The following is a 71,498-nucleotide window of genomic DNA, read 5'->3' as shown; positions in this document are numbered from 1 at the left end:
ACAGGTGTGTGCCACCATGCCTGGCTAATTTTGGTACTTTTTTGTGGACACAGGCTTTGCCATGTTGCCCAAGCTGGTCTCGAACTCTGCGTGATCCACCCGCCCCGGCCTCCTGAAGTGCCAGGGTTACAGGTGTGAGCCACCATGTACGGCCAGTAAGCCTGTTTTAATAAGCCCATAGTTGTGGGGCAAATTGCTGGAGCTCACCTAATGGTATTTAGCAGAACCAAGACAAGAACCCAGGACCGTCTGACTCCAAAATAAGTGCTTTCTAACCCTTGCTACTCTGGATTGGTTTTCTAAATTTTGCCACTAAGTTGCCGTGTGATTTTGGTGAACGAATGCTGTCTCTGGCTCTCTCCTTTCTCTGTAAAATGAAATACTATGTGAGGGCTTTCCCAGCTCTGAAACATCTGCACATAGGAACCTGAATGAGGAGGCATTGCTGCAGAGCTAAGGGGCTCTCAGCACCCAGGCCTGTGTGCAGCATGCAGAGCTGAGGCCTGCAGTGGATGCTCACCCTCACCCTCCGACTGTTTGCTTTCAGAACAATAAGTGGCAACAGAGGTTGAGATCCCTGAATCATGGGTTCTTCCTGAGGCTTCAGAGAGCGCTAGAGAGGGTTTGTCAGAGAGCAGACCCCGACGAGACCCATCCCAGCTTGTCCTGGTTGGCACAGAGCAACACAGCCGGGTGACTGGCCCCAGGTTCAAGTGCTGAGGGTGGCTTGAAAGTCTTCTACCCTGGGGGTGGGGCTCTTGGGGTACAGCCTTTCTGGAGTGCAAGTTAGTGTTAACGTATGATACACTTAAAAGTATGGATGGCCTTGAACCAGCAATTCCACTTGTATGAGTATGTGAGGAGATAATCAAACTGAGTCGTACCCTATTTCCTGTTACTGGTAGCCATGGAGTGTTACCTTTAAGAGCTCAAGTAGATGCAGTGTGCGTAGCCAGGAAAAGCACACTGATGAAATAAATTAGAATGAGGCCAAGATGAGTGGATCACCTAAGGTCAGGAGTTCGAGACTAGCCTGGCTAAAATGGTGAAACCCCATCTCTACTAAAAATACAAAAATTAGCCAGGCATGGTGGTGTGCACTTGTAGTCCCAGCTACTCAGGAGGCTGAGATACGAGAATTGCTTGAACCCGGGAGGAGGAGGCTTCAGTCAAAAAAAAAAAAAAAAAAAAAGAAAAGAACAAAATCGACACAGGCACATATGTACACACATATACAAAAAGAGACACACAGAAATGGTAGCATTGGTGATATCCAGATGGCAGGATGATGGATAAACTTTAACATCACCTAATTGCTTCACATTTTTCTAAAAACAACACCTAATGAATAAGAGTTTTTGAAAGTAAAGCTCCCTTAGCACAGTCAATTCATTTTCCAGATGGGGAACCTGAGGGCAGCAGAAGGGAGAGGCTTGTCCAGAGTACTGGAGTGAAGCAGCAGGGGCTGCTTGGTCCCGGTTCCTGCTCAGGTCTCTGTTCCCTGCACTGTGCCACCTGGGAGTGACTGAGGACAGAGTGGTTTGTTCTTACACTGGAGTCCTGAATTACTTTTGAAAGTGTAGGAGTCTAAATTCCCTGTCGTAAGACCTTAACAGTCCCAGGCAAGGATGAAACAGATGCACTTGGAAGGTATTTGTCAGAAGTATCACTTGGCCCCAGAACAGTGGCCTGCAGAGATGACCATGCCCCATTCCCCTGAACCTGTGAATCTGTTCTGTCACATGGGAAAAGAGACTTTGCTGATGGAATTAAGGGTCAGACCTTACAATTGGGAGAGTATGCTGGGGAGTCAGAGGACAGCAGAGTGTGTCCTGGTTAGAAGGGGTCTGAGGGCAGGAGAGAGGGGCAGATAGCATCAGAGAGCCATCAGGGTGAGGCCATGTTGAATCTTGTAGAGGACAAAGAAATCACAATGACTTTCCCAGAGGGCCCTCCTGAGCACAGGGCTGAGTCCAAGGAAGAAAACAGGATCTCAGATAACTACCATGACAACCCTCTTCCCCGGTGAGGAACCCTGACCTCCCATAGTGTAATTATTTTCTATCACAAGGACTGATACAGAAAAATTTGCTGTGGCAGGTGCTGTTCCATTTGCCAACGGGAAAACTGGGGCACAGAGCTATCAGGCAACTTGCCTGAGATCACACTGCTGCTAAGGACCTTGCCCGGACCCCATCTCATCTCCCAAAATGCAGCACAAAACTAGCCAGGCCACCCCCAGGGCCCCTTCTGCCCATCAGGCCAACCCCAGGGTTTTCTGACCTCCAGGTCCCCAGAGTTGCCTCCTGACTCTAGGGTTGCCCTGACCTCCTGATTTAAGGGTCGCCCTGACCTCCTGAATCTCAGGTCTCTGTGATCTCCTGGCACATAGGTATCCTAGTTTTGGCATGGTGTAAGGATATTTTGTTTGCGTATGGGAATAATATAATTGAGAAACCAAAGTGTGTTTCCACAGAGTGGTGTTAACCTGGCACTGGGTGGCAGCTGTCAGCTCCTGTCATGGCCATGATTGGATAGCCACCAGGGGAGAAGCCATGCATGTGCCTGCAAGCTCCCGGGTCCGAGCCTAGAGCCCGACACATTCTCTTCATTGGATCCCAGGAAAGCTCTGCAGCACAGAATCCCAAACCCCTCACTGCACAAGACATGCGGGCTCTGAATTCATATGCGATCCAAGTCCAAGCTGCCAGTTTGGGTATGGCTGTTAGTCAGCCATGTTGAAACCCCATTAGGGTTACATACAGTGGCTTGTGGCAGTGGTGGCAGGACTAGGTTCAGAGCCCAGCTCTTGTCATCTTGCTGACATGGGCCTTGGAGGGGACACACAACCCTGGACAATGAGAGCCCCTTGCTGGGTCTTGTGATAAGGTGTAGAAAATCCTCAAGACAGTGCATGGCATGTGGTAAACTCAACAACTTTTAGCACCTTCTGTCACTACATCTTCTACCCACATTGTTACAGTTATGATTTTCCACCAGCATTTCCCTTCTCTGCCCCCATTTCCATTGAATATGTTTTTGTGGAAACTCCACCATAACAGATAACATGTTGTTTTCTACACAATCAGTGTGCTCTAGGTTGCTTTTGACCCCAGGATGTAAATAAGTGGTCAGTACTCTTTGTAAAGCACCACAGGGTGGGGAAAAACTATTGTATTAGTCTGTTCTCACACTGCTATAAAGAAATACCTGAAACTGGGTAATTTATAAAGAAAAGAGGTTTCATCAGCTCATATTTCTGAAAGCTGTACAGGATTCTGCTTCTGGGGTCATCTCAGGAAACTTATAATCATGGCAGAAGGCAAAGAGGAAGCAAGCACTGTCTTCACATGGTGAAGCAGGAGAGAGAGAAGGAGAGAGAGAGAGAGAGAGAGGAAGGGGAGGTGCTATACACTTTCAAACAAGCAGCATTAGGGGGATGGTGCTAAACCATTAGAAACCACTCCCATGATCCAATCACCTCCCATTGGGACCCTCCTTCAACATTGGGAATTGCAATTTAACATGAGATTTGGGTAGGGACACAGAGCCAAACTGTATCATTCTGCTCCTGCTCCCTATGAAATCTCATGCCCTTCTCACATTGCAAAATACAATCATTCCTTCTCAATAGTCCCCCAAAGTCTTAACTCATTACAACATTAACTCAAAAGTCCAAGTCCAAAATCTCATCTGAGACAAGACAAGTCCCTTTCACCTTGAGCCTGTAAAACTAAAATAAGTTAATTACTTCCAAGATACAATGGGGGTACAGGCATTGGATAAATGCTCCCATTTCAAAAGGGAGAAATTGGGACTTTAGGGCCCATGCAAGTCTGAAACCCAGTAGGGCAGTCATTAAATCTTAAAGCTCCAAAATAATCTCCTTTGACTTCACATCCAGGTGACACTGATGCAAGGGGTGTGCTCCCAAGGCCTTGGGCATCTCTTCCCCTGTGGGACTGCAGGGCTGAACCCCATCATCTTCTTTCAGAGGCTGGCATTCAGTGCCTGCAGTTTTTCCAGGTGCACAGTGCAAACTGTCAGTGGATCTACCATTCTTGAGTCTGGAGAGTGATGGCCCTCTTCACACAGCTCCACTGGGCAGTGCTCCAGTGGGCCCTCTGTGTGGGGTCTTCAGTCCCACATTTCACTTCCACACTGCCCTAATAAAGATTCTCCATGAGGGCTCTTCCCCAGTAGCAGACTTCTGCCTGGACATTCAGACATTTCCATACATCCTCTGAAATCTAGGCAGAGGCTCCCAAGACTCAACTCTTGCCCTCTGTGCACACATAGGCCCATCACCACATGGAAGCCCCTAAAGCTTGGGGCTTACACCCTCTGAAGCAATGGCCCGAGCTGTACCTTGGCCACTTTTCACCATGACTGGAGCTAGAGCAGCTATAATACTGGGCACCATGTCCCAAGGCTGTACAGAGCAGCAGGGCCCTGGGCCTGGCCCACAAAGCCATTTGCCCCACCTAGGCCTCTGGGCCTGTGTTGGGAGTGGCTGCCCTCTTAGGTCTCTGAAATGCCCTGGAGGCATTTTCCCCATTGTCTTGGCTATTAACATTTGATTCATCTTTACTTATGCAAATTTCTGCAGCTTTGAATTCCTCCCTAGACAATGGGTTTTTCTTTTCTACCACATGGCTAGGCTGCAAATTTTCCAAACTTTTTCACTCTGCTTCCCTCTTAAAAATAATTTCCAGCTTCAGATAATTTCTTTGCACATGCATATGAGCTGATGCTGTTAGAAGCAGCCAGGTTATGTCTTGAATGCTTTGCTGCTTAGAAATTTCTTCCAGCAGATACCTTAAATCATCTCTCTCAAGTTCAAAGTTTAACAGATTCCTGGAGCTGGGGCAAAATGTTGCTAGTCTCTGCTAAAACATAGCAAGATTGACCTTTACTCCAATTCCCAATAAGTTTCTCATCTCCATCTGAGAACTCCTCAGCCTGGACTTAATTGTCCATATCAGTATTAGCATTTTGGTCATGACCATCCAAAAAGTCTTTAGGAAGTTCTAAACTTTCCCTCATCTTCTGTTTTCTTCTGAGCCCTCCAAACTGTTTCAATCTCTGCCCCTTTCCCAGTTCCAAAGTAATTTTTGGATTGCTTTTCCACATTTTCAGATATCTTTATAGCAATGCCTCACTCCTGGCACCAATTTTCTGTATTAGTTCATTCTCATGCTGCTATAAAGAAATACGTGAAACTGGGTAATTTTTAAAGAAAAGAGGTTTAATCTCTTCATGGTTCTGTGGGTTGAACAGGCTTCTGCTTCTGGGGAGACCTCAGGAAACTTACAGTCATGGCAGAAGGCAAAGGGGGAGCAAGCACCATCTTCACCTGGCAGAGTGGTGGGGAGGAGGAACTACACACTTTCAAACAAGCAGCATTAGGGGGATGGTGTTAAACAATTAGAAACTGCCCTCATGATCCAATTACATCCCACCAGGCCTGTCCTCCAACAGTGGGAATTACAACTTTACATGAGATTTGGGTGGAGACACAGAGCCAAACCATATTAACTATAAACTTCATAATAATCAACTAAGTACAAAATAACCTAACACAGTATTGGTTTAAAATTACTGTATCTACTGGGCGCAGTGGCTCATACCTGTAATCCCAACATTTTGGGAGGCCGAGGCAGGCAGATCACTTGAGGTCAGGAGTTTGAGACCAGCCTGGCCAACAAGGTGAAACCCCATCTCTACTAAAAGTACAAAAATTAGCCAGGCATGCTGCCCCTGTGGGGTGACCTATTGTGGATTGGGTGAGTGGCAGCCCTGGTGTTTGCGTTGGACTGATGGCCTCACAAGCACACTGAGGTTTCTTGCTGAGAGAATCCCCATGGGGTTCATGGGGTGAGTTCACAGGGCCAACCTGGTATGGGATTTTCACCTCATCAAAATGATGGACACTTCCCACAATCTAGTGAATTCAGGGTTAATCAAACAACACCATGCCTAACGTAGTAGAGTCGTGACTTTCCTGAAGCCCATGCATGGTCCAGGTAAGTGTCATCTACCAAATCATCTTAGTTTGTATATGGGTGGCAAAGATTCTTGGGGGAATGAGATGCATGTGTCTCCTGGGAGTGAGCAACAGGGAACTCTGGTGTCCTGGTGGCTCCTCCTCATTTCCCTCCACCACCCAGGCCCTCACCACCCAGCTACAGCAATGATAGCTCTGCCTCTTCACTTCTTCCCTCAAATGTATCCATTACCCTAATCTCTCACTTCTTATGGACTTTTCTTGTGTAAGTGCGGGCCCAGAAGTGCTTTGTGAACTCATGGCCTCAGAGTTGAGCATACAACAGATTCTCCTAGGGGGCTTGCCAAGTAACAGAGTATAGCATGTGCCCCCAGAGGCCGGAGTCTGGGGTTGGTGTAGGGCCTGGGGATGGGCCTTTCTACTCATCTAGGTAGAAATGCCAATTAGTGAGTGACCCTGGTCTAAACCACCCCACTTTACACAGAGGTAAGTGGTTAGGAGGGGTCTGTGGCCTGAGCAGCCTTGATGTGGGGGAAGCACAACAGAATGAAGATGAAGAGCACCTGCCCTTTTTCACCCAACCCACAGCACCCTGAATGCAAATGCTTCAGGATGGCCTCGGCTTCCACTACCAACACTGAGATTCAGACCCTGGTCTTCTGACAGGGCCCCTTAGGCTCTTGCCTGGACACATTTGTCCTCCTCCTGTGTTTAGAAACTGGGTTTTGTTGACGTGACAAGAGCTAGGTGACTTTTCCACTTTGATTAGTGGGGAGTGTGGGCGTGAGCTATTTTTTCAAACTTTCCCATGAGTTTGCCAAGCGGTGCCCTTCATCAGCTTGGGAGATAAGGGCAGCACGTTGGGCCTTTGCACAGATTTACATCATCCCCTGTGTTGATCATGGAACATAAGCAAAACATCACCTTGTTTTTTTTCCCCCATGTGAAAAACAACTTCCTTTCTGAGGTGTCCCTGGATTGCAGCATTTCTTCCCTTTGAAAGTTTGACTTTGCCCTTGACTCTTGTATTGTTTTTCAGAGCATCGATTGCCCAATTTTCAGCTGCTGGTGAGTAAGCAGCACATTGCATGAAGGCAGGATTGGGAAGAGCAGATGATGGAAGTGCCCGTGTGACTGTACCACCCCAGAGGCTCTCCAGCCTCTGCCCTTGGCAGTAACAAGCCACCGTGCAGCTCAGGATGACAATAGCTCCTGTTCATGCAGTGCTTTCTTGTACCAGACATCCATCATCCCCATTTTATGGTGAAGAAACTGAGGCCAGGGACTTTATGCAGCATGCTAGGACATAGAAACCTAAGGCACAAAAACAAACAGTCTTGCTCCAGAGCTGCTCTGCTGTTGATACTTCCCAGCTTTCATGACCTCCCCTTCACGGGCTAACACAATTGTCAGAGTTGAGTTGTTGAGTTCAATGGTCAACACTTGTTCTTGCAGTTCCCACAACGAAAAGACAGATGGATTATGAAGTGCCATCAAATTACTGGCAGAGGCCGTGTACGGCCCTATTCATAGGCACCCCCTGGAGTGACACAATGGGACTGCTATGATTATGTGTCTCTCACCTTTTCTGAATCACTGATAGTGGTTTCCTTTTCTTCGCAGCACAGAGAATTTGCAGTGAAGCAGGTGGTCTCCTGGTCCCTGATTTAACACCTTTTTTTTTGCTCAGTTGATTTAATACAAATTCCATGTCTAGCACTGAAAGCTTTCCACACTTACCCCAAACCACTGTTCATCCCTGCCTCCCAAAATATGCTCCCAGTTGCCCCTGCACATACAGACATTTTTGGTTCTAGCCTATATAAAATGCCTGTATGGTATGGCAGGAAGGGTAAAGGCTTTGATTTGGGTGAAGAAGGGGCTTCACCTCCAGCTGGTGGTGATGAGACCTACTGGCAACTTTGGCTTGTGTGGCTTGGCATGAGGTATGCCCAGTACAGTAAACATTTATGAAACACTAGCTCCCCCTCCCCTCCCTGCTCTCGAGCTCTGATTCCAGTGCCCTGTGAAATTGGATTCATAGTTCTTTATCAAATGGGCATGGGGCACCTATTGGTACCTGTGTGGTGCTGGACCGAGGGACATCTATGTGCTTGTCCCCTGTTCACTAAACCAGGTGAGACACACACACAGACACACACACACACACACACACGCAGATAAGCATTTATTTTAGCTCTTCAGCATGAGTATAACCCAATGTGACATTAAGCATCAGGAATGCACAGGGGGCCACTGAAGTCAGGCTGTGCAGAGGCGAGGACATTTATGGTGGGTCCCCAGGGATGGAGAAGGGGTCATAGGAGGAAGGAGCAGTGCCATGAAGATATAACTGAGCCCAGAATGGTCCTCATCCTTTGGGTGGTCAAAGGCCCCTTAGAGTCAATGATGACTCCCAAAGAAGCACACGGTTGTGCAGGTGGCTCCAGGGAGTCCGAGGGGCCTTTAGCCAAGGCTTGGACCTCATATATAGCTCTCTGGCTTTTCTTATCTGTCTCTAACTCTTCCTCTCACCAGTTTTGGTCACTATGTGGGCCATCCCATCTGAAGCATCATTCCACAGTCCCCTTCCTGATGCTCTTTTCTTTCTTTCATGCATTAATCACAAGCTGCAGTGCATTTGTTAAAGTATTTGTTTACTATTTTTCCCCCTCTACATCTTTGAGGGTGGGTCTCTGCCTTCTTCATGGCCGATCCTCAGCTTCTGTCTGGGTGTGTGGCTCATGCTCGGAAGGGGTGCAGAAATGAGGGGTCCCCAGGTGCCGGTTCCCTCCCTGGTGATCTTCCAGAACCAACCTTCCTTCCTTCCTTCCTTCCTTCCTTCCTTCCTTCCTTCCTTCCTTCCTTCCTTCCTTCCTTCCTTCCTTCCTTCCTTCCTACCTTCCTTCCTTCCTCTCTCTCTCTCCTTCCTTCTTTTCTTCAATTCTTTCTTCCTTTCCTTCTCTCCTCTCTCTCTTTTTTTTCTCTTGAGTCAGGGTCTCACTCTGCCACCGAGGCTGGAGTGCAGTGGTGTGATCATGGCTTACTGTAGCCTCAAACTCCTGGGCTCACGTGATCCTCTCACCTCAGCTTCCTGAGTAGCTGGGACTACAGTCATGCACCACCATGCCCGGCTAATTATTTTTATTTTCACAGAGACAGGGTCATGCTTTGTTACTCAGGCTGGTCTCAAATCCCTGGCCTCAAACAATTCTCCCATGTCAGCCTCTCAGTGTTGGAATTATAGGCAGGATCCACTGTGCCTGACTCAGAACTTCCTTTCTAAGGATGTCCACTCTCTTAGCTTGCTTATACCCCTGTGGTGGTGGCCTGCTGCCTTAACGAGGAGTCTAAACCCCTTTGCACAGCCTCCAGGCCTCTTTGTGCCTGCTCCCCTGCCACTCCCTGCCTGTTATTCCAGCTCCCAGCAGGTAGAACTACTGGCTCTTCCCTGAACACACTGCACTCTTCCCACCTGTCTGCCATCACCCCACTATCATCTCTATTCTCCCACATTGAACACCCCATTCCTTTGCTGCTTGGGGGAAGGCCACTTACCCTCCAAGACCAGCCATGGCCAGCAGCTTATGGAGACATACCCAGACACAAATAGATCTACTGTCTCTTCCCACCTCACTTATCCTAGGTAGGTTGTAAGTAGCCCGCCCTTGACAGACCATCATCCTGCTAAATGAGGGCAAGACTGTGGCTCAGTGTAGGGCATTCCATCACCCCTTTCCCCCACACCTAGCTCAGTACCTGCCCCACATTAGAAGAGTACCTCTCCTCCACACCACTGCGGTCACTGTTGGGTGAGGAAAAGAATGCAGACAGAAGCTTGGGAGCTTGAGATGGAGAAGCTGAAAGGAAGAGCAATTCATTCTGAGGGGGCAGCTGTAGGAGGTGGGGGATATCAGGATAGATTCCTGCAAGAAAGAGTTTCCGGAATGGATGGAAGAGACCATGGACTTGATGAGCATAATAGGGTGATGGAAGTTCAGGCGCTAAGAACAGCAAGACCAAAGTCATGGGGTTAGGGTCAGGCTTCCCCAGCCTCCCCAGCCAGCCATGAGAGTCAGCACTGGGAGCACCAAAGATTACAGAGAAAGGCAGGCCAGGCTGTGACCCCTGCCAGGGGGCAGTGGGGCTTGGGGATTCACGAATGTTTCCAGAAATGGCTGTGTGAGCAGTCACATCATCGGCTGTGACTCTGACCTGCCAGGGCAGGGTTGCTCACTCCCACACACGATGGACAGATGGACAGACGGCTTACACAGGCCTGTAGGGAGGGGCCTGGCTCCATCTGTGTTGACAGAGGGTCAGGAGTAGGAGGAGAGCTCTGTCTCGTTTGGGGGCTGTTTGGTTTGCTGTTGCTATGAAGCAAGCAAGGAAAACATTTGGGAAATCGATCCTTGAGGGCACGAATTTTCACTACATGCAGGAGAAGTAAGACCTCAGGGAGGATGGGTGGGACGAATGCTGAGCAAGTGCACAACAATCCAGGGCCAAGTACACCGCCTGGCATGCAGCAGGTGGCCTCCAGATATTTACCAAAGAATTGCCTCTTTCATGTGTTTCATTAAGAAAACATTTCAGGTGTGGGCATGGATTGCAAACTGAGGAAGTCAGAGAGAAAATCCAGAGCACACATTCTTCTTCTGGAAGTCAAATTGCTTAGGGATCTACCCTAAAAATGTCAAAAAATTCAAAACTGTTGGTCAGTTCCTTCACCAAATGCCAAACTCTGCTCTGTAAAGAAATAATGACAAACAATCATAAACTTCCAACAGCAATGACTTCACTGACCTTATTTTGATTTTTGCAGGAGATGCTGGGGCCATCACTCTTTGGAGATTTTAGAGGTAGAACAAAAGCCAGCTTGGCAAATCCAAGTCACTTTCCGAAGGCCACAGGAACAGGAAAGTGGTGAGAAAAGGAGGTCATCAATTAATTTCAACTTGGTTATTTTTTTATTTTTATTTTTTGAGTCGGAGTCTCGCTCTTGTCTCCCAAGCTGGAGTGTAATGGCGCGATCTTGGCTCACTGCAACCTCTGCCTCCTGGGTTTAAGCGATTCTCCTGCCTCAGCCTCCTGAGTAGCTGAGATTACAGGTGCCTGCCACCACGCCCGGGTAATTTTTGTAATTTTAGTAGATATGGGGTTTTGCCATGTTGGTCAGTCTGGTCTCGAATTCCTGTTCTCTGGTGATCTGCCCACCTCAGCCTCCCAAAGTGTTAGGATTATAGGCGTTAGCTACTGCGCCCGGCCCCTTGGTTATTCTTTAGATTGATAGTGTAATAGACAGTATAAGTATATCTACAAATTCAGAAGGTTAAGAAAGGGTATGCAAGGAAAACCAGTCTGTCCCTCAGTCACATTTTTCACCACCACCCACAAGAAGGCATTGCTATCAATTTATGTATTCCTCCCAAAACATGCAATAAATGTAGAATCAGTTGCATACATTCATCTTATTTTTATTGTACACAAACAGTACCACACTAAGTATTTGTACTTAGCTAGGAGATTTTACTTAAGTTGAATCACTTTACTTGAATCTTAGAGATTTTTCCCTATCAGAAAGTCAGAGTTGCTCCTTCTTGTTGATAGCTCTCTGTCTTCCAGTGGAAGCATGCCCCAGGATTTATGTATCCAGCACCTAGAGATGGGCATTTAGGTTGTTTGCAGTATGGCTTCAGGATAGGGATTGGCTCGTGTATTTTTTCACATAAGTTTAAAATGATCTCTCACGTCTGTCTCATCATCTGTAGGATAAACAGCTGAGGGTGGCATTGTTCGAGCAGACCGCTCTAGCTCCAGCTTCAGAATTTCAGGACAGTTATTACTTTCACCTGCCCTTACACCTGCCCTGAAGGGCACAGCAGGGATCATTTCCTTGAAAGTAAGAATGACTGTCGCTTGAGGTGATTCAGCAATGCTCTACTATTTTAGAGTGTTTTAGCCAGATTACAGAGAAAGGCATTTACTTAGGGCTTGCTTACGGTAAGCAGGACTGTGTGGGCATCAGAAAAGTGAATTCTTGTTCAGGATGCACCATTATAGCCTCTGTGACTTTGAGCTGGCAATATCCTTCCTTCTCTGGCCTCAGTGTTCTCCTCTATAAAGCAAGGGGCTGGACAAGCCACCTCCAATTTCCCAGTTTGGCAACACCAATTCTAAAGGATCTGAAGGGACAACAGGAGGCCCAGGCCTGGAGGTAGAGTAGCCCAGAGCCTGTGCCTGGAATGGGAGGCAAAGATGGTGCCAGGTGGGTGGGAAAATGTGGGGTTTGGGGATCACAGGAGAGGCCAAGGGGCAGGCCTAGAGCGTGGCATGCTCCCTGATCACAGCTCTCCCCTGGAAGGCCATGGAGGGAGTCATGGGGAGAGCCTGCAACTCCTGGAGATAAGCGTGATTCTAACTTTCTCTGAAGGATTTTCTTCTTGTGACTTCTTTCTTGTGAAAGAGAATATCCAATACATGAGAATTTTAACTAAAGAGAAAACCATTGCATTTGCTACTGATAAATATCTGGCCTGTGCCTGAAAGTCACAGGTGCCCTGGGATCCTGGCTCCACTGCTGACAAGGCCTTGTTAGACCTTTGTAACTGCCCCTCCAAAGAGGAGAAAGGCTCTTGGAGGTAGAGTGAGATTGGGGAGCTTGGCAGAGCCCTAGGATGAACTGTGTTTTTTTGTTTTGTTTTGTTTTTGTTTTCTTTGCAGGTTGGAGACTTTTGCCTGCAGAAAGAAGCAATTCTGGACTTTTCCACGCTAACCTGCTAGGGCTTGCAGAGACCCGGATTCTAACCCCATCTCGCCTTTCCTCACGCGGGACCTTGGTTTCTCCATTTGAGAACTGCTGGGTGGGCTGGTGTTACCCAGGAGTTTTTCATTTTTGCAGGAGACGCTTTGCAGAAGATCTCTAGGGCTTTTTCTGTGTCAATTAAAGAGCCTGACCAGCTGGGCCTGGGCTGTCGTTTTAACAAAAACAAACGCCATCCCCCTCCCAGCTGAGCACTTGTTAGAACTGGACTTTAACTCAGGGCCTGAACCCCCTAACAACAGGACAAACAGTATGAAATCAAAACCGTTTACCCTCCTCCCACCTGCGGTTTGCGTAGGGCCTTGGGCGCACTAGCAAAACAAACTTATTTTGAACACTCAACTCCTAGCGTGCCGCGCTGCCAATCATTAACCTCCTGGTGCAAGCGGCGCGGCCTGTGCCCTTTATAAGGCGCGCGCTGTGTCCAGCGAGCATCGGCCACTGCCATCCCATCCAGCAAGCATCTGCCGCCGCGCCGCCGCCACCCTCCCAGAGAGCACTGGCCACCGCTCCACTGTCGCTTGTCCAGAGTATGGGCCACCGCCCACCGCCACCAGCCCAGAGAGTCTCGGCTCCTGTCTGCTGCCCGCGCCTGGAGATGTCAGAGGTCCCCGTTGCTCGCGTCTGGCTGGTACTGCTCCTGCTGACTGTCCAGGTCGGCGTGACAGCCAGCGCTCCGTGGCAGTGCGCGCCCTGCTCCGCTGAGAAGCTCGCTCTCTGCCCGCCGGTGCCCGCCTCGTGCTCGGAGGTTACCCGGTCCGCCGGCTGCGGCTGCTGCCCGATGTGCGCCCTGCCTCTGGGCGCCGCGTGCGGCGTGGCCACTGCACGCTGCGCCCGGGGACTCAGTTGCCGCGCGCTGCCGGGGGAGCAGCAACCCCTGCACGCCCTTACCCGCGGCCAAGGCGCCTGCGTGCAGGACTCTGACGCCTCCGCTTCCAATGCCGAGGCTGCAGGTACCACAGTCCCGCCCCTACCCCAGCACCTCCTGGCCCACCGGCACCTCCCGTCCCCACTCCCCTAACTACTGGGTGGGGCTGGAGCCGGGCAGGGGCTTGTCCACAATTAGAGCTTGAAACCAGAGCACGTAGTTGGGGAAGGAGCTTGGAGTGGAGACTGATCATTGCATGGTCTTGGCAGGACGTGCCCTGGGAAAAGAAGGAAGATGTTCCAGGGCACACATAGCTTAGTGGAGACTCAAGGAGGAAGCTCGCACTTGGCCCTCGTCGTAGCCCAGCGATCTTTAGATACCCAGACAGCAAGAGTAGAGGGAGGCGGTGGGGCTGCCTCCGCAGTCGGGTTGCCACCCTGGGTCCCCCACCAGTCTCGTTGCCAGCACGTGGGCAGCCCCAGTGGCTGGAGCATCCGGGAAGGCCTAAGAAGGGAATCCCTCCTGCTGGCCTCCCCAGGAGGTGTTTGGAATGTCCTTTGTAATATACGTCCTGGATACAGTATGTGCTACCCAGATGTTTACAGAACATAATGTGAGAGTTGAGGCTAAAAGCTTCACTTCCATTCATTGCCATAGAAAAACAATGTTTGATGTGTATGTTGCCCCCTAAGAACATGACAATCAGGTTCTTTCCTGGATTTAAGCAGGCATTTGTTTGTAGCGGGAAGTGGAGGAAATGCCTCTTTCTCTACTCCAGCCCCTATCTCCTCATCTGGGCTGCTTGCACGTCCTGTGCCATTCTCGGAGGAATCAGGACTTCCATACCCTGATAGGGTGTTAGAGTGAGTGTGTGAGAGTCAGTGACCCTTCCAAGGAGGCAACAGGGTTTTCTTGCGGATTCTCTGCCCTTTAGAGGAAATGAAAGGGAGTCCTCTCACTGATCCTCAAGGAGATGAATTTCCACAGGGTGTCCCTTACAGCCAGTTTTCTGATTCTGTTCATGCACCTTTGGACTCTATCTGCAAGATCCTCTTGGCACGAGGGTGGGTTGGGGGTGTTGCAGAGAAGTCCCTTAGGATGTGGGAAGGCAGGGGCCCCAAAATAGAAGAGGGTAGTACTTTGGGTCAGGAGAGCTGCATTCTAGACTCCACTTCTAGATGAACTGTGCCGTTCATTCAGGGATATTAGTAAAATCCCCATTTTAAGGATGGGGAAGCTGAGGTTACGAGGCGCCCCACTAATGCGGTTAGGAATTGAACTCTAATCCTGGCTTCTTTGGGGTTGTTCTCAGCCTCAGCAAATGCGTTTGTTGCTCTGCTCCCCTGCTGCTTTAAAAGCGGAAACGTGGGGCATCCTTGCCAGTCCCCAAAACTTACTATTGTCAGGAACAGAGCTGGCATTGCTGTTGTCATTTCTCTTCCTGGAAACCATTACAAGGTCCTTTACAGTGAGAGTCAGTGAAAATCGGGTTAAGGAATGTGGCCATCCTCATGGCCCAGACTGGTTTTGAGGGAAGGAAGTGATCTCGTGGGGGCCCGGAGGTGCGGATGCTTTGGGAGGGCTCATGGGGTCCGCAATGTTTCCTGGCAGGGAGCCCTGAAAGCCCAGAGAGCACAGAGATAACTGAGGAGGAGCTCCTGGATAATTTCCATCTGATGGCCCCTTCTGAAGAGGATCATTCCATTCTTTGGGATGCCATCGGTACCTATGATAGCTCGAAGGCTGCCCATGTCACCAACGTCAAAAAATGGAAGGTGAGGCCCAGCAGGTCGGTGGTGGGAACTCTCCTGTCAGAGGCTGTAGCTTGAGTTGGCTGTGACAAGCAGACCTGGTCCACTCCTTCCTGGTCCTGATGTCCTGGAAAGAAATGCTTTTCCCCCAAACCTAGTGGCCATTTCTCAGCTAAACTTTCTCAAGCTGTGAACACAAGGACTTTCAGGAGAGATGCCTACTGGATGCAAAGAAAATGTAGTTCCTGATAATAGGTTACTTCATGTCTCTGAGCTCCTCTCTAAATAAGGGTGTCAGAGCTTTGAGTTACATTGTTCCAAAACTTAGTACAAGGCCCTGACTGCTTTCACCTCCATTGTATCATTTGCTTCCCTTTAAAAAAATTGTCAAAATAAAGACATAAAATTTACTGTTTTAACTATTTTGAAGCATAGGTTTCCGTGGCATTAAGTAATATACATCATTAACTATTTTAAAGCATAGATTTCTGTGGCATTAAGTAACAATAAGTAATGCACGTTATTCTGCCACCACCACCAATATCTACCTTCAGAATTTTCATCTTCCCAAACATCAACTCCCCATTATCTTAATTAATGTCTGTTTTGAATTCTACCACTTGAGGGCGACAGAGAATCAAAGTCGGAGTGACTTGATTTGAGGAAAAAAATTACTTCCACAAACATGCCCTCCCAGAAAAAGGGAGGATTAAACCATTTTCTCCACACTTTGGAATTTAATCTGAGAATAACGATAAATGGAGGAAAGTTAATTGTTAAATTATCCAAATGAATGCCTTAATCCTCACTTGATTTAGTTTATGTAAAATAACATTGTAGATTGCAGAGGAAAGTTATTCAAAATCTAGAAATCTCTTCTGCTAAATTCTTAATTAAGAGCTATGCCCACTCTTCTTCTAACCAGATGGCGGGTGCCCAAAGTATTCAGTAGGTGGCAGGAGGAGTTGGGAAGAGTTTTGTGGTGTTGGTGAGGTTCTTGCCTGGGGATGTCTCTGTGCAGGGGTTGGGAGAGTGTTTGGAGAGGGAGAGAATGGTGTTCTTGTTCTTTATCTGAACAACTCAAGACAGACTAACCACAGGTGGGAAAAAGAGGCCCAGTGGGAGCACATCACATGACACCTAGTCCCAGGTCCCCACGGCCAGATCATAGGGCCACCCCTGCTTCTACAAAACCTCTTCCATCTGTCATTGTCTAAGCTGATAATTCACCGTGTCTTGTCAGATATCCTAATGTAAAGTTATTCTCTTAGGAGCCCTGCCGAATAGAACTCTACAGAGTCGTAGAGAGTTTAACCAAGGCACAGGAGACATCAGGAGAAGACATTTCCAAATTTTACCTGCCAAACTGCAACAAGAATGGATTTTATCACAGCAGACAGGTAGGTGGCCTTGCCAGTGTGTGTCGTCAGGGTGAAAGGGACTCCTGCCCTACATTCCTGCCAAGCCATGGTCATTCATGGCAAAGAATGTCCCCTCCAAAGTAGACACCAGAACTGGTTGTCTTGAGCCAGATCCACCCCTCTGGGAACCTGGAGCATCCAGGCGAAGATAGCCTATTGAACAGGTCAATGTGTCACCGCCAGAGGAGGAAAACCTGCACTGGACCAGGGGCCCTGGGGCTAAGCCTGAGCTCCATCACTCAGCAAGCCAATAGCTATGGAAGACTTTCCTAGGCCCCATAATGCTTGGATCTCAGGTTCCTCACTTATACAAGAGAGTAAGGGAACATACTTAACATAGAAAAGCAAGTATCTATTTGTACAGCTTTTACACTTTCTCTCTGAACTGTCTAATAAAACACAACAACATTTTTGTGGCCTGCCAGATAATAAATGAGATCAAACAGACCAAGATTTCATGTTGAGGAGTGCTTTAAGCCTCAGTGAAGTACAGGTTCTGTAGATTTTATTGAGAGAAATTGAGGACTAGGCCCTGCTTCACAGGCAATGCACAGTGGGGTACACATGAGACATGTTCCCTCTGGGTTGGGCTCCCCTGACATTGGGCTATGAAGCAGACAGCTGTGCACACGCTGTGCTGTTTAACACACGTGAGAAGTCATTATTGCATGTGCCACTCAGTCACTGTCTCTATTTTATGATGAGAACCAGGAGGGCGTGAGATTTACCGGCATCATTGGCAGCTGGTTTCACAGCCGAGACTATTGGCTTGGCTCTGCAGTGCTTGGCTGCACTGAAAAAAGGGCCAGCTATGGCTCTACATTCCCCTGTCACCTTGTCATCTGCTGCTCTTGACCTTGGTCTTGTCTTTGCAGTGTGAGACATCCCTGGCTGGAGAGGAGAGGCTCTGCTGGTGCGTCTACCCTTGGAATGGGAAGAGGATCCCAGGGTCTCCAGAGATCAGGGGAGACCCCAACTGCCAGACGTATTTTAATGTACAAAACTGAAAACAGATGAAATAATGTTCTGTCACGTGAAATATTTAAGTATATAGTATATTTATACTGTAGAACGCACACACATATATATGTATATGTATATATATAACTACTTTTTATACTCCATATATAACTTGATATATAAAGCTGTTAGTTTATTTATTCACTGTAAGTTTATTTTTTCTACACAGTAAAAACTTGTACTATGTTAACAACTTGTACTATGTCGACTTGTATATCATGAAACACTTCTCATCATATTGTATGTAAGTAATTGCATTTCTGTTCTTCCAAAGCTCCTGCGTCTGTTTTTAAAGATCATGGAAAAATACTGCCTAGAAAATGCAAAATGAAATAAGAGGGAGTAGTTTTTCAGGTAGTTTAAAGGAGGACAGTTAACTTGTATATTCCATCATTCACATTTGATATACATGTGTAGGAAAAGTTAAAGTGTTGATTATGTAATCAAAGCTACCTGTGGTGATGTTGCCACCGGTTAAAATGTACACTGGATATGTTGTTAAACACGTGTCTATAATGGAAACATTTACAATAAATATTCTGCATGGAAATACTGTTATGTCTGTGGATGTTTATTTAGTGATATTATCTTTGTTTCTGAAATCCCTTTGTCCTTCACCCTCACCTTCCTTATACATTTTGTGCTTTTGTGATATCAAGATGGTGTTTTGGGTCCACAGAGCCCCTTGTCCCAATTACCCTAGATGTTGTCCCGGCTGCCGCAGGGTTTCCACTTCCCAGTGGCATTGGGACCTTCCTCCTCTGCCCGGGCAGGCTGGGCATTCCTGTGTCCCACCTCTCCATTAGTCCCCAACCTCCCCAGGGTCCTTAGCCTCTTCCTCTTGGTTTGGTTTGTCCCTTCCGTTCAACTTATAAATAGGAACAGGGTTTCTTTCCTCTTAAACACAAGACAGAGTGCTTCCTTGTTTTGCTCCCTAGCCTTTCCCTTGCTTGCCCTCCCTTTCTGCTAGCCTCTTTCTTCCACAGGGCTCCCAGCATCCTTTTGTCACTTCTGTTTCCATGACTGAGCCCTGATTGCAGCTCTCTTTTCTGCTCCTCAGAGCTCTTTTTCCTTAACACTGTGCCCTGCTTGGTGTGCCCAATGCTGTCCCTCCTAACTCTTGAGCACCCTATTGACTGCTGCTTTCCTCCCCTCCACATCTTTCCTGGCACCTTGCTCATCGCAAGGGATTCCATCCTGGTCTGTTGGCTGCCTCCAGCCCTGTCTCCTGGACTCCCCCTGCTCTTTGTCGGGGGGAAAGCCCACACTTCTCCTTGCCCCAGGCCACTTCTTGGAGGCTGCTTCTCTCATCTGTGGGGCTGGAGGCCTCCCTGACATTCTGTTTTTTCCTGGAGCTCCAGCTCCCTATCTTGGGTCTCCCGTTTAACCCTCCAACCCCACAGCTGCCAGGTTGCCATCCTCTCTGCCATGCCCATAGGGCTGGTCTGTAAACTCAGCACTCAGACTCATCAAGAGGAGCAGCCAGACTGATGTGGGACAGGGACAGACTGATAGCTGCAGCCCAGGACCAGGAGGTCTGTTCATTTGCTCAGGTAATGAAACCACATCTGGCACAGCAGCTGCAATTGGAGTCACCACTCCATTAAGCTTATAATAATTCACTGTTATTCTCCAAGATCCATTTGTCTTCTGCACAGGCCAAATAGCAGAGTTCAATGGGGATGTGGTGAGAATTAGCACTCCTGCATCTTTCAAATCCTTGATGGTGGCACTAATTTCTGCCATCTCTCTGGGAATGCAATATTGCTTCTGAACTGATCAATGTCAGTTCAGAGCCAGTACCCTGTAGTTCCTGAAAGGTCTGATTACTTCCTTTCCCTCAATCCACAACTGCCCTGGTGAAAGCCTCTAGATCCCTTTGGAGAAGACTGGGAGAAATATTTTCAACTCTGTACTGGGGTCCTTTTTCAAGGAGGCCCAGCCTCCCCCTTCATTCAAGGAATTCTGGGTCTATAAACTGGCCTGAGAATTGATTGAGATGCCAAGACCCTCTGTTTTTATGATTCAAATTAGATTTTTGTTCACTTGTCCTTGAACTTTCCTGCTTATATAAGTCAATAGCAATTTAGTAGGTTTCCTATCAGTTTCACTTCTAGGTATGTCATGATCAAGTAGCCAACACCATAGATCCACAGGAGCCTGACTATTCTGAGTGCTGCCTTGGCTCTGCTGTCTGTTAGAGTAACTGCACCTACCTTGCCTTTGTTGGTTGAGTGCCTCCACTTGGTCTCTGCTACCCTTGGGATCTCATTACTTCCATTGCATTTATGTTTCCCAATTCAGCAGCTGCGGTTCCAACTGTACGGTCTGGCCTACAGAGAAGAGCAATGCCAGAGCTCTTCTAGTATGCTGAGGCTCCCCTCACAAATGTATTCTTCATGGTCAAGGTACAAGGTGTGCCCTTTGGACCTGCCCATGGTGGGTAAGAAGGTCTTAAATAACAAATTCCTTCTAATTCAATTCCTTAGACATTCCTTCTAGTGTCCCTAAGCCTTTGAGTTCATTTCTACTGTAAATCAAGGTAGATATTGCAGTTCAAGATCTTTTGGTCTATGCTACCTTTTGGTCTATGTTTCAACCAAGTAACTAAATAAACTGTTGGAGCCGTTTCTAGCTTCCTGAATTGCAATCTTAAACACAGAATCTCTGCTTAGTAAGCCTATATCAATAAATTCAGCCTGATCCAACTTTTTGTCCCTTTCACTATTACCCCACACCTCTAATATCAATTCCCACACATATTCCCTGCATTTCTATCTATATATATTAGAAAATTCAAGTAGTTCTTTTGGAATGTGGTGTGCCTCCTCGTGGGTTACATTTTGTACCTTACTTTTAAGGGTCTTATGGGACCTGGTCTAGAACCAAAGAAGCATGGTAGGGGTGAGTCCTGAGGAGAAGTAATATTGTCTTGCATGGCAACTACCTCAGGGGAGGCCATTACAGTATCCTCAGGCAATACAAAGTTTATCCCCTCAGATGGGGGTGGAGAGTCTGCTTCTACTGGAAAAGAAAACTCAGCAGAAATTACTGTCTCAATGTTTCCACCTTTATCAGGGTCTTCCCATACATCTCTATTCCAACTTTCAGGATCCCATTCTTTCCCTATCAATGCCCTTACTTTAACAGAAAGCACTTTAAAAGTGGAGGCTGGAAATTCAATTTTTGTTGTAAGTCACTCACAGGGTTTCGTTTTCGCCAATCCTGGTCTTGGAGCTACAGGAGACAAGGGACTCCTTCAGAGTAGATATCTAAGCTTTCAGGTCATTTATATAGTGCTTGAGCTGGGAATTTGAATCCCTGAGCTCATCCTTTTCTTTCCCCACTTTATCCACCTTAATTAGAAACAACCAGTCAATGTCATTATGCTTGTTAGTTAGACAAAAATGTTTGAAGATACTATATACATAGTCACCCAGATCCTTGCCTCTTACAAGCATTTGAGAATATCCAATGGTAATATTTTGTGTATCTCTGCTGCAACATTATGCTGTGGACTATCAGTATTCTCTTTATTACTGGAAATACAGTTATTAGTGTCTTTAAATATAATCAAAATAGGTAGCCAATTCCAGAAATCCCAGAACCAATTCAGAAAACTCACCCTTAAGATTGAGTTCCTTAGAAATACCATTTGACCCAGCCATCCCATTACTGGGTATATACCCAAAGGATTATAAATCATGCTGCTATAAAGACACATGCCCATGTATGTTTATTGCAGCACTATTCACAGTAGCAAAGACTTGGAACCAACCCAAATGTCCATCAATGACAGACTGGATTAAGAAAATTTGGCACATATACGCCATGGAATACTATGCAGCCATAAAAAAGGATGAGTTCATGTCCTTTGTAGGGACATGGATGCAGCTGGAAACCATCATTCTCAGCAAACTATCACAAGGACAGAAAACCAAACACCGCATGTTCTCACTCATAGGTGGGAATTGAACAATGAGAACACTTGGACACAGGAAGGGGAACATCACACACCGGGGCCTGTTGTGGGGTGCGGGGAGTGGGGAGGGATAGCGTTAGGAGATATACCTAATGTAAATGACGAGTTAATGGGTGCAGCACACCAATATGGCACATGTATACATACGTAATAAACCTGCAGGTTGTGCACATGTACCCTAGAACATAAAGTATAAAAAAAAAAGATTGAGTTCCTGCAAATGCCATTATTTCATCCCTTTTTGTTATTGAGCAGTATTTCATGGCATACATATACCACATTTTCTTTATCTACTTGTTGATTGAAGGGCTGTAAACTCAGCACTCAGACTCTTCATTTGGGCTGGTTCCATATTTTTGCAATTGTGCATTGTGCTGCTATAACTTAGATAAAATTGGAGACCATTATTATAAGTGAAGTAACTCAGGAATGGAAAACCAAATATTGTATGTTCTCACTCATAAGTGGGAGCTAAGCTATGAGGACACAAAGGCATAAAAATGATACAGTGGACTTTGGGAACACAGGGGAAAGGGCAGGAGGGCAGTGAGGGATAAAAGACTACACATTGGGTACAGATTACACGGCTCAGGTGATGGGTGCACCAAAATCTCAGAAATCACTACTAAAGAACTTATTCATGTAAACGAATACCATCTGTTCCCCCAAAATCTATTGAAATAATAAATAAATAAGTAAATAAATAAATAAATACTTCAAAATCTAAAAAAAAAAGATTGAGTTCCTTTAGAACCACTCCAGGTACTAAAATCTGTATTAGTCAGGATTTTCTGGAGAAACTGAACTGATGAGCTGTGAATATAGAGAGATTTATTTTAAAGAACTGGCTCATGCAATTATGGAGCTGGGAAGTCCAAAATCTACAGGGTATGTCAGCAGGCTGGAGACCCAGCAGGGAGCCACTGCTGCAGTTAGAATGCAAAGGCAGTTTGCCAGCAGAATTCCTTCTTGCTTGGTCAGTCTTTTGTTCTATTTAGGACTCCAATTGATTGGATGATGCCCACCCCCATTACGGAGGGCCATCTGTCTTACTCAAAGTCCACTAATCTAAATGTTAACCTCATCCAAGAACACCCTCACAGAAACATCCAGAATAATGTTTGACCCCATTTTTGTCATTGTGGTGCAACCAAGTTGACACATAAAATTAACTGTCACAACCAGTTATAATTTCCACTAAATAAATACAATTGATCAATTGATATGCAAGAGAGGACAGAAAATTAAATTATATGAAATGCTCAATTAAAACCAGAGTTGGTAGAAAAAGAGGAAGAAAAATGAACAAATAATAATTCAATGGATAGAAGACATTTACAAATGTGGTTGGCTTTAACAAAATATATCAGTACTCCCTTTAAACGTACTAGATATCCCAACTAAAATAAAGAGGTTGTCTGTGTGCTTTAAAAAATGAAAAATAAAATCAACATACATGTTGTTCATAAGATGCCTACTTAAAATATAATGACACTATAGGTTAAGAGTAAAGAGATGGAGAAATATATATTACCCTAAATCTAATTACAACAATAGAATTAGCTATGTTAATTACAGACAAAGAAAACTTCAGAACAAAGACAATTATCAGCATTAAAGAGAGGCATTACATAATGAAACAGATGTCAATTATCCAAAAGACACAATCGCCCTTAATGTGTGTGTGTCTAATAACAGAACATCAAAATATATGAGGCTAAAACAAATAGAACTGCAAAAGAAATAGATAAATCTGCTACTATAGTTGGAGACTTCAACACCCTTCTATCAAAGATGGACAGACCTAGCAGGCAGAAAATCAGCAAGGGTATTGTTGAACTCAACAGCATCATCAGTCAAGGATATAATGAACATCTTTGGATGACTTAATCCAACAACAGTAGAATACACATTCTTCTCGAGATTGCATGGAATAGTCATCAATATAGACCACATCCTGGGCCATAAAACACATCTCAACACATTAAAAAAATAGAAATAATAACAATGTCTGCTCTCAGATCACAATGGAATTAACCTAGAAATCAGTAACAGAAAGAAAGATAGCTAGAAAATCACAGAATATTTGGAGATTAAACAATATATTTTTAAGTAACACATGGGTTAAAAAAGAAGTCTTAAGGGAAATTAAAAACTATTTTTAGCTAAATGAAAATTAAAATACAATTTATCAAAACCTGTGGGATGCAGCTAAAGTAGTGCTTACAGGGAAATTTATAGCATTAAATACATGTAGAAATTAAGAAAGATCTAAAATCAATCATTTAAACCTCCACCTCAGGAAACTCTAGAATGAAGATCAATTTAAGCCTAAGGCATGCATGAAGAATAAAATAAAGCAACCATCAATAAAATCCAAACCGGGAAAACAATAGAGAAAATCAATGAAACGAAATATGGTTATTTGAAAACATTAATAAAATTGATAAACCAGTAGCAAGACTCACCAAGGAAAATAAAAGACGCATTTTACCTACATCAGAAATAAAAGAGAGGCCATCAGTTCTAGTACCATGAGCATTAGAAGGATAATAAAGAAACACTATGAAAACCTTACACCCACAAATTTGATAGCATAGATGTAATGGACTAATTCCTTGAGAATACAAACTACCAAAACTCACACAAGGAGAAATAAATACCTACATAGAATGATATTTATTAAAAATTAAATCAATAATTAGTCTTCCAAAAATAAAGCACTAACCCCAGATTGTTTCACTGGTGAATTCTACCGAACATTTAAGCGAGAAATGATATCAATGCTCCACAATCTCTTTCTCAAAATAGATACAAATTAACACTTAACTCATTTTATGAGGTCAGTATTACATTAATACAAAAACCAGATAGAGACATTAAAAGAAATTAAAACTACAAATCAATATCTCTCATCAACATAGATGCAAAAATTCTTGAGAAAATGTTATCTAATCATATCCAACAGTGTATAAAAAGAATACTGTATCACCAAGATATAATGCTAAGATCCAGATTATAGTAAGATTGCTAGTAGTTTTACATTGGTTCTGCAGTGGAAAAACAACAGGCTGAAAAACATTCAGATTTTAGCTTTGTTTGTGTAGGAGCATTAGGGCTGTGGTGGCATTTCCTCTTTCTTCTCTTTTCTTCCTTCTCTCCCTCCCTTCCTTCTATAAAAATTATCTTTTAGTTACAGTACTGTTATATGAGAAAAATACATTTACAGTAGAAATAGAAAACAAAGAATTTCTCATAGACAGTCATTACATAGATACCAATTATGTGTATTTATATATGGTATTTAAAAATGTCATGACAAGAGGAAAAGTTTTAAAAATAAAATTAATTTCATAAGTCTTGTTATATTGTACTTAAGAATACTTGACTAAATGTTTAAAAAATCTAAAAAATCATGGTGAAACTCAGAGACTCACCTTAACAATTGTCCTTAAGGCCTTTGGTTGAAAGCTTTAGACTTTACTGAGGCTACTTTGAAAACCATTGCTCTACTTCTCTTAATAATTCTTTGGCTTCCACAGGAAGCATGTGCACTCACACTTTGCCTTTCTCTTACTGCTTCTTTGGCCAAGACAATAGATTTTGCAAACTCCAGGGGGCATCTTTCATGTTGTGTTCTATGGGCTCCAGGATAGGGCATTCACAGGGACTACAATGTGAGTTGTGTCCCCAGCATGGTACAGGAGCTGAGTACCACTGCTGAGTAGGAAGGATGCTGTCAGCTTCAGTCCCTCCATCTGGAAGGGGCCTTGGAAAGAGAATGAAGAGATACTGGCTTTGTCTGAGAAGAGTGACTTGGAGCTACAGCCACTTTTCTAGACAAAATGGTTGGCCCTCCTTTATCTGTGTACTGTTGGTGCAAAGGATTTCCACCAGAGATGTAAGACAAGAGGACAGAGCAGGATGCTCGGGGGGATCTAGGAGAAATAATATAGACTGCCCCTGTAGCATCTTGGAAAATGTAGGAGCTTCTGTGAGTCACTGCCACTCTAGTCCAGAGATGATAGAGGACCAATATTTAGTCTGAAAGATCTCATTAGTGTCATTACTCTATTGTCCTATTAGAATGGTACGAATGTCAGGAAATGCTTACAGGACACATACATTAGCTGAAATACTAAAAACAAACAAACAAACAACAAACAAACAAAAAAACTCGTTCTCTCCTTGAAAGAAGAGTGCTCCTTCACAGTGGGACATACTAACCCTCTCCTGCATTGGTGTTCTACTTTGGACTCTCAGAGCTTTCACCTAGCCTTCAGTAGTCCTGCACTCTCACCTCAAATTTCTTTTTTCCCACATGATATTCCACTTGGTCATTGTTCTCTCTCTTGAAACTCCACTTGTCAAATCTGAACTCCTGGCCCTCTAACCAGCTTCTTCTCCAAACTTCCATACTTCATGTCTACAGCACAACCCTTCTTCTGTGTGAGAAGATGTTGAAGTATGGTGTTGTTTTGCAAGACAGCAAGTAAGATGGACAGACATTGGCAAACTTTTGGGCGAGGTAAACGTGTTCAAATCCAGAATTATCCACACATCATGGCTATAGAGAGAGTGAAAAATTATCCAGTACATCCCTGGCTTTAATGTTTCCTTGTAGTCTCCCTCTACTCTAAAACTGAGACAAAATCTTGCTGATTTTGTTCTTTAATGACTCTTACTTGGTCTTTTTATACTCTGATTTGAACTCTTACCATGTCACAACTGGACTGTTGCAGCAGTTCCTTCTTGGTTTGCCCTGTATTTACCCAATCTCATTTATGCACACATGCATTAAAATTTAAAAAATAATTAATGAATGTTATTCATGATATAAGTGCTAGGGAGGTGACAACCTCAAACAGGGAAGAATCTTTCTTCTGACGGATTTGGTAGTTGTAGGAGAAGGAGGTGGGGAAGATAATAACAACAACAAAAGTAAGTCAAGTCCATTAAAACATACTGAGATAGTGCTGGGGTTTTCAGAGGAGAGAGAGAAAAACTACTCTGTATGCAGTGGATAAGAGGGCTTCTCAGAGGAATGGCCTTCAGGCCATGACTTTGAAGGATGGGCAGATAGGATGGCTCACCTGAGCAAGATGGAGGAAGGACTAGTTTCAACAAAGGAATATACAAGAACCAGAGAGCACATTGTGCATGCAGGGTTTAGTAAGATGTTTGGTGTAGTGAGAACACAGGGTATGTTTTTGGGCATTAATGAGAGGTGAGGTGTGCTAGGAGTTTCCACTATGGGCTGTAAATGTCAAGCTCAGAGTTTTGATTTAGTTGGAAGGCAATGGAGAACTTTTAAGATTTGGGGGCAGCATGACAGTGTGAGTTGCTTCACCAACCTGCTCCCTAGTAAAACTGGTGAAAAATATTAAAAAACAAAACAAAACCATTCAAAGAGTCCTAAAATGGTTCTAAAGGCAAACAACAAGTGAAAAAACATCTACCCAAGAAAATCTGTGAAAGTTCGGTAAGAAAGATAAGAGTGTAGTATATGAACCAAAATCCCTTCTTCCCTTCCCCTCTAAGCTCGGTGGGTAGAGATTGCACTCCAGACTGGTGCAGCTAAGAACACAGAGCTCCCTCTCCTCCCAGTTGCCAGTCAGTGGGCTGTCTTTCCAGGAGGGTCAGGACTTCAGTGTCTCTCATCCTGCCCCCAGCTACCTGTTGCTAAGGTAAGCTCCAGACAGGTACAGTCAAGAGCAAGGAGGTGGGGAGTTTAAGGAAGGGGAAGGGAAGAGAAGAGCGGAGGGGAAGTTGAAGGGGGCTCACTTCTGCCCAGCCCCAACTCATGGAATGGAGTCTCTAACTTGGATGTGGCATACCGAGAACACTAGGGCTCTTATTTCCCGTGCCCTGACTCTGGTTTCACACTAGAAGAGGCAAGCCAAAGGATGTGATACCCCCTCCAGGAAGTACTTAGCTCTCAGTGCAGGGGAATCATTTAGAGAGAAGATTGTCATTGTCCCTACCCCCAGTCCAGAGCCCTGACTCAGAGATTTTCACTTGAAGGGAGATGCAGGACATGGAACAGGTAGCTCCTTTCTCTTCTCATGAAAACCAACATCATTTGCAGGAGAACCTGGAGAAGTTTAAATCTATAGGCACTCTCAAGAAAATGGAGATTGTAATGACAGACAATTGGAAGGGGATTTATAGATCTAATGAAGATACAGCCTAGACTGTAGCCCAGCTAGTTTGCAGGAGAGAACTGAGGGATGACAGCTGGGAGGAGTCCTCTTGGGACCAGAACAAATATCAGACTCTGGGATCAGAACAAATATCAAACTCTGGCTTCAGAAACTATTCCTTCAAATGAGCTACAGTTTGGAATACAGACTGTATTTTTTGGGTACAGTTTGGGTACAGTTTATGCCCAGGGAATTGTTGAAAACAATACAGGAGGCCATTGGCAACCAGTGGAGCTTAATAGCTGGGCATGGCCTGGGAAGAGGAAGAGAGTCCTACCTGTACCACTGCCATCCCAGGGTGCCTGTGGACATACCCATAGCTAAGCAGCCTGAGGAGGAACATCACCTGCTGAACCCTGGGGGTGGCGCGCAGAAATAGTCTTCACTAAAATAATTCAGCCAATTACTAAAAAACAAGCAAGAAGTAACGGTACCAAGCCCTGGTGAGGGAGAGACCAGGACCCAGAAGTGTTACAATATATCATCTAAAATGTTCAGTTTCCAGTAAAAATTATGAGGCATGCAAATAAATAGTAAAGTAGATCCTATACACTAGTAAAAAAGCAGGCCAGGTGCGGTGGTTCACACCTGTAATCCCAGCACTTTGGGTGGTTGAGGTGGGGGGATCATGAGGTCAGGAATTTGAGACCAGTCTGACCAACATGGCAAAACCCCATCTCTACTAAAAATAAAAAAAATTAGCCGGCTGTGGTGGCGCATGCCTGTAATTCCAGCTACTTGGGAGGCTGAGGCTAGAGAATAGCTTGAACCCGGGAGGCGGAGGTTGTGGTGAGCCGAGACTGCGACATTGCACTCCAGCCAGGGCAATAATTGCAAAACTCCGTCTCAAACAAACAAACAAACAACAACAACACCGAGTGGCACAAAGTACTTTTCAGATGCCAGATTTAACAAAAATAGATTTCAGAATATGAAATCTATTATGAATATGTTCACAGACTTAAAGGAAAACATGATTAAAGAAGTAAAGAAAGGTATGATGTTGCATCAAATAGATAATATCAATGCAGAAAATTATAAAAAAAAGAGAACTAAATGGAAATGCTGGAGTTGAAAAGTACAGTAACTGAAATACAAAATTCACTAAAAGGAGTCCACGGTAGATTTGAACTTCCAGAAAAAAGAATTAGTGAACTTGGAGATAGGCAAACATATAAATAGTGAAAACTTTTCAACTCATTTTATGAGACTAGTATTACCCAGATACCACAAGCAGACAAAGACATCAGAGCAAAAGTATAGATCATATATCTCTTATGAGTATGGACACACAAATTCTCAACAAAATGTGATCAAATTGAATACAGCAACATATTAAAAGAATCTTGATCAGTGTGGAATACATCCCATGATCAGTGGGATTTATTCCAGGAGTGCAAAGTTATTTTAGCTTCTGAAAATTAATTAATTAAAATAGTATTATTTTAGCATCTAAAATTTAATTAATAAAATTAATAAATCATAGGATAAAACCCAAAAAATTACATGATCATCTCAGTAGATGCAGAAAATAATTGACAAACAAAAATATCCTTTTATAATAAAAATATTCAACAAACTAGGAATAAAAGGGAACTTCCTCAAGCTGATAGAAGAGATCTAGGAAAAACCCACAGCCGACATTATGAAAGACTGTAGGCTTTTTGCCTAAGATCAGGAATAAGACAAAGATATCTGCTTTTGCCATTTCTATTCTACCTGTACCGAAGGATATATTCAGGGCAGTTAGGCAAGAAAAATAAATTAATGGCTTTCAGATCAGAAAGGAAGAAGTAAAAGAATCTCTATTTGAAGATAACACCATCTGCTATTTAGAAATTCCGAAGGAATATACTAACAGTCCATTAGAACTAATAAATGAGTACAACAACATTGCAGGATATGAAATCAAGATTAAAAAAATCCATTGTATTTCTATATGTTTGCAATAAACAATTCAAAAATAAAATTAATCAATTTTATTCATAATAACATCAAAAAGAATAAAATATTTAGAAATAAATTGAAAAAAACCAAGTGCAAAATTTATATTCTGAAAACTATAAAACACTGCCGAAAGAAACTAAAGAGGCTCTAACTAAATGGGAAAATATTTCATGTTCATGGATTAGAAGACTTAACATTGTCAAGATGGCAACATACCCCAAAATGATCTACAAATTAAATGTTGTCTCTATCAGAATCTCAGCTGACTTCTTTGACAATCTGACCTTAAAGTTCACAATGTATGCAAGGAACCCAGAAAAACCAAAGCAATTCTGAAAAGAAAAAAACAAAGTAGGAAGACTCATACTTTCTGTTTTCAAAAATTACCACAAAGTAATGGTAATGAACATAGTGTAGTGCTGGCACAAGGATAGACAAGTTGAGAGTCCCTTGATAAGCCCATACATTAATAATTAACTGATTTTTAACAAGGATGCCAAAAGTAATCAATAATCTTTTCAACAAATGATCCATAGGCAAAAGAGTGAAGTTGGTCCCCTACTATATACCATAACAACAATTAACTCAAAAATCCATCAAAGACTTAAATGTAAGACCTAAAACTAAAAAGACTCTTAGGAAAAAACATAGAGGTAAGTCTTCAAGACTCTGAACTCGGCAAAGATTCCTAGATATGATACCATCAGCATGAGCAACAAAAGTGTCATAGATAAATTGGACTTCCTCAACTTTAAGCCTTGTGTGTTTCAAATGACACCATCAGGAAAGTGAAAGACAAAAATATTTGCAAATCATATATCTCATAAGGGACTGGCATTTAAAATACATAAGAAACAATTACAACTCAACAATATTAAGACAAACAGCCCAATTAAAAATAGGCGAAAGTTCTGAACAGACATTTCTTCAAAGAAGATGTATTAAATGGCCTATAAGCACATGAAAAAGTCTTCGGCATTATTAGCCATGAAGGAAGTACAAACCAAAGTTACCACTTCACATCCACTAGGATACCTAGAACCAAAAAGTCTGATAACAATAAGTGTTAATGAGGATCTGGATACATCAGAACCCTCCTAGAGTACTGGTGGGATTGTAAAATGGTGCAACTGCTTTGAAAAATAGTCTGGCAGTTTTCCAAATGATTAAACATAGAGCTACCAAATGATCCAGCAATTCTACTCCTGGGTAAATGCCACTTCTAGGTATATGCCCAGGATAAATGAATATGTATGTCTACCCAAAATCTTATATACGAATGTTCATAGAGGCATTATTCACAATAGCTAAAAGGTGGAAATAAATCAAATGTCCATCAATGGACAAATAGATAAACATTTGTCAATTGTGGTATACCTAGACAATGAAATATTATTCAACCATCAAAAAGAATGAAAAACTGATAATGCTACAACCTGGATGAACCTTGGAAACATGCTAAGTGAAAGAAGCTAGTTATACGCAATTACACATTGTAATTCCATTTACAGGAAAGTGCAGAATAGGGAAATCTATAGAGACAGAAAGTAGATTAATGGTTGCTTAGGGCTGGAGAGGGAGGATGGAGGATGACTGATAAAGAGTTCAGAGTTTCTTGGTGAAGTGATGAAAATGTTCCACACTTGTCTGTGGTGACGGCTGTACATTTAAAGCTATACTAAAAGCCATAACATGGGTGAATCTTATGTTAATTCTGTCTCAATAAATTTGTTAAAAAGAAAGATTTTTCAGTAGGAGCAACTCTGTCAGTGTCGAGATTTAGAAAGAAGACTCTGAAAGGAATGATTGTCATGGGATTTGAGAAAATAAAGGAGGCTAGAAAGCTAGACAGAAGTTGGTTAAATTATTTATGTTGCAAATGCTGAAGATCAAAGTAGAAGGAGGCAGATTGGGGTACACAAGGGACAGAGAATCAATCTCTGGAAAGAATCACCTGTACTTGCTGACTCCACCTTCTGTCCTATTCTCTTTTGAACACTTTCTAATCAACTGCAAGAGCTGATCATAACTGGTTTATAACACACTCTCATTATTGAGCCACATCTGGTCCTCTCTTGTTTACTTGTTCTATTTTTTAATAGTGCAATAAGGACCCATCAACTACCCATCCAACTTAACAACAGAATTCTGACAACCTATATGGAATTAATCACTCACTGCTTTTCTTTGTGTATGTTTTATCTTATCTATATCTATTTTTTAAACATATATTTTTATTTTAGATGATTTTAGTTATTGTTTTTAACATCATAAAAAGTGTACCATGCAGGAAGTGATCTTGAAGGACTTGGCTTTTAAACTGATGCTGTAAAGCTACAAGTCTCTTAATTGTTTTATGCACCTGCTGTTTATTTATTTAGGTTTCTACGGGGTCCTCTCTCTTGAAAATACACCACACTTTATTTATCCAGGCTTCTGATGATGGGAGCTAGGTTATCTTCAGATTTTAAAAAATTGTCTACGGTGCTGCAAAAATATTCTCGTACATGTGTTTCTTAGATTCGATCCCCAGAAGGCAGATACCAAGAGAAAGACTCACGGAAGCAACTTACTAGGAAACGTTCTCATGAAAAATCAATATGGTTATGAGGCAATGGGACCCAGAAGGTGGGAAGGCCAAGCCAGGCCAAGCCACACTGAACACCACAGAAGGTGACTTGGGCTCAATGCATCAAGATAGGGAGGGTCACACCTCAGAGTGGCCCAGGCAGGGGAAAGGGAGCTGGTATTTCATGTTCTCAGAGATAATTTTACATTGTCTTTTTTTATATTATAGTTGGTTGGCTGTTGCCGGTAGATAGAAATAAAATTCACGTTTGTGTATTTTTATACCCAGCCATACTGCTAAATACTTTTATTATTTAGAATAATTTGTAGATTCTGTTATTATTTCCATGTAAATATCTGCAAGTAGTGACAGTAGTTTTCAACTGTCAAGTCTCTTTTTTGTCTTACTGTACAAGCTCAGTTCTCTCATGCTGTGTTGAATGGAAATGGTAAGAGTGAATATACTCGTCTGATTTATTATTTTAAAGAGATTGTTTCTAATGTTTCTCCATTTACAATGGTGCTTGCTGGGTTTTGTTCTTCAGTATATACACATCATCAGATAATGGACGTTCCCTTGCATTCTTAATTTATTAACAGTTTTTGTTGGGTTGAATTTTGTAAACTGCTTTTACTGTTTCCATTAAATATCACTCTCTCTTTAATAGGTGACATACATATGTTTTCTAATATTAAATTATTTTATAACCTGGAGTAAACTCTAGTTGGAAATACTGAAATACCTTTAATAGGGACTATGGAGTTTGCTTTATTAATAATTGCCTTGGGGTTTTTCATTGATGAGCAAAATAGGCCTGTATTTGTCTTTGCTTGATTTTGGCTTTGGGGTTATACTGGTTTTGTAGAATAACTTGAGGTATAGTCTTCGCTTTTACAGCTTCTTTAAAAGTTTTTGTTGAATTGGATGATCTGTTTCTCAAGTACTTGGTAGAACTTAAATAATTTGGTGTTTTCTTTGTGAGAATGTTTAAACTATTTCTTCAAATGTGCCATAGTTACAGGAATATTTATGCTTTCAGTTTATTCTTGAAAATAATATTTTCTAAGAAATTTTACACCTTTTTTACATTTTCAAATTTGATAATATATAGTTTTGCTAATATTTTCTTGTAATCTGTTCATTCTGCTTTTTATGCAAATCCCTTTCCTCGCTGATAATGTTAATAATGGTAACTTTTCCTCTTGATAGCCTTTCCAATCTTTGCCTATTTTGTTAGATTTTTCAAAGAAGCAAATTTTGGTTTTGTTGGTCTTCTCTATTGCATTTTCTTTTTCCTCTGTTATTGCTTTTTACTCTTAGTTTTATGAACTTTTTTACTTGGATTGATTCTAACCCCTTGAGGTGATCACTTAGCAGTTTTCAGGCTGTCCTCACCTAATGTAGGCTTTAGGCTTCTATTTCCTTTGAACCTCAGATCCTGCTTGCTTTCATGATCATCATTAGCATTATCTAGGGAGTTTGAACTTCAAGGCAGTTTTAAATTTCTGCACAGTTTTTAATTTTAGTATTGATTAGTCCTTTAACCTTGAATTATTATTTATCTGTGTGCTTTTTAAATTTTTTAAAATGTGGGAATTTAAAAAGATTATCACTGTAATTAATTTAAAATTTAATCACATTGTGGTTATAAAATATTGTTTACATGGCATCTATTCTTTCCATTTTTGAAGTTTCCTTTATGATCTAATATGCAATTGATTTTTAAAAATTCTTCATATGTTCTTGAGAGGAACATACATTCTTTAATTGCTCTAAATGTATTCCTTTGATTAGGCTTGTTAGATCTTCTAAATCCCTATGGATATTTTGGTCTTTTTAACTATCAATAATGAAAACAGGGCAAACATTTAAATTTCTTCCTATAATTAACTTAATTCTAGTTAAAATAGTGTGAAGATATTTTATTACGTGCACACATGCTTAGAATTGTTAAATGTCCCTGATTAACTTATCTTCTTATTATTTTGTAGTAACTTTTTCTAACTCTATGAAAATATTCTTTGTCTTAAAATTGTTTTGTCTGATATAAATAACTACCAGCTTTGTCTTGAATAATTTTTGCCTGTTATGTGTTTTCCCATCGCTTTTCTTTCAATCATTGTCTGTTGTAATAAAATACGTAATTTTTAGCCATGAAATCTGTCTTTGTAGTGGTCAATTTTAACACCTGTTTAAATGTAGGTTTCTCAATCTTGGCATTATTGGCAATTTGATGGGATAATTCTTTTGGGGGTGGTGGTTTAGTGTGCATTGTAGGTTGTTTAGCAGCATCCCTGATCCCCTTGATGCCAGTAACATTGTCAAGTTGTGAAAGCTAACAATGACTCCAGACATTGCCAGTTGTCCTCTGGGGGCAGCATTTACCCTGACTAAGGATCACAAATATTTTAGTATTGACAGTGGAATCTTTTCATGTCACTTTGGTTTATTATTTCTGTTTATCCTAGTCTCTTTGTATTTATAAATTTCTGACTATGTTTTTTTTTTTTTTTTTTTTTTTACTAGATAAGCTGTTTTTGGTAGACACTAGAAATTTGGTGTACCACATTATTTATTCTCTTTCATTTAACACATGTTTTCAACATTTCCAAGATTTGTTCCCTTCTTATAGAAGGTCTTCCTCAAAAACATTTTAAATGTGCTTCTTTTGTGTGGCAAACATCCTGGATTTTCAATGCCTCAGAATAGTTGATCATGCCCTCACTTTTAAATACAGTTTAGCTGGGTGTAAAACTCTAGCTTCTAAATTATTTCCCTCATCTTCCTGTGTCTAGAGTCACTCTTTAAAAATGTGGTTTCTGTGGTATGTTCTTTCTGTGCTGAAACTTTGCTGTTTTAAGATTTCACCATAATTTACCAAGCAATGCTTTTGAAATGATCTCTTTTTACATTCTATGGGGTCTTTCAATATAAAGTCTTCCTTTTTTTTCAATCCTAGCAAAAATTATCTCTGTAATTTCTTTAGGTATTTCTTAGGACTTCTGTTACCTATATCTGTTTCTGTCCTTCATTTCTCTCAACTGATCTTTTGTATTTCCCAGTCATTATTCTTTCTGCTTCCTTTTAAGAGAGTTCCTCAACTTGTTCTTCCCCTTTACTAAATTGTCCTTTAGCTGTATCCATTCTTTTTTTTTTTTTTTTTGAGATAGGGTTTTGCTTTGTCACTCAGGCAGGAGTGCAGTGGCACAAACATGGTGGGCTCAAACAATCCTCCCACAACAGCCTTCCAAGCAGCTGGGACCACAGGTGCACACCATCATGCCTGGCTCTTTATTTTTATTTTTTGTAGAGATAGGTTCTCACCATGTTTCCCAAGCTTGTCTCAAACTCATAGGCTCAAGTAATCTTCCAACCTTGGCCTCCCAAAATTTTGAGATTACAGAAGTGTGCCACTGTGCCTGGCCTAGCTGTATCATTTTTAAAAATTCCATCTGCTTTATTCTTCATTTCAAATGTTGGATATTTCATACTGCTATGGCTTGAATGTGTCCCTGCAAAAATTTGGGTGTTGAGACTTAATGGCCAATGTGATGGTAGGAGGTGGGGCCTTTAAGGGTGATTAGGTCATGAGAGCTCCTCAATAATGCATATATCAAAATAGTTCTAAGAGAGGATTTTGAATGCTCTCACCACAAAGAAATGATAAATGTTTGAGATGATGGATATACTAATTACCCTGACTTGATTTATTATACAATGTATACATGCATTATATACATGCACACTGTACCCCACAGATATGTACAAATAATCATTTGTCAATTAAAAACAAACAAAAGAGTAACCTTCTGAATGAGGCTTTCCTTGGCTAACTTCTCTAAAAAGGAAAGAAAGGAAGGAAAGAAGGAAGGAAGGAAGGAAGGAGAGAGAGAGAAGATGAAAAAAACCCCCTGCACTAACAAAACTTGTCACTTCACATTTTCCTTTTTTTCCCCATAGCACTTAACACTGTTGAGCACCCTATGTATCCCACTGACTAATCTTGTTTATTGTCTTTCTTTACAAGGGCAGTGATTTTATATGGCTTGTTCACTGCTGTGTGCCCTTCTAGAGTATAAAAAGTGGATAAAGAATTATGCCTGCATGTGGGACAAAGAGAGAAGCCAAGACAATTTCCAAGGTTTGGGAAGGTGGCTGGACCAGGAGGTCAGGTCTGTAGGAGACACCCATACTTCTTGGAGATGACCAGTGGGCTGATGGAAATGTAAGCTCATTGCTCAGTCATGAAGTAGAGGCAGGGGCATAACAAATGCAGCAAGATTTTCTGAATGAAAAGAAACAAATCATGTTCACTGTGGAAATTGAGATTGTATCAAAATAGAAATAAAACAAGGACATTATCTACACTCACATAGCCATGGTTAATATTTTGATGTATTTCATTTCGGTTTTTTGTGTGTGCGTACGCAATATAATTGCATTCTGCTTTTCTTTTAGCCCACCACAGACATTTTCTTATTGTAACTCCTATTCAAAAACATTTTTAGTGGTGGCATAATATTCCTTTGTACCAATGCATTTCAGTGTAAAATGCCCTTGTACTTAACTGTCTGTGCATGTCTCTGATGATGCCTGTGGGATTTATTTCTGCAGTGGGATGACTAGTTCAAGGAGTTTGATCAGATCAGAAACATCCCTCTAGACAGGCTGCCACAGCAGAGAACCTGGAATCCCATTAGGACACCCTCATTAACACCGGTGATTTTTATTTTTCCTAAAGTGTGCTGATTTGATAACTGAATCTTAGGAAGCTATTGTTGTAGCACCTGCATTGCCTTGACTCCCATGGAGGAGACCACCCTTACTTGTTCATTTCTGTGTGTTTGTGTGTGTGCAGGTTGCTTGGGTACATGTGACCTTAGGGGTTAGTGGAAGCAAAAGTCCGAGGGAGCAGAAGTTGGTTGAGGAAGATAGCAGAGGATCAGAAGAGGCCCCATGAGTCTACCTGGGAGGCCAAGGCAGGGAGGTAGAGGAACTGGAGGGTCCGGAGGAGAATGAGAGTATGCAATTTTAGGTATTTACTGGAAGTGGCAGGAGAGCATTTAGAGGGAATAGGTGATCATAGGTATTGTGTTAGTCAGGGTTTTCCAGAGAAATAGAACCAACAGGTTATATCTGTCTATCTTCTATCAATCATCTATCTATCTATCTATCTATCTATCTATCTATCTATCTATCTATCTATCTATCTATCATCTATCTAGTCTATCTACCTACCTACCTATCTCTAATCATCCACCAAAAAAGATTTATTACAAAAAATTGGCTCATATAAGTATGGAGGCTAAGTCTCACCATCTGTAATCTGTAAGTTGGAGAACCAGGAAAGCTGGTGGTGCAATTTTGCCCAGGCAGGCAGATAAAAGGCACAAATTCTTTTTTCCTCTGCCTTTTGTTCTATTCAGAACCTTAATGATCAGCGGATGCTGCCCTGCCCACACTGGGGAGGGCAATCTACTTTACTGAGTCCACTGATTTAAATGCTAATCTCATCTGGAAACACCTTCACAGATACTATGCTCACAGTATCACCCTCACAGATGCTGTATCTGGGCACCCCATTGCCCAGTCAAGTTGACACATAGAATGCATCATCATGAAGTGTGGGAAGCAGCAGAAGTTAGAGGTTAAGAAATGAGGACAAGAAAGGGCACATGAGTTGGTGGCTCCCAGGAAAACAAACCTAGTGGGCTTAGAAGGCAAGCATTATTTTGTAGCTCATAGCTCTTCAGCAGCTCCCAAGGGGTTGCTATGCTCCAGGCCTGGATTTCCAGACACTTGGCCTCGCTTCCTAGGTGCTCCAGGATTCTGCCACATTAACTCTCCACAGCACTTGGTGACTGCTCCCTGCAATGGGCTCCCTCTGCTCACTGTCTCCCTCCATCTTTACAGCTTTGCAGTCACAGCACCCCCAAGGGGCCTGCCTTCTCAGTTTTCCTGGTTTCTCATGTGATCAGCCTGAGACCACACCCCATAATCCCCATCCTCTGAACACTTACAGAACCAACTTGCTGCTCATCACATACAACACATGTGATAAGGGTATTTTAGATGTTTCATCAACAAATCAGACATGGTGCTAGACAGGAGGTAACTCTTCGACAGCAATTTATCCTTGGATGCCCTGAAGCCACAGGCTCAGTGTTTTTGTCTAAAGTGGCTTTGACAAGTAACAATTGTTCCAAGGCTGCAGATAGGGGACTTAGATCCCAGAACCACTTCTACCTGGAGCAGAGAAGGGCCACTCTCTGCTTGGAGATGGGAAGGGGACACAGCAGTAAAGGGCATGAGACTTAATTGCTGAGTGTCTGTTCTGGTCCTTCCCTGCTTGTCCGTGGACGGCTGCTAGTGTTAGATGGAACAATACAGGACACAACCCCAAAAAGGCAAGGACCAGTCACATAGGTGCACATTGCTGACCTGATCAAACCTGGGCCACAGATTGTCCCAACAATACAACCTCCTAGAATTGGACCATCTTGCGGATACGATCCAATGCCTCTATAGGTTGCCCACAAAGCCATGGAAACTGACTTGGGTTCTTTTGCGAGAGAGGAAAGCAGGGAAACGTTTGTGTTTATGAAGTTTCCCACTACAGCTAAAATATTTTCCCCTTTCAGGATTATTTTACTAGTGATACAAAGCCCAGAGATGGTCAATAACAAAGGGAAAGAGATTTTTATTTTTAATGGTAAAAACTTTATTTACTATTTATAAATACATTGCAAGACAAACTTCTCAAAAATACTTTTCCCCCCAAAAATTAAAAAAATAAAGAAAAGCTAATAGGTAGGCAGAATGTCTTGAGACCCCTCTGTTTTCAAGGAGACCTCTGTGCAGCGCGTGTTCACACCGAGGGCTGCAGCAGGGCAGAGTCTCCCTGAGCCTGACTTTGCCAGACCTCCTTGGGTTTGGCCTCTGGGAGAGCAGCCCAGCCTCTGGGCACGAGCTCCTTTCCTCAGTTGTATCATATAGCATCTCTAACATTTCATCTAGGATTATCTAGTATAGATCTTATTATATTTGGGGCTATGTTGTATACAATGTTAACAAGGACATATCTTCTCTGCATATATGTGTGAATTATAAAGAAAAGCATGAGAATGACTCTAAGTTCAACAAACATGGGTGAATCTCTATGTGCTCCCAGTGTCCTGGATGGGCTCCCCAGCAAGCCATTCCTCCTTCCTGCTCTGATATTACTATTCCTTTTTACATTGTGCCAAGGAGGACAAAAGATGAGAGAGGAAAATAAAGCTTTGCCTTTAAAGAGCTTATCCTCAGAAATAAGCTTTGTCTTGAGTTGTTGAACTACGAAACACTATTTTCTGCAATCATCTGAAGAATCATGCCATTATTTGTGATGCCTCTGAATGGGGAGGCTGACTCTCCCTGTCTCTCTGTCCCTCCTACCCCATGGGACCACAGCAAAAGCCATCCTGGGCCTTCAACTAGGCCATGTCTTCAGGAAGGTTCCTGAAAAGGAGGGCCCGTAATATCTGCCTTTATAGGTTCCCAGATTGCCCTAGAACATTCTTAGATATATATTTTTTTAAACAAGTAGGACTCCACCTTATTTTCTCCAATAGTCCCCAAGCAGTACAGACCAATGAAGATATAAACATTATTCTTGGTTGAGGGACCCAAGCCCTTGTTTCAAAAATGACACCACAGAAGGCTGTGAGCTCCAGGAGCATGCGTCGGGATGTCCGGATGACCGGGGTGTAAGGGTTTCCCTATTCTCAATAAAGCCTGTGCACACTGTACAGGGAGTGGGGGTGAAGCGTGTTCTCTACATAGGCAACACAGCCGCCTAAGTCATGAAGTCAGTGGTTGGCTGCTTCGACCAACATGTGGTGAGCATTCCATGGGGGGATGAAGTCTGGGTGCTGTGCTCGAGTCTCTGAGTATTTTGATAGGAAGCGACAAGAAAATTCAAACTGCTTTTTGCTGACTACTGGAAAGTGAAAAGATGCTCAAGTTTACCATTCGAAGAAACCATAGGCATTTCAAAAACCTCTTTCTAAACTTTGGTTTAAAAAAATATCAGTTCACCACAAACAGAAATATAAATTGAGGCTGTAGCCAGCTGCTGGTCATGTCCTTGGCAGTCTTTTGTGCAAAATAAGGCATATTTGAGCTCCACATTAACTAAAACAAAAAGAAAAAGAAATATATTGAAATAATCCCCCCAAAATCAAAAGGGCTCAACTCTTGCCCTGAGATATCCAGCACAGCCTGCAGGCTAATGGCACTAGGCCTGCAAGTGCAGGGCTAGGGTCTCAACCCATGTTTTTAAACACAACAACAAGTACCATCTGCTGCTCACAGGGTTCACTGTCAAAGAGTTACCCTCAAATTAGAATTATGTTTTTCCAACTTGTAAGGAAAAAAGAAACCCTTCTAACTAAACGTGCAAATTTCTTTTGCTTACTAAATTTGTCTTAATAAAATGAAAGAAAATGTATTTATTTCTTTCCCCCAATAGTTCCCTCATTTATTAAAAGAAAACAGAATACTGGGTATAATAGCATTCTCTAAAATGATTGTTTAAAATTTCATTTTTCTACCAGATTTAAATGAACTTTATTAAAATTATATTAGCCACAGACTAACAGAACATTCATAATAGATTTTACAGAAAAAAAAGCCGCATCTTCAGACTGATGCTCTCCCAACTGAGCTATTTCAGCTGTCTCACATTCACATTTTTAATTTAGATACACGTATCTGTAGCAGGTTCTTGCGGATTAAAACAGTTTCCCTGTGAAGATAAATGGACCTCCAGACTTCACGGGCAAAGCCTAACTTTGAAAATCTTCACTTTGCATGTGGATGAATGACAGCTTAGGTGCTGAGAGGTGTCTGAAATAAAGCAGAGCATCCCTGAGGCACACTGGCCGGCCTCCTTCCCCACACTTGTTTCGTTGGGTTGAAGGGGTCTCCCTCTCCCTGCACCCTTCTGAGGGCTCTGTCCTATTTGCTTTGCTCTTTCTGGCCCTGAGCTGCAGCTCCTGGGTCTGCAAGCCTGGGGAAGGGCTGGTGGCCAAGCCCAGCCCATGAGGCTAGTCCAAGGACAGTGAGGCCCTGGAGCCCCAGGCTGCCCCTCCTGAGTGCTCACCCTCGCGGCAGGCGTCTACTTGCTCTGCATGCTGTAGCAGTGCACGTCCTCCTTCCCCTTGGTGGTGTAGCCTGGGAGAGGCTGCCCGTACTTATCCACACACCAGCAGAAGCCCCGCTTCCTGCCTTTGGAAGGGCGACACTGTGGGAGAGAAACAGAAGACAGAGAGGTGAACGCCCCTGGGTCTGGTGTCAGGTCGGTGACCAGGGCCCATGATGGTTTGCCAGCATGACTCTGCTATGCTGAGAAAGCATAACAGAAATTTTAGCTAAGGCTGCGTAAGAGCCACGCATGCCTAGGCCCGCTGACTGTGTACCTGTGCATGCGTGTGGGTGTAAGTTCCTTCTCCAAGAAAGCGGGGGTGGGGGCAGTTTTGTGTTTCTAGGAGTGTAAGGTGGACACCAGTCCTTGCAGAACCTCTTGGGCCTGCCGACTTCTCTGCCAAATGTGGGACTGAGAACATCCCCTCTGCCTGGGAATGCCACAGCTGTGCCTTTGGAGCCCACATCCAGCCTCACATGACACCTTCTCAGTATGAATTTGTTGAATGAATGACTGATGTAAAATGTGGGTATAAATAAGCCATGGCAATGGAGGAAAGCTTAGGCTTTCTGACTGTGGCCACTACTACGAATCCTGGTATATGGTCACCCTGAGGGCACTGTGGCTCACTTAGGTCTCCGAAGGCCAATTCTGTAGATACCAATTAGAAAGCCAATTGAAACAGTGCCATCACATAACACAAAGTCTATAGAAGCGTATTTATTACAGCTTCATATTACTACACCTTAAATTTGTTTGATCATTTCCAGCTTGTTTAATTGGGACTTTAGGCATATGACTACATTTGGGACTGATGTATAGACAGGATTCTCACTCCATTCCTTTTCCAGGAATAGGACTGTGTTGCAATATAAAGATTTTGAAAAGACTGCTGTTTGATGTTGATGACTCTCATGCCTTCTTCTCACCTGGGTTTTCTAGGGAAAGGCCAGTGAGTCGCAGGAAGACCACAACATGGCCTGTTTGGAGAGCCTGGCCGTCCCCAGCATGGACCGAGTGTCTGATTTCAAGTTCCATCCCCTCCATGTAAGACAGACACCTGGTGTGTGCTGGGGATGGCTGGGCTCTCCAAGCTGGCCATGCTGCAGTCTTCCCCCAGCTCACTAGCATTTCCTTGAAAAGCCCAAGGGAGACAGAGACACAGGAGTCATCAACATCTAGCAACGGTCTTTTCAAAATCTTAATATTGCAACCTGCTCACTATCAGGAAGGCATCAGTAGGAAAGGGGACAATTGTGGGATTTCAAGGTAAGCTTTTTGTGGTACGACCTCATGTCACACCTCTTGGAAACTGACTGTAATAGTTGTTTGAAATGGGACGCAGCATTAACAAATGTGTCAACATGTTCACCTGCAGTTTATAAAGGGTGCCCCTGGGCAGTACCTTGTCCACCCTGTGGGTGAACCACTGAAAGGGCAGGAGCGGGAAGTGGGTGGTGGAAAGGCACTAGGGTTGAAGATTATGGCCAATATAGCAGCACTCAGAGCAACAAGTCAAAACAGCCCTTGGTCTTACCTCCTGAGACTGGCACCAAGTCCTGGGCACTGGCGCTGCACAGGCTCAGAGTTAGAGCTATGGCCAGAAGAGCCTTGGGGCTGGTGAGGTGGGTTTCTCCTCTGCGTCAACAGAACCCGAAGAGGAAGAAAACACACTGAGGACCTCACTTACCTGCTTTTTCTTATAAAATCCCTTCTTGTCACAGTTGGGAATGTGCACACCCCTGGGACTCAGCACGTTGAGGAACTTCAGGTGATTCAGTGTGTCTTCCATTTCTCTCCGGCAGGGACCCTGGGGATCAGGAAGGACCAGAGCAACACAGTCATGGTTATTACTCTAGAATGTGTGCTTTAAAAATCTTACGATGCCGCACGACTGCCCAAAGTGGGACCTGTAATTTGCTCCTCAGATACCTTATGCCTGATTTAGCAAGAAAGTCCCTCGAATAAGCTAACCATCACTCCCTGTCTCCCTTCTGCTCTTCCCAGAGTAAGTCACAGAAGCTGGTATAGAACCAATAGCAGGTCAACAAGCACAGAGGATGAAGTAAATAAAATAAAACTATCTTTATGAGAATATTTTTCATTATCTCTAGAGGTCTTTATGACATCCCATATGCTTTTAAGAGTGTTGTTTCAGCTTGATCCTCATAAGATTCTCCAAAAGGGTCAATATTCTTTATGTAAGGAGAGGAGAGATGTGAGGCACAGAGGGGCTAGGGACTGCCCACCCATCTGCCAGATGCTGGGGCTTGTTGAGTAAGAACCGCCCTCAAGAGGCTCTGAGTACCCAGGCTTGTCAGGTCTTGCCCTCCTCGTTTAACAAGAGGAAAAGCTCTCACGTATTCTGTCTCCCGCTTGGACTCGGAGGAGAAGTTCTGGGTATCTGTGCTCTGAGACTCATAGTCGACTTTGTAGCGCTGGCTGTCTTTAGCATGCCCTTTCTTGATGATGATTATCTTTGAATGGACGGGGTGGAACTTGGGATCAGACACCCGGTGCGTGCTGGAGACGGACGGGCTCTCCACACTGCCGGCGCTGCGGTCTTCCTCCGACTCACTAGCATTTCCTTGAAACGCCCAAGGGAGACAAACACGTGAGAGTCATCAACATCTATCAACAGTCTTTAAAAAATCTTAATGTTGCAACCAGGTCACATGTAAATGACAATATTAGTTGACAATCCAAATAAGTTTTTTTTAAAAAATACCTTGATGAAGTATTAGTCCATAGTACTACTCGCTACATGGTAGTTGCTCTACCTCAAGAAGTTATCTGTTTGAAAGTCAATCTGACAGGGGCTCTTCCTAAGTAGCTGCAACTAAAGAAGGCAGACAAATGCTTAAGTGCCCCTCAGTAGAAGGTGAAGGCAGTATGCTTCATCTTCCACCGGCAGGGGGCAGACCCAAGTCACAGGAGGCTGCTGCGGCGCTGGCTCAGAAATTTTGCAGTGAACTCCAAGTGTGGTCCTCCCACCCGTGGGAGCAGCGGCAGCCTGGAGGACTTGGAAGAAATGCATATTCTCCACTCCGGAAACGCTGGAGTGGTGGCAGCAGTCTGAGTTGTAACAAGCCCTTATGGGAATTCTGAGGTTGACCAGTACCGTCCTCAATGCTATCAGGTAAACAGGCTTATAAGAGCTTGGTGTCCAGCTCAGATGGGAAAACTGAACTATTACCTGCAAAGCGTTTTGCCTCAGGGGCTCAGAATCATGCAAGCATGTTAGTGGCTTGTTTTCTAGGTCCCCGTTACATCTCTAAAACTCAAGGTCTACACAGACCCTGTGCATCCTGCTGGTACCTGCCTGAGTCAGTCCTCTTCATCCCTGGTGAGCACAGGAGCACATGGATGCAGACAGTGCCAAAGTCCCACTCACAGCTCAGACTTCTAAGTGCCAAAGAGCTTTTCCTTCCCTGGGTGGGGATGGGGTAGGAGAAATCCCCCTCCAGGAGATCTCCCTTTTATAATAAAAAGTGCTAAATGAAGAAAGTCTGATACTTAAAATAGATGCTGGAATGTTAACAGTTGAATTAGAATTTTAAGTATATGACTAAATTCGAGACTGGATCTGTGGGCAGGATTCTCACTCCATTCCTTTTTCAGAATGAACTTGGAGGGGCTGTAAGACCCCTATGGGGATCAAAGGCTACATTCAGAGCCCATGCTCCCAGAGCCTGTGGACCATGCCAAGCTCAGCCCAGCACAGACCTCTGAAGGGCTTCGGCTTAAGTCCACAATTGAGAGTCATGAAATTTCTCTACTACAACAAACAAGACTATAATGTGTAACCCTAGCAGGGAGCTCAGGTGGCCCATCTGGTCCACAATCTATTCTAGAAAGCTACCAGGGCTGCAATGATTTGGTTGCAGATGCTCTGCTCTCCCCTGGAAGTGGCTACTGGCAGGTCACTCACCAGGGCCTTAGTTTCCTCACCTACCAAACAGCTCACTGAGGTCCTGCTGTAAAGTTCCCCAAGGGGTTTCACGCCTTGGGAAGCACACATTCCCAGGGTCCAGGCCAGAGCCTCGCAGAGGAGCGCCCTACCTGCGAGGATTTGGTTTCATTTTCTTTTAATCTTAGCTTTCTTTCTTTTTCAAGGAAATACTGAGATAAAAGAGATACTAAGAATGTAAATATTCTAAGAACACGTAAATAAACATATTTATATTTCTTTTCCAAGAACCTTGAGTAATTTCTTAAATTTCCTTGGTTTCTTCTTAATGCCTGGGCTGCAGACTAGGGCATGAAGAGAAAACAGTTCTATTTAAGCAACAGATAATTGTGACTTTTGACTGTCACAAATTCACCTTTTTTTGTCAAATGGATTCTAGAAGTCACTTAGATCTTTTTATAATCTTATAGCTCACATTAACCTATACAACAGAGCTACTAAGACGGTAATCATGATTGCTGAAGCCTAAGTGACAATGTGTATCAGTATTTCTAAGATCACTTTTTGAACACCCCAACATGCACAATAATGTACAACACTTGGCAAATGACATAACTTTGCCCCGAGAGACAAATGCCTCCAGCAGCTTTAACAGCTGACCACAGCCAGTGTATGTTTCAGGCATCTGGAATCTTGCCTTTCCATGAATCCAGTGTTTCTCAGGGGTGAACAGAGCCAGCCTTGCCTAGCCAGAAAATAACTTTACCTGGGCATGGAACTCTACAGCTACATAAATTATAAAGAGACTGTTCATCCTGCTAGACCTAGATGGGGGCCTGCCTAGTGACATCTGTCCAACGTGATCGTTGGGGAGTTGGGGGGATTAGGATGGGGAGAATTCTCTCAGCCTTCAGCTGTGCAAGGCAGGAACTTTATTTCCTCATATAACTAAGTGAGGCTGGCTAAGAATGCTTGAAAGATGAACGGCTGCCAAATCCACTTAAACAACGCCACCCGCTCCCCCCCCGCCCCCCCGCCCCGCTTTTTTAAGGGAACAATGTGATGCCCTTACCAGAGTCGCTGCCTGCCTGATAGACTGGTAGTGGCTGAGCCAAGAGGGTAACTCTGCCAAATGTTTGCATTTTTCCTCTTCTGGGGCTCCCCTTAACATCTCATTCCCCCCCATTTCAGATTAAGAAGGGCGACAGCCCTAGGACTGATTCCAATTCCCTTCCCTGTCATTGAAATTGACTTAGTCCACATTGCCCGCACCCGCCACGCACCTGGACGTTTGTTTGAGGTTGGCACAGGTGCGGAGGTGGCCTGAGTTGTAAGAATGGTATGGTACTAAAAGTGGCACGTGGGGTTCAAACCTACACTCTGTTGCGGCCTCTGGGTAACCTTAAGAAGTTACTTCTTTTTCAACTTCAGGTTTTCCAACCGCGGAAGATACCAAAACCCGAATCCACTTTACTTGTTTTTGGACACACCGGGACTAGATATCGCTTTGCAAACAAAAAGGCTGTTCAAAGTCAGTATTTTAAAAGAGAGGTACTATTTCCTACAGCCTACCTGCCCACCTTCCTTGGTCCAAATCCGCCTATGTCCCCCATCCCCAAGCATCCCTGGGATTGCGGTCCACACCCCCGTGCGGCGCGAGGAGAATCTCCTGTGTCCAGGATCTTTCCAACAGCTAAACGTCGGTACCGCTCCCCCCAGCTCCGGAAACCTTTAACCCATTTTCACTGAAAGCGCTTTGCAATTTACAAGTACTCTGCACTTAAGAGAATCAAGCAAGTAGAGGGCCGGCAGGGGAGGGTCCCTCCGGTGAGCGCCTTCAGTTTCCCCACATACTATCTCCAGTGAGAAGAAAACCCGAGTCTCCGGCAGCGGCACCCAGCAACCCCCAGGCTCTTCCGCGCCAGTGCGCGGGCTGCTGCGAGCAGCGCACCTGGCGCGGGCGGCTCACCTGGAGCGGGCGGCGCTGGCAGCAGGTAGGCGCGCAGGCGGCTGACGGCACTAGAGTTGACGCAGAGCCCGCGGCCGTCCAGCAGCGCCTGCAGCGGGCGCGCCTCGTCGGGCGACGGCTGGCAGCGGAGGCCGGAGCCACAGCGCTCGGTGTAGATGCCGCACGGCTGGCCCTCGCTCAGCGCGCACGTCAGGCAGCAGCCGCAGCCCGGCTCGCGCACCAGCTCGGCGCACACGGCGGGCGGAGGCGCGCACTGGGCCAGTGCACGCGCGTCGCACGGCTCGCAGCGCACCACGGGACCCAAGCCCGCAGAGCTCGCGCCAGCCCTCGCCACCGGCGGCCCGCGGAGCAGCACCAGCACAGTCAGCGCAGCGGCCCAGAGCGTGGGTCGCGCCCGCTGCATGACGCCCGCCACCGGGACACGCTGCTTGGCAGGCCGGGGCTCGCAGGGATGGCGCGACAGTACGCGGCGCGAGGCTGTGGAATCCAGGCAGGCAGCGGCCGATCTTTAGCGCCCAGCCGCAGCGCTCGCATCTGGGCTGCCCGGGCGCGCCGGCCGCTATATAGAAGCCGGGGTGGCCCAGGACACGCCCCGGAACGGCGCGCCCAGGAGTGGGGGTTGGGGAGGGGGGCGGGTCGGCGCAGGCACGGCTGCAGGGGCGCGTGCCTCGCCCTGAGCAGCCGGGGCCGAGCTCGGGGGCGTGCAGCTCGCGACTCATCCGGACACCTGCTCCTCTTGCGCAAGCCCGGAGCCCGGGTCACCTTGTCGTCTACAGGAACCAAGATATGCCCGGTCACCTCGGCACTCCAGGCCACCTCAGTGCCCCCGGTCACCCCAGTCACTCCTGGCTAACTCAGCACCCCCGATCTCCTTGACCCCGCCGCCCTTCCCTCTTCCGTTCTCGGGGTGAGGTCGCCCTGCGGCGAGCCGGTGTCGAGGAAACTGGCATGCATCGCTCCGCATTCGTGTGTACCTTGTGGAGCTTTCTAAAATTTAATTCCGCTGGTAGGGGAAGTCTTGGGACATTTCTGATTTACATTTGGGTCTCAGGGAGCCAAGGCACTGCGGGATTTAATTTACACCCACTGGACTGTTTACGTCCCCGGGGTCCACAAATACGCATCTGAAGATGTCCCCGGGGCCCACAAATACGCATCTAAAGATGCGCCCGGGGCCTTTGCCCCATTCGAGGTTTGCTTCTCAACACAAGAAAACTCACACGTGTTGCTACACCGCAAGTCCCCAATTAAGAGTGGACAGGCAAGGTAATGCGTCCTTAAGGCAGGGCTTTTCACCTATTTTAAATGACAACTGTTCTTCCTGTTTGGGATATTCTCCCTGATTACGTTTTCAAATAGAGTTTACACTCACGACAAAAGAATAACAAAGACAATAAAGTGGGCACTGCTGAAGCGTAATTAACCAAATAGTCCTTAAAATAGGCAATTTTCATTGTCATTTTTTGAAGGCGACTTCGTAATACTGTATTCTCTTTGATGCGTTGGGATTCTCGTTTATCTCTGCAATCTAAGCATTTTTCAGTAAAGTTCGGGGGCGCAAATGCGCGCTGAGGTCTCTGTAACTCCTGTCGGTCTTCTCTGGCACTCGAGCGTCTTCAATTTTGTCTGCACACCCCCTCCCTTCGGTGACCAACAGAGGACGCTGGTGGTCCAGGATTGGATTGAGGATTAAATTTTTCAAGGCGCTTTTCCAAAGAGTTTGTGGGGGTGGAGTGGGAAACTGTGAGACCTCCGCGGGAGGCGACTTTCCTGAACGCTATTGAAATTGGACGCTTGCCTTAGGAGGTGGATAGGTGACTTGAAGGAGTCCTTTGCAGTTTGGGGTAGCAACAACAAATCAGGAGCTCCTCCATTCCCCTCCAGCATGAAGCCTTGGGTGAAGTTAATCTTCATTCATCATTTCTGTCTCTCCTAATCGATCTCTCGCCCAGTGTCTCTCCTTGTTCTTCTCCCTCCCTTTCTCTCTCTGGTCCTCTCCCCTTTTTCCCCTGTCCACCTCTTCCCCCATGTCTATACATCTTCCTTTTATACATATCTATACATCCTCCTTTTAGAATGGAAAGACCAATTTCGTTCCCTCTTGTACTAAATAAATAAATAATTGGATCTCTACAAAGAAAAAGAGACCAAAGACAAGAACAATGGAGGGTCCCAGGGTGACAAAGGCCCAGCCCTGTCATTATCTTATGCGCTCTTCCCCCACAGTGCTCAGGCTGTGGCTACACTCAACCTTGTTTACAGGAAACCGCGCCATAATCGTCACTTGCTGTTTCCTTTCTCCTGTATCACCTCCTTCTAGTGTCTGCGTTGACACTCACGAACAGGATCTCTGATTTCGTTGAAAAATTGAAGGAAACAAAACGAATCCCGCAGGTTTACATCCGTTCCTTAAATACTTGCAGAGACCTTGACTCTGAAATTAGAGCTTCAGAGTCATCGGGTTCGGCATCAAATGCAATTCTTGAGGTCGCAGGTCTGCAGTTCTGGTTAGTGCAATGTTACAGCGGAGCCTGGACTGACTAGTTAGTGTAGCACTTTTTACTCAGCTTTATCATCTGGAGAGTGGAGAGGGGAAGATAAGAAAGAATGTCTTTTTGGAAAGGATTTAAAAAATATGTTTTATTCTTGGTTTTCTTCTTTTTTCCCTCGCATTACAGTTGGAGAAACTTGTTCAGTGCCGGATGGCTAGGGGGCGCCAAAGCGCCAGACGTCCAGCCCGGCCTCAGGGACCACCGGACAAATGCAAAGACTAAGTCACACTGCAACTTTCAAAGACTATTCCAATAACAATGTTTTATATAGATTGCCATCACCTTTATCACGACATCTTGCAACAGCAGAGTAAATTCGAGGCAGTGACACGGGGAGAATTGTGTTTTGTTATTTAGCCAGTTTTATTTGATAACTGCAAGCTCCCTGCCCCTTCTGGAACATAATTGTTGCAGGAAGGATTTGGACTGGATAAAACTTAATTTTGTGACATGTTCGTTAATTCTGTTAAACTTCCAATTCATCTGGTGTTTGTAGTTTTTAATATAAACTAGTGTTTAGTGAAAAAGATGTTTCACCCCCTGTGAAGGTGCTTGGCATACAATTGCTAATCATTGCAAAAGTAGCAAATAACCATCCGAATAGAGGTCAGGAGGCTGCATAGATCTCTTTTCACTAACAGAGTCCTGCTGACCTGATTATAATTAGTGTTTCCTGGGGTCAGCCTCGTTATTTTCACCAGGTGACCTAAACCACTAATTTCTTTGAGCCCACTCCTGATGCTAAAGGGCACCTTGTCGCTGCGTGATACTGGCTCCCTTGCTTTTCTTCTGCTCAGGCCCTGGCTGGACAAGCCACCCGAGGGTCTCTCTCCTTCTGACAGCAGTACTGTTTCTCAATGTCCTCTGGGGTGTGGCTGTCAGGCTTACTGACCACTAATAGTCTTAGAAAGAGCCAAACTTCTAAAGGCAAGCAATGTTGGGGACCCAGTTGCTGGGAGTGAGTGGATCTCAGCCTATAAACTTCAGTTTTTGTTCCCCTTAAGGGAAGTATTGGTGGGGACAGGAAACCTAATTTTCTCTCCATCAGATCGCCTGCTGGGTGAGCCTCCTGGAATTACATATACTAGGCTTGGGGATGCAATGGGGACCATCAACTGGTAACATCACGGTGGCTAACAACACTGCACATGACTTTTACTCACAAATAACATCATTAAGAGTTCATCTGTCCACTTAGTCCATAAATGATTACTAAGCACCTCCATGTGCCAGCTGCAGGGTTTCACAGACTGGCTGGAGTGACTCACCAGAGACCAGACAGTGGTAGGCAGTGTGACAGCAAAGAAAACAGAGGGGTTCACCGGGTGCATTTATAACCCTGCTGGAGGGATGGCAAACCTGTCCGTGTGGTCAGAAAAAACTTCTAAGAGGTGGTGGCATTTGAATTGAGTCTTAAACAATGTGGGAGAGTCCAGCTGAGAGATGCAGGCAAGAAGAAAGTGTGGGCATTCACAGAGAGTTTTTCTGTGTGCCTGGAGGGGTGAGGGGGAGGGCTCAGAGGGATGGTGTTGGCATTGTGCATGTGACATGCGGAAGGCATAATTCTGAGATTTGGAAGAGAAGAGAAGGTAACTGATATACTGGATTGGGACAGTGGTACCTGTGGCATAGGAAATCCATGGTCCAGAGACAGGGACTCCTCAGAGTTAGTGCTGTCCCGTGTTGTCAGACAATCTGGAGATAGACGACAGGCCTCCTGAGAAGGGGCCTGGACATGTTCTGAACAGAAGACCAGCTCTCCTGGGACCCCACCCCATGGAAGGGAGGTTTCTGCTCAGGACAATGATTCTCCTGTCATGGCTTTCTCTCTCACGATAGTGCTGCCTTCTACATGTGGGCACCCACACCCTTGCCTACACAGTCAGTCATTTACATGACATGAGCTACCTGTCTGTCTCCTGGCCATTCAAACAGAGACAGTTCCTGACTCTGTCTAACATCCAACTTTTCTTCAAGGTCGAAACTTCAGAACAGTGAGAGGGACTGGGGACTTCAATCACAGTAGACTAGAGTTTATCCTAGCAGTTCTCCTCTCAATAGCTTTCTGACATTGGGCAAGTTCTGCAACTCAATTCTAGGACCAGGTAAGGGCACTAGTACCTATCTTACAGCACTGATGGAAGGCTGAATGAACTCTTAGATACGGTGTTGCCTGGTGTATGGGAAATAAAAGTTCATCCTTGTGTTCACATAGCCTCCTGAACAATCTTAAATTAGAGGTTTTATTCTCAAATGGGTCCTAGTGCACAGCCCACATACCTTGTCTCTTTAGTTCAAATGTCAACATGCTAACAATTGAGTCTACCTGTGGGCATGACATACAGTCTTCAAACTGGCCAAGTGTCTAATATGGTCTTTCCCTGCCCAGTGAGGTCTTAAAAGGGGCAGGAAAGATTTTAGGAGCACTTTTCATTCAGTTGGTTTATCCCTGGCACCAGTGTCAATCCTGTGTCTTTACCCAAGGGCATCTTTGGTGCCACTTCAAGCTCCTTTTCCAGCTTTCAAGTCCAGATGGAAAGGAGAAGATTCCCAGTAGCTCTCCTATCATAGCTAGAAGAGTCCTGAGAGTCCTGTTATCTATCCCTTTCACTGGAGATGGAGAGACGGAGGCAGACCCTTTTTGCTGGATTTCCTAGATCATAATCCACAGATTATTCCATGGTGCCTTTCCAATTTGATAGACAGAGATAGACTTTTCTTTTTCATTGATGTATAATTAACATACACTACACAGATTGGAAGTGTATGATTTGATAGGTTTTGACATATGTATACACTTAGGAAATTGCTAACATACAGATGAACCTTTCCATCATCCTCAAAAACTTCTTGACCTTTTGTAATCTTGAGCCCTCTTTTTCTCCATTCTTATCTCTTGGAAGCTGTTGATCTCCTCTCTGTCACTCTAGATTAGTTTGTATTTTCCAGAATTTTATATAAGTGAGATAATATGGCATCTACCTGTTTTCTCCTGGTTTCTTTTACTCAGCATAATTATTTTGAGGTTCGTCCCTGTTGGGGCATGTGTAAATAGGCCGCTCCTTTTTGTTGAGTTGAATTCTGTTGGATGGATATATCATGGTGTGTTTATCCATTCATCTGTTAATGGACATTTGGGTTGTTTTCTTTTTGTTTTTGGCTATTAAACAGAAATAAGCTGCTGTGAATATTTGGGTAGAAATCTCTTGAATATTTTTGTAGAAATCTCTGCATGGATGTATGCTGGCAGAATGTCTGGATTTTTTAAATATATAAAGTATAAAGCAATATATATGCTTTATTTGAAATATGTGTTATATATTATATATGTGTGTATATATATGTGTATGTGTGTGTGTGTGTGTGTGTGTGTTTGGTGTTTTCAAAAATATCCAGTGTATTGTACCATTTTACATCCTCATCAGCAGTATATCAGAGTTCCAGTTCTCCCACATTTGTGGCAATACTTGATGTGGACAGTGTTATTAATTTTATCTATTCTATTAGATGGGTAGTGGCATTTCATCTTGGTTTTAATTTGTTACTGGCCTCATGACAAAGCATGTTGAGCAGCTGTCACGTGCTCATTTTTTTTACCTGTATATTTTCTTTGTTGAAATGTCTGTTAAAATTTTTGCCCACTTGGCCGGGCGCGGTGGCTCAAGCCTGTAATCCCAGCACTTTGGGAGGCCGAGACGGGCGGATCACGAGGTCAGGAGATCGAGACCATCCTGGCTAACACGGTGAAACCCCGTCTCTACTAAAAAATACAAAAAACTAGCCGGGCGAGGTGGCGGGCGCCTGTAGTCCCAGCTACTCGGGAGGCTGAGGCAGGAGAATGGTCTAAACCCGGGAGGCGGAGCTTGCAGTGAGCTGAGATCCGGCCACTGCACCCCAGCCTGGGCGACAGAGCAAGACTCTGTCTCAAAAAAAAAAAAAAAAAAAAAAAAAAAAATTTTTGCCCACTTAAAAAATTAAGACATTTGTTTTCTGATTTAATTTTGAGAATGCTTTGCACATTTTGGATATAAGTCCTTCTTTACTAGACATGTAAATTGCAAATATTTTCTCCTACTCCGTGGCTGGTCATTTCAGTTTTTAATGAGGCCTTTGAAAAGTGAAGATTTTAATGTTGATATGGTACAATTTGTCATTTTTTTTCTTTTATGAGTCATGCTTTTGGTATTCTGTTCTATTCCATTCCGTTCTATTCTACCCTGTTCTGATCTATTTATTATGCCATCTGTCTGTTTTTATGCCACTGTTACAGTTTTCATTATGATAGCTTTATTATAAATCTTAAAATCAGGTAGTGCTACTCTTGCAAGTTTGTTCTTTTTCAAAGTTGTTTTGGCTCTTTTAGGTCTTTTAATTTCCGTATGGGTTTTAGAATCACTTTTTAAATTTCTACAGAGAAGGCTACTGACATTTTGACTGGGATCGTATTGATTCTAAAAATGAATTTAGAGAGAATTGACCTCTTAACTACACTGAGTCTTCATACCCATGAACATGACATGTGTATTCATTTATTTAGGGCATCTTTCATTTCTCTCAACAATGTTTTGTAGTTTTCAGTGTATAAGTCTTATACTTCTTTTGTCAGACGTATTCTTAAGTATTTCATATTTTTGGTGCTGTTGTAAATACTATTTCTTAAAGATTTAAACTTCTAAGTTTGCATTGCTAGTATATAAGAACACAGTTGATTGTGGGATACTGATCTTGTAGCCTGAAAAATGCAAAACTCACTCATTTGTTTTTGTAGTTTTATTGTGGATTTTGTCACCTGTGAATGAAAACAGCTTTACTTCTTTCTTTCTAATCTGGATGCCTTTATTTCATTTTCTTACCTTATTACACTGATTAGGACTTCTAGTATAATGCTTCAGACGAACAGTGATGAAGACATCCTTGTCTTGTTTCTGACCTTAGGGGGAATGCATTTGGTATTTCACTGTCAAGCATGATGTTAGCCGTAGGTTTGTCATAGATAACATTTAGCAGGACAAGAAAGTTACTTTCTCTTTCTATTTTGCAGATAGAGCTGTTGATCAGGAATGGATGCTGATCTATGTCAAATGCTTTTACTGAATGGATAAAATGATCATGTAGTTTTGCTTTTAAGGTTATTAATTTAGTGAATTACACGGATTAATATTTTGACTATTAAACCTTCCTATATTCCTGAGATAGAGTGACTACACGCACTTGGATCAGGTTGTATCATTCTATTCTTTGAAAGAATGTATTGCTGAACTTAGTATTTTAGACTTAAAAAAAATTCTAAAAAAAATATTTCCATTGGTGTTCATGAATGACATTGATCTGTAATTTTCTTTTAATGTCTTTTTCTTGAAGAGATATGCAGAATTCCTATTTTTTCCTTTACATGGTTGGCAGAATTCACCAGTGAAGCCATTTTGGACTAAAGTTTTCTTTATAGGAAATTTTGATTTTTATGCTTGCTTTTGTTTTGTTTTGATTTTGCCTCTGCAGACCCAGAGGGTGGAGCATTAAGCAACAGAGGAGTGTCGCTATGTCTCGAAACCTAATGTAATCTTTCTTGCTAGGTTCTGAATTTTCTTGGAACACATAAATCTTTTATTCCTTCCAATTTCTCCCTTTTGGAGTGGGACTCCCTATGCTATGCCTGTCCCACTATTGTATTTTGGAAGCAGATAACATGTTTTCTAGTTTAGAAAGTCCACAGATGGAGAGGAGTTTTGCCCCAGGTTGGATCATACCCAGGATATCACCCATCTGGGCTACTTAGACAATTAGATGATGAGATTTGGGAATTTTGAAGTGATGATACTTAAATGAGACTCTAAGAGTTGATGTCACAGTAGGTTCTAGGGTTGTTGGGCTGGGGTGAATATATTGCCCATGTAAGACACATGTCAATTTTTGGGGACTTCTAAGGGTAGACCATAGCGGATGGAATGGTACCCAAAAAGATAAGTTGAATGTGACCTTATTTGGACTAGGATCTTTGCAGATGTAATTTAGTTAAGATGAAGTGATATGAGATTATAGGTGGTCTTAAATTCAATGACTAGTCTCCTTACAGGGAAGGAAGAGTTTGGAGACACACAGGCACACAGAAGGAAGAAGGCCATGTGAAGATGGAGGCAGAAGTTGGGATGATGCAGCTACAAGCCAAGGCATGCCAAGGACTTCCAACAATCACCCAAAGCCAGGAAGAGTCGAGGATGGATTCTTCCCTAGAACCTTCAAAAGAAGCACAGTCCTGCCAACACCTGCATTTCAGACCTATATCTTCCAGAACTGTGAGAGAGTAAATTTCTGTTCTTTTAAGTCACCCAGTTTGGGGTAATTTGTTATGACAGCCCTAAGAAATTAGTGCATGTAGTAATTATCACCACAATCAAGATACAAAATAGTTCCGTCACCCCCAAAACCTCTCTTATGCTGACCCATTTCAATCACATCCTACCTCTCCCCTAAGTCTCATTAACAAGTGATCTGTTCTGTCTCACCATAGTTTCATGATGGTCTTAAAACGTCATGAAAATGGAATCATACCATCATGAAAATAGAATCATACAGTACCTTCGAGACTGCCTTTTATTTTGATTCAGCATAATGCCTTTGAGAGTCATCACATTGACACATATATCAGTAATTAATTCCTTTTTATGGCTGACTAGTGTTCTGTTTTATAAAAATATCATAGTTTGTTTATCCATTCACCTACTGAAGAACATTTGGGTTATTTTCAGTGTTCAGTAATTATGGAAAAGCTACTATAAACATTTGTGTACAGGTTTTTTTGTGTGTGCAAACATAAGGTTCCACTTTCCAAGGTAAATATCTAGGAATGCAATTGCTGGGTTGTATGGTGAGTGTATGTTTAGCTTTATAAGAAACCACCGAATCATTTCTCAGAATATGTACCATTTGCATTCACAGGAATATATGGGAGTTTTAGTTGCTCTGTATTTTCCTCAGCACTTAGTATTGTCAAATTTTTTGTTTGTTTTTTAGCCATTCTAATAAGTATGTAGTGGCATCTCACTGCAGTTTCAGTTTTCGTTTCTGTAATGGTAATGAATTTTAACAACTTTTCATGTGCTTATTTGCCATTTGTATATTCTGTTTGGTGAAGTGTCTGTTCATATCTTTTAACTGATTTTAATTGAACATTTTCCCCTTTACTCTTTTGAGTGTTAGTTATATATTCTGCATACAAATGCTTTGTCACATATGTGATTTGCAAATACTTTCAGTCTGTAGCTTGTCTTTTCAGGCTCTTAACGGTGTCTTTTAAGAAGTAAAACTTTTGAATTTGATTTAATTTAACATTATTTTCTTTTGTGGATCATGCTTTTGGTGTTATCTCTAAGTTCAGATCATAGAATTTGCCTCCTATATTTTCTTCTAATAGTTTTATAATTTTACATTTTATGTTTAGACCTAGGATTCTTTTGAGTTAACTTCTATAAGGTATAAAGTTTTTGTCAGGGTTGTTTTTTGCGTATAGATGTCTATTTGTTCCAATATAATTTATTGAAAGACTATCATTCCCCATTCAATTTCTTTTGAGCCTTTCATCAATAATAAAATTGTCATATTTGTGTGAGTTTATTTCTGGGCTCTATTCTGTTCCATTGATTTATTTATCTGTCCTTTTATCAATATCTCACTGTCTCAATTACTACAGTAATCAAGATTACTATATTGTAAGTTTTAAAATTGAATAGTGTGATTCCTCTAAGTTTATTCTTCCTTTTAAAAATTATTTTAGTTGTTTTAAGCCTTTTTATATAAATTTTAATCTGCAATTTTTCTGTTGAGATTTTAATTGGAATTGGGTAAAGTCTTTATATAGATTTGGAGAGAATTAACATCTTTATCAGTCTTCCAATCCATGAACATGGTGTGTATCTTTATATATTTAGATATTTTTAAAGCTTATTTCATTAGAGTTTATAGTTTTTAGCATAAAAATTTTATATGTATTTCATTACATTCATAGCTAAATATTTTATGTTTTGGAGCTATTTGGAATGATTTATTTAGTTAAAAATTCAATTGCTCATTCTGGTATATGGAAATATGATGGAGTTTTCTTTGTGTTGACATTGTATCCTATGCCCTTGCTACACTTATCTATTTATTCTATATTTTTTGTAGCTTCTTTGAGATACTCTACATGGAGAGTCATACCATCTGCAAATATAAGCACTTTTATTTATTCCTTTCTAATCATTCTGACTCATTTATTTTCCTTGCTTTATTGCAGTGGCTAGAACTTCTAATACAATGTTTAATAGAAGCTGTGAGAAAGGACAACCTTGTCTTGTTCCTGATCTTAGTGATAAAGCATTCATTCTTACACTGTTAAGTATGATGCTAGCTATAGAATTTTTATTGATGCTTTTATTAAATTGAGGATGTTCACTACTGTTTCCAATTTGATGAGAAGTTTTATCATATTTGGATGTTGAATTTTGTCAATTTTTTTGTATCAATTAATATGATCATATTTTTTATTTCAAGTCTTAATATAATACGTGACATTAATTTATTTTAGAATATTGAATCAGCTTTACTTTCCTAGGATTAACCCCCTTGGTCATGGTGGAATTGAAATAACACATATTGCTATTTTTGATTCGCTAAGAATTTGTTTAGGATTTTTGGTGGTATACTCATGAGGGATATTGGTCTATATTTTCCTTTTTTGGTTTTATTTTGTTTGTAATTGAAATAAAACAATTACATATTTATGGGGCACAGTGTAATGTTTTACTACATACATAAATTGTATAATTTTTTATTTTGTTTTAAAGACTATCTTGGCCTCATAGAATAAAATGGGATGTATTCTTTTATTTTCTAGAAGACAATATGTATAATTTGTGTAATTTTCTTCTCTTTAGAATTCAGTTGTGAAACTTGGAGATTTCTTTTTTTGAAAGGTTTTAAACTGTTAATTCCATGTATAAATAATGAAAGTTAATATGGGTTTTCTATTCAGTGTTGGGTGAGTTTTAGTATTTTGTAGTTTCAAGGTACTGATCTATTTTTTTAAGTTGTTGAATATATGTGTGTAGAGTTGTTGTAGTATTCACTTATTATTCTTTTACTATCTGCAGGATCTATGGTGATATCTCCTATTCTATTTTTGTCATTGGCAATATGTTCTCTCTTTTTTTGTCAGTCTTGCTAGAGGCTTTTTAGATTTAAAAAAAACTTAATGCTATTTTCATTGCATGTTTGGATCAGTCTTTCTGTCTTGTCCTCTCTCTCTCTGTGTGTGTGTGTGTGTGTGTGTGTGTGTATGTCTGCTTTCTTTCTTCAACCTTCTGCAGGGTTATTTGAGCCTTTTGTTTAAACATAACATTTTAATTTTCTGATTTATTTTTGACTTTATCTTTTTGCATATTTTTTTCACCTGAGTTGACATTTTTGGTATTGTAAATAATTTTGGATTCTTTCCTGGACATTTTAAATATTTTGTTATGAGACCCTTGGTCTTGTTTAAATTTTTAAAAAAGTTCTTATTTTTATTCTAGCAGGCCATTTACTGAGTTGAGTTTAGGCCACTTCTGGCCAGCCTCCTTTAGGCTATTGTTTTAATGTCCTTTCCATTTTCCAAGGCTTTGCAGTACTGTTAGGGTTTGTGCTGCACATGCATCACTAAGTGGCCAGTACAGCTTCAGTGTGAGCTCAGGAATTCATAAAAGACTTTATGGGGTTGACTTCTCCATGTCCTCCTTCTTCATGATGTCTCACAAGCTCTTCAGTTTCCTGAGCTGCCTATGTTTTTGTCTTCTAACTGGAAAGCTGTGGTTTATTCACCCTGGGTGGAAGGGTATTACTACTGTATATGTCCCACAATTGTGCCCATGTCTAGGCAAGCAACAGGAGACTGATTGGAAAAAAAGCAATGGGAGTTTGCCCAAATATTTTTTTGGACCCCCACTGCTCTGACTGCAAGGGAAGCTTTCACTGACTTGGGGTTTTAGGTACCTGCCCCTGCAATTGTCACTGACTCGGTTACCATGGGGTTATCTGAAGACAGGGATATGAGATAACAAAAAGAAACAGTGGGGGATTTCCTCTACTGTCTCTGAGGGATTAGCTCCTTTCTTATTTCTCAAGCTAGAACCAGAGGATTTATCCTAGAAATTTCTCTGAGCTCCAGGGCCCAATTCTAGCTTTGGGGATGCCTTGGCTCTGGGTCAGGAGATATACCAGAGGAAAAATGGGAAATTCACTACTTATATAGTTTAGGATTTAGAAGTCTGGTCTTCCTTCCCAATTTGCTTGCTACTATTTCCTTATTAGAGTCCTCAAATATCTGCTCCATCCATTTCATGCTGGTTTTATTGCTGCATTCAGTGGGAAGGACAGGCTGGAGTGTTCTTGCTCCATCTTACCTGCAACCAGACCATTCTTTTCATGCTCGCAGCCCCCTTGCACGTGTGGAAGTATAGTGCTGGCTGCGTTGAAGCATAGGTGGCTGTTGCTACTGCACCGGTCATTGAATTTTATGAAGGGATGTGGGCAGGATTGGCCCTCTGTGAGTTAAAGGCACACCATTTGCACTTGTACTTCAAGTGCAAAGCAGCTTGTACAGCCCTTCCCTGGAACTAAGCTCATTTTTTCTTTTCTGACACGGTCTTGGAAAGCAGTGACCACCCATGCCTCGATCATCACATGGATATGTTTTCTTTTTTTTCTCTCTTTCTTTCTTTTTGATGGACTCTCACTCTGTCACCCAGGCTGGAGTGCAATGGCATGATCTCGGCTCACTGCAGCCTCCGCCTCCCAGGTTCAAACTATTCTCCTGCCTCAGCCTCCCAAGTAGCTGGGACTACAGGTGTGTGCCACCACGCCTGGCTAATTTTTGTATTTTTATTAGAGACGGGGTTTTGCCATGTTGGCCAGGCTGGTCTTGAACTCCTGACCTCAGGTGATCTACCTGCCTTGGCCTCCCAAAGTGCTGGGATTACAGGCGTGAGCCACCGTGCCTGGCCAAGATGTTTTCAATTACAAATTAAAATATATGTATATGAAATTCAGCTTATCTATTGATTCATTATGAGTGCCTAGATTTTTAGTTTGTTTAATTGAGATGTCATTCACAAACTACAAAATTTATCCTTTTATAGTGTACGATTCAGTGTGTTTTCATATATTCGCCCTTGGTCTATTTGTGCAGGCTGTCAGGGGACCAGAGCTCTGAGAACAGTTGCCTTCAGCTGCAGTCCTCCTTGTTTGTTTATTTGTGTGTTCTCACAAATATTAGCATTTCTTATTTATAATTTAAAGTGTAAAAGGCTGGGAGTGTCACTCTAAATCTCCTCCAAAGTGCCTTCCCACTCTGCGTCTCCATGTCTCCATGGACCTGTGTCTTCTGCCTTCTGGTTGATTTCTCTTTCTGCTGTGCCTTCATGGCATTGTGTGTGGTGCCACATTGCAGGTGATGGAGTAATGGCCTGGGCTGACCCAAGTACAATGATAAACAAGTAGGCAAAACCTAGTGAAGCTGCAGATTCCCAGGCTGCTGTGATCTACCCACCCCACTACTCAGTCTACACTGAGGGAAGTTCCAATGCAGACACGTAAGGAGACACACAAGTGAATGCACAGTACAGCATGGTCTGCAAGAGCACGCGTCCCTCAGTGAACAGACAGCTCTCTTCAGATGCTGGCAGACTGTGCCACAAACCAGAGGAATGAACCAGCACAGGTATCACCATGGGTACATTGAGAAACATTAAATAAGCGAGAAAAGCAAGTTATTGAATATGTTCATTGTATCAAAGACAGTAGGGGTGGAAAACAATAGTCTATATTGTTATGCAGAGATGCAAAGCCTTCAAAGAAGGGGAACATGCATGTCAAAGGTGCAAAGTAATTTTGGGAAAGTGGTCACCGTTGTGGAGGGTAGGAGAAGAATGGGTCATGTAGGGCATCCAGGAATATAACTAGTGTGCCACACACTGCAATGAAACAATGACATCATGGCAGAAGGTTCAATGAGTTGCAGGCTGGGTCCTGGTCACACAGGCACTTGTTGTGCTACTCTTTTTTTTTTTCTTTTTTTAAACTTTTTCTTTTGGAAAGATCACAACATTAAGAAACAAAACTAAGCATTGAATTGAAGGGCTCCATGTCAAGCACTTAGTCCTGGTCCCAGCATATGAAGCTCCCATTGAACTTGAACTGCTCACTGCATCTTCCCAGACCTCCTAGAAATTCATGATTTCACAGACGAGAGACAGGAGCGCTATGGGGTTGTGTGGAGGGTCTAAGGTTGCACACAGAGTCACAGGCAAAACCAGACACGACCTACGTCTCTCTGAAGCCAGAGTGGGACCCTCAGCACCACTCTGGTCCACAGGGTCTTGGGATGCTCCTGAGGCTGAGGGACCAAATAATGGGTGACATCAGTCCTTCTCATGGCCAGCCCTCTGAGATTGTCTAACCAGGGTGGGTGGTTAACAGCAGGCACTGCCATCCCCTGAATGGGGCTGTGCTGTGTTTTCTCAGTCCCAGGCATGCATTTGCTAAAGAGCAGCAGGGCGTTTGCCTCTGGCTGTTGTGCAACATGATCTTGGTTTCTCTTTTAAGGGGAGCTTTTAAGATGAGCTTACTCATGTCAGCCAAAGCCCAGCATCAGGCTGAACCATGACAAGTCCCTCTGGACAAACCTGCCAGGGCAGCTCAGAGAATCAGTCCCCAGCCTTGGTGGCACTTGGTGCAGACCTGCCAAGTGTCCCACAAAAGCTGGGAGACTTGTGATGTCCCCCACTGCCCACATGGCCTCCAACCTCTGTGTTTTCCCTGGGATCTGAGGGCCTGATTCATGTCCGGTCCCCTACCAACTGGTACGCGGCCCTATACAAGTCATTTCCTCTTAAAATGCTCTGGTTTCTTTGTGTAACAAACGGGTGCAGTCAGCAGACTCTTGTGTCTCTACCACCTTCAGTATTTTATGGTGAGGAGCAAGCAAGAAAGAAAGGTTATTAGCAAGCAGGAAGCATGGAGGAAGGTGGTGTGCGCCTGTGTTGTGGCGTGTGTGTTTTGTATGCGCTGTGTGTATATGGTATGTGGTTGTGAGCTGTGTGTGCTGTGGTGGTCTATGGGTGTTGTGTGGATGGGATGCGTAGAATGTGTGTGTTGTGGTGTATCTTGTATGTTGTGGTGTGTGTGTTGTAATATGTGTATTTTGTGTTGAGGGGTGTGAAGTGTGTGTTGTGAACTGTGTGTGGTTTGTGTTCCGTGTTTTGTGTGTAGTATATGTGTTGTGTGTGTGAGATGTGTGTTTTGGTGTGTGTTGTGTTGTGTGGTATGTGTATTGGGAGCTATGTGTGGTGAATATTTGTAAAACTTGCACACAACAGGAAGTGCCTTCTGGATCTCAAACCTGGTTGCTGGCTACCAGAGGAAGGGAAGTGTCTGATTAATTCAAAGGTCTTTTGTGAAAGTTGAAGATGCAAAAGATTTGGGGTGAGAGGAGGCTTCACTGAGAACAAACCTAAGAGTTCCTAAAAATCCAGAGTGCCAGCACCCAGCTCAGGATTGATTCCGGATGCCCCGCCCTACAAAAGTCTTGCTGTAGGTTCAGTAGGAGGAACACTGCCCTACACCATTCGGGAGACACAGTTCACTGTGCTCAGTCTTGCTGCGCGTTCAGTGTCGCTAGACATGCATCCATGGGTAAAGGGCTGAGCAACCAGAGGCGAGATAAGTCTACTTGCCAAGCGAGCCCCCAAGTGTCTAGGCAGATCCTCACATGGTAGAGCAATTTGTAATCACCTGGAAGACAGGGATGGGCCTAAATAAATCATTTCCAGCTCAAGGTTGGTCTTTTTCAGGAAGGAAGAGGCGCAGTCTCGCCATTGCTAGCCACAGAGCAGCCAGCCAGTGCATCACCGAGGCCGGCTCGGTCAGCTCGGGTGGGCTTATTTCTTTGACTGGAGGCACCACTCAGTTCTCAGTTCAGAGGCAAAAGAATAAGTGAACAATGTTGGTGTTTGTTATTGTCTGCACAGAATGCTAGGGGAGTGAAAGGTGTTTAAATAGAGGAAGGGAAAGTGCAGAACAGCTGCCAGGGCAGAGCAGATGCTGGGAGGGCGGGAAGCAGTGAGAAGGCTGGGGTACAGGATTGCTCCCGAGACCCGCCCAGAATAGGATGCACCTGCAGCCTGAGAGGACCATGGGGCGGGGTGCTGGGAGGAGAGAGATTTCAGATGCCCTGTGTCTCAGGGGAGTTGCTGGACTGGTCAGAAAGCAGGACTTTCTCTTCCCAAACCTGGGCTAGTTCTCAGGTGTAACAGGCCCTGGGTGTGAGGCTGTAACCAGGCGCCCCGGGTGTAAGCACTCAGGCTTCTCCTGCTTCCTCTTCATACTACACCTTTTGGAACCCAAGAACCTCGCCGCTTCTCCTTCTGCCAATAGAAATGTCAGAAAGCAAAGGAAATTTAAGCTTCACTCAGAGAAAAGAGAAGATACCAAAAAGTCCAGGGCAATAGACTGTGGTAAGATGAATGTGTCATATATGCTGATGGGGCTGAAAGAATGATCTGGAAAGCCAGGGCATGGTAATCAGAGAGTGGGGTCAATGATGAGACCCTGTCAGGGCAGTGCTGCAGTTACTGCTCATGGAGGTTTGGGATTGGAAGGCCGAGGTGGGTGCAGGACAAGGTGCTGGGAGAAAAGAAGGTCAAGAAGAAAAGGTCAGATAGGACAGGCTCGTAGACAAGAATTAAGGTAGCCTGAGTTTTGGAAGAAATGACAGAGGCACTGGAGCTAGAATCACCCAGGAAAGAAGGGGAGTAGCCCTGGGGGAGGGCAGAGCAGCAGCAAAGAGCAGTAATGAGTGAGGGACTCCACTAACAGAAGAGTGGCTCAGCCAGGAGCAATTGTCAGCGAGAAACAGAAATGCATCTGCGTCCTCTGCAGGTGGAGAGGTGCAGGAGCTGGGGCAAAACAAATTACAGTGGTGAGGCAGCAGTGCCCTCTGGCGGGATCAATCCCTTTCAGAGTAGTAGTCAGTAAACTGCTGCTCAGGAGCCACATCCAGCTACCTGTTTTTGTAAATAAAGATTTATTGGAGCACGGTCGCCCCCATTCGTTGGCAGTGGGTTTTGTTATTTGTGGGATCAGAGTTTTCTTAGTGTTATGCTCTGAGAGGGTTACTGTGAAAAATAAGATGACTGTTTTTTTTTTTTTTTTCAGCAGAAAGGTTATCATATGATTGTGAAAGGTAAAGCCGACTGGGCTTCTGGGTTGAGTGGAGACTTGGAGAACTTTTCTGTACAGTTAAAGGATTGTAAATGCACCAATCAGCACTCTGTATCTAGCTAAAGGATTATAAATGCACCAATCAGCACTCTGTAAAAACGTACCAATCAGCGCTCTGTGTCTCACTAAAGGTTTGTAAACGCACCAATCAGCACTCTGTAAAAATGGACCAATCAGCGCTCTGTAAAAACGTACCAATCAGCGCTCTGTGTCTCGCTAAAGGTTTGTAAATGTACCAATCAGCACTCTGTAAAAATGGACCAATCAGCACTCTGTAAAATGGACCAATCAGTGCTCTGTAAAAATGGACCAGTCAGCAGGGCATGGGCGAGGCCAAATAAGGGAATAAAAGCTGACCACCCGAGCCTGCAGCTGCTACCGGGTTAGGTCAGGTCTGCTTCAGTCGTGTGGATGCTTTGTTCTTTTGCTCTTCACAATAAATCTTGCTGCTGCTCACTCTTTGGGTCTGCACTAGCTTTATGAGCTGTAACACTCACTGCAAAGGTCTGCGGCTTCACTCCTGAAGTCAACGAGACCACAGACCCACCAGAAGGAAGAAATAACTCTGGATGCACCACCTTTAAGAGCTGTAACACTCACTGCGAAAGTCTGTGGCTTCACTCCTGAAGTCAGCGAGACTGCAAACCCACTGGAAGGAAGAAACTCTGGACACATCTGAACACAGGAAGGCACGAACTCGGGACACACCATCTTTAAGAACTGTAACACTCACCACGAGGGTCTGTGGCTTCATGCTTGAAATCAGCGAGACCAAGAACCCACCGGAAGGAACCAATTCCAGACACAATTGTATGTAAAATTTTACTTCCTGATGTGGGAGTTTATGAAAATGAATTTAAACCTAATTTTAATTATCCTTATATTCTTACCCCCTCCTGTTGCCATTCCGTCCTATACATGACCCCAAACCAGCAAACACTTGAGTTGTTTATTTTTAATTACACCGTGAGGCTACATTTTTATTGTTTTACAAGGCATAGGTAAAAAGCGAGGAGTTGAAAGCAAGTGGACTGGGGCAGGGAGGTTGGAGCTCACTGCAGTCGGAGCCCTGGGTTGGAGGTTTTGCTTCTTTCTCTGCCAGAAGTCGTCTCTCTAACTGTGGACAGATCTTGTTCCTGAATGGATGCTTTCAATATTTCTTCCTGAAGTCTGCTATTTGCTATAGATTTTTTTTTTCCTGTGGCTATAGATGTCCTTTATCTGGTAAAGAAAATCATTATCTGTTACTATTTTGCTAAGTTAAAAAAAAGCATGACTGTTGAAATGTATCACATACTTTTCTCTGCACCTACGAAGATGACCAAATGAACTCACCATTGGCTTATTAATGTTGTGAATGACATTGATTTCGCTCCTAATGTTTAACCAATCTGTGTTTCTGATCATTATCAAACCTGGTCTTTATTCTTCTTCCCCTTCTTTGCCTTTTCTTGCTCCTGCTGCTTCTCATCCTTCTCCTTTTCTTCCTTCTTCTTTGAATATGACTACATTAAGTTTGCAAATTATTTAGTGTACGATTTTTGGGTTTACATACTTTTCTTTCTTGTACTGCTCTTGACTTTTTAAAAAACGTTTAATTTTGAAATAATGTTAGATTTCTAGAAGAGTTATAAAGATAGTACAGGGAATTCTCACATACCCTTCACTCAGCTTCCCCTCATTCGTCTGACATGACCGTGGTACATTAAGATTAAGAAATTGGCCGGGTGCGGTGGCTCATGCCTGTAATCCCAGCACTTTGGGAGGCCAAGGCGGCTGGATCACCTGAGGTCAGGAGTTTGAGACCAGCCTGGCCAACATGGTGAAACCCCGTCTCTACTATAAAAATACAAAAATTAGCTGGGTGTGGTGATGTGTGCCTGTAATCCCAGCTACTTGAGAGGCTGAGGCAGGATAATCGCTTGAACCCGAGAGAGAGAGGTTGCAGTGAGCTGAGATTGCGCCACTGCACTCCAGCCTGGGTGACAGAGCAAGACTTCATCTCAAAAAAAAAAAAAAAAAAAAAACAGGGTTAAGCGATTAATATTGGTACAACGCTATTAACTGCAGACTTTATTCAGATTTCTACATGTTTTCCTCTGAGACCCTTTTTCTGTTCTGGGATCCCAATCTAGTATACCTTGTTGCATTTAGCCATCGTGTTTCTTTATTCTTGTCCAATCTGTGGTAGTTTTATGGTTTTTCCTTTTTTTAATGACTTTGATATTTTAAAGAGTAATGATCAGGTGTTTTGAAGAATGCCTGTCAATTTGGGCTTGTCCATTATTTTCTCATAATTAGACTGGGCTTACAGATTTTAGGGGGAAATGTCATAGAAGCGAACTTCTGTTCTTCACACGTTATGTCAGAGTGCCATTACTGGCATGTTAACTTTGATGACTGGCTACAATGTTGTCTTACATAGTTTTATTCAGGTTTTTCTAGCCTGGTAAAATAAGTTAGGGAGTATATCTTCTCTTTCTTTTACTCTGGAAGAGTTGGTGTAAGGCCAGGATCATTTAAACATTCTAGAACTCACTGTAGAACCATCTGAAGTTGGAGTTTTCTTTGTTAGAACATTTTAAATTTCTAATTGGATTTCTTTAAAAGTTTTAGGACTATGTGTTTTCTCTTTCTGCACTTGTCAATTTTGGCAGGCTATTTTCCCTTGAAATTATTCTTTTCAACTAAATTGTATATTTATTGACATAAAAGTTGGTAACAATATCTCTTTGTTATCTTCTTAATGGGGACAGGATTTCAAATAATGTGTTATTTTTCATGCGTGATATTGATTATTTATGCCATCTCTCTTGTTAAACAGTTTTGCCTGAGGTTTTGAGTTTTACTATTAGTTTTTTACAAAGAATAAAGTTTTTAATTTCTTTTGGCTCTCTATCGTTCTATTATTTATTTTCTGTTTCATTATTTCTGCACTCAGTTTTATTTGTTTCTTTCTTTAAGCTTATTTTAGTGTTCTTTTTTAATCTTTGGGGACATACGTTTAGATTGTTAATTTTTAGCTGTTCTTTACACACACACACACACACACACACACCATATACACATACATATGGTAAAATTCATGTCCTACTAAGAATTATTTTAAATTCATTACTCAGTTTTGATATGTAGTATTTTGTTTTTAATCTAGTTCAAAATATTTTCTGTGACTCTTATGTTTTCTTCTTTGACCCATCTAATATTTAGGAGCATGTTTCTTAATTTTCAAATACATGAAATATGCTTGATTTTAAAAATGTATTTCTAGCATAATCACACTGTGATTGGGGAACTTTCCCTGAATGATTTTAGTTCTTTAAATTTTTAAAGGACTTGTTAATGGTCCTGTATATGGCTAATTGTTTAAGAAGCTCTCATGAGTTTAACAACAGAATGTACTCTATAATTTTTGGATGCGTTGTTCCTAGGTCAAGTTTGTGAATCATGTTGCTCAGGTTTTAGATAAGATCTGTATTTTTTGTGTGTTTTATTGTTACTTACTGAGAGATATGTATGATAACCTTCCAGTCTTATTGTGAGTTTGTCCATTTCTTCTCATGGTTCTGTTAATTTTTGTTATATATTTTTAGGCCATGTGAATTAAGTACACATAAATTTAGTATCTTCCTTGTTTAGCAAATCATTTATCATATAAAACAACTATTTATCTCGAGTAATTATTTGGCCTTTAGAATTCTTTGCATCTATTCTCTTCTGATGTTAAATAGAACTACCCCAACTTTCTTTTGGTTAGTTATGTATGTTATCTACACAGTTATTTACTCTTATAACTTTCAACTTGTACCCAGTAAATTTAAGCATGTCTCCTTCACACAGCACATCATTAGATTTTGATATTTAAATCTAGTGATTGATATTTCACTCAAACATCCAGTCTACTTACCATTATTGTGCTTACTAATATATTATAAGGTAAACCAACCATCTAATTATGTGTTTTCTATTTGTCTGGTTTTATGCCTTTTCTCTTTCTTGCCTTCTTTTTTGGGTTGATTTTTTTTCTTATTTTTTCTTTGCTCACAGTCACACTCACTCTTTTTGGTGTACAGTTACATGAGATTGGCGAATGCATGCATTTATGCAACCACGAGGCAGCGTCATCGCAAAGCTCTCCCCCGCTCTGCCCGTTTGCACTCAGCCATCTCCTCGTCTCCACTCTCTGGCAACAACCAGTGTGTTTGTGTTCCTCTAATTTTGAATTTTCCAGAATGTCATATAAGTCGAATCATAGTTGAGCATGGTTTCCGTCAGTTATGACCATGTGTTTGAAATTCATTCATGGTTGTGTGTGTGTGTGTGTAATAATGATCCATTCCTTTTGATTGCCAAAGAGTATCGGCCAATAACATTAACTTTGGATGCACCACAGCTTTTTTACCCAGTTACAAGTTAAAGGACTGTCAGTTGTTTAAGCTGTATTCCAGGACCAGGAACACCCTGAGGGGAAATCTTGGAGAGAAAATAATGGGGAAAGTAGGGGATTCCCGTGTACACTCATTTAGCCTCAGGAGCCCTTTTCTTGGTTTCTCAGGCCTAACACACAGAATCCATGAATTCTTAACCACCAATGTTGAACATTCTATAATTAGGACTGCCTTTGGATCCATGTTGTAAGAGAAAAGAGAAAAACAAAGCTAGAAGATACCTCCTTTTAGGCTATTTTCCCATGTTTTGACTCTCCCCACAGTTGGTTTTTTGTTTACTAGATATTTTAGTTGTAATTGGTGATTTTTGTAGCTGTAGAGGTCCAATCCTAGCTAGAAGGAGCTTTCCTAGTTGATTAATTTTATGATTTTATAATGCTTCTTCCTGGCAGTTTTGAAGTGTTACTCTTTTTAGTCATCCTGTAGTATTTCCTAGAAATTACAATGAGCCTTCTTAATTTATAAAATTCAAATATTAATTGATAATTGTACTCTAGTCCTGTGAAGCAAAAGCACATTCAGACATTTTAGTTCTATTTGTCCCTTTCCTGATTTCTGTGCTCTTGTTGTCATGTATTTTAATTTCACCTGTACAATCTACATCTTAAAAATGTTAGTGTTCTTGTTTTAATACAGTGTTCATTTCAATATAGTCTCACAATTCTTTTGATCCCTTTCTGCATCTTCAATTTTTTCATCTGTGATAATGCTCCTTCTGCCTGAAGTACATACTTTTTTTTTTACAATTTTTAGTATTTTATTCAATCATGTTTAGTATTCTATTCTATTCTAACAAATAAGTTATTTCAGTTTTTGTTCATCTGAAAACTTCATGTTACCTTATTTTTTACCAGTCAAGTGTCCTGTATAAAATGAAAAACATGCATTGATTGTAGCAGTTTCTGGCTGTTACATAGAACAATATATGGTTACTTTATTTTTTCTGTGGAATAAGCCTCATATTTTTGATCCTTCAAATTGAATTGCAAGAGCCAGATGATGTGATCTATATATTTCTTTTTTGTAATATAGCAATATATCAAATTATTTAAGCAATCTGGGTTTCTTTCTTTTGCCTTCTCACTTTGGTTCATTTCACAAAATAGGTGTTATTTTCAGTTTTGCTGGTACAAATTTAATTCCATGACTCCTTTATGTTTTCTACACCAAGTCATTTTCAACATTTATTCATTTCCCATCATTTATATGCTGGAAAGTGTTATCATTAACAATGTATTTTTCTGCTTGCTTGCTCTTAAATGTGTAGACTTCTAGTTAAGTGTGGTGTTTTTTACATGAACAGTGAATAATGGCTTTATAGGTTTCCTCATCATTCTTTTTGAGTACCATTGTGGATCCTAATGTTCAAGTCTTGATGCCAGTTTAGTGGGTGGAGGGAGGGAACTAAAGCTTTGATCAATTTTTGGAAAGGAAATTTGCTTCTCTGTGCCTTTTCTCCTCTGGGTTTGGCACATCTCATTTTTTTTTTTTTTTTTTTTTTAGTACCAGTCTTGACATGACTGAGTCCCATTCCTGATGGAGGGTGGAGGAGCATA

The 71,498-nt window shown here is 42.8% G+C and overlaps 2 protein-coding genes across 5 annotated transcripts; one reads left to right on the top strand and one right to left on the bottom strand.

Moving 5' to 3' along the window:
• The first annotated feature begins 13,100 nt into the window (after positions 1 to 13,100).
• Positions 13,101 to 18,442, top strand: IGFBP1 (insulin like growth factor binding protein 1). Of its 2 annotated transcripts, XM_025378758.1 has the most exons (5): positions 13,101 to 13,783; positions 14,096 to 14,101; positions 15,310 to 15,473; positions 16,721 to 16,849; positions 17,746 to 18,442. In XM_025378758.1, the coding sequence occupies exons 1-5, from the start codon at positions 13,363 to 13,365 to the stop codon at positions 17,875 to 17,877; spliced, it is 852 nt and encodes a 283-aa protein (XP_025234543.1). In that variant the 5' UTR covers positions 13,101 to 13,362; the 3' UTR covers positions 17,878 to 18,442. The 2 variants fall into 2 exon arrangements, with proteins under 2 accessions (XP_025234543.1, XP_025234544.1); XM_025378759.1 differs by lacking the exon at positions 14,096 to 14,101.
• Positions 18,443 to 39,294: 20,852 nt separating this feature from the next.
• On the bottom strand, positions 39,295 to 48,200 carry IGFBP3 (insulin like growth factor binding protein 3). 3 transcript variants are annotated; one of them, XM_025378757.1, is made up of 6 exons: positions 48,010 to 48,190; positions 47,655 to 47,877; positions 44,136 to 44,362; positions 43,466 to 43,585; positions 41,734 to 41,874; positions 39,295 to 40,763 (listed from the first exon to the last, which is right to left on the bottom strand). In XM_025378757.1, exons 1-5 carry the CDS (start codon positions 48,055 to 48,057, stop codon positions 41,749 to 41,751), a joined length of 744 nt encoding a protein of 247 aa, XP_025234542.1. In that variant the 5' UTR covers positions 48,058 to 48,190; the 3' UTR covers positions 39,295 to 40,763; positions 41,734 to 41,748. The 3 variants fall into 3 exon arrangements, with proteins under 3 accessions (XP_025234542.1, XP_025234540.1, XP_025234541.1); XM_025378755.1 differs by having other exon boundaries at positions 47,637 to 48,200; XM_025378756.1 differs by having other exon boundaries at positions 47,655 to 48,200.
• Between the last annotated feature and the right edge of the window lie 23,298 nt (positions 48,201 to 71,498).

The sequence above is a fragment of the Theropithecus gelada genome, chromosome 3 (assembly GCF_003255815.1).
Source record: "Theropithecus gelada isolate Dixy chromosome 3, Tgel_1.0, whole genome shotgun sequence".
Lineage (NCBI taxonomy): Eukaryota > Metazoa > Chordata > Mammalia > Primates > Cercopithecidae > Theropithecus > Theropithecus gelada.
Note: the sequence above shows the minus strand (reverse complement) of the source record. Positions and strands in the feature narration are given on the sequence as shown.

What these genes read in the sequence shown, in the direction of transcription:
- IGFBP1 (XM_025378758.1), top strand. Translation starts at nt 13,363, where the DNA reads ATGGGCCACCGCCCACCGCCACCAGCCCAGAGAGTCTCGGCTCCTGTC. An exon ending in CCAACGTCAAAAAATGGAAG is followed by an intron (nt 15,474 to 16,720) that starts GTGAGGCCCAGC and finishes TTATTCTCTTAG; the next exon opens with GAGCCCTGCCGAATAGAACT. An exon ending in GATTTTATCACAGCAGACAG is followed by an intron (nt 16,850 to 17,745) that starts GTAGGTGGCCTT and finishes TTGTCTTTGCAG; the next exon opens with TGTGAGACATCCCTGGCTGG.
- IGFBP3 (XM_025378755.1), bottom strand. Translation starts at nt 48,057, where the DNA reads ATGCAGCGGGCGCGACCCACGCTCTGGGCCGCTGCGCTGACTGTGCTG. An exon ending in CCAAGCGGGAGACAGAATAC is followed by an intron (nt 43,586 to 44,135) that starts GTGAGAGCTTTT and finishes CCTGATCCCCAG; the next exon opens with GGTCCCTGCCGGAGAGAAAT. An exon ending in GATTTTATAAGAAAAAGCAG is followed by an intron (nt 41,875 to 43,465) that starts GTAAGTGAGGTC and finishes TCTCTCCCACAG; the next exon opens with TGTCGCCCTTCCAAAGGCAG.